This window comes from Symsagittifera roscoffensis, chromosome 4 (genome assembly GCF_963678635.1).
Source record: "Symsagittifera roscoffensis chromosome 4, txSymRosc1.1, whole genome shotgun sequence".
NCBI classification, from domain to species: Eukaryota; Metazoa; Xenacoelomorpha; order Acoela; family Convolutidae; genus Symsagittifera; species Symsagittifera roscoffensis.
This window is the reverse complement of record NC_087065.1, coordinates 52639011-52711099: the sequence shown is the minus strand read 5'-3', so window position 1 is coordinate 52711099 and position 72089 is coordinate 52639011. Positions and strand designations below refer to the sequence as shown.

The 72089-nt window shown below is 35.8% G+C and overlaps 3 protein-coding genes across 4 annotated transcripts in view; all 3 read right to left on the bottom strand.

The window, feature by feature from the left end:
- Positions 1-19792: 19792 nt before the first annotated feature.
- Positions 19793-48253, bottom strand: LOC134844938 (piezo-type mechanosensitive ion channel component-like). The gene is made up of 6 exons (XM_063861762.1): positions 48177-48253; positions 47871-48031; positions 33021-34474; positions 31929-32087; positions 31537-31609; positions 19793-25462 (listed from the first exon to the last, which is right to left on the bottom strand). The coding sequence occupies exons 2-6, from the start codon at positions 47970-47972 to the stop codon at positions 19838-19840; spliced, it is 7413 nt and encodes a 2470-aa protein (XP_063717832.1). The 5' UTR covers positions 47973-48031; positions 48177-48253; the 3' UTR covers positions 19793-19837.
- A 4325-nt stretch (positions 48254-52578) lies between these two features.
- On the bottom strand, positions 52579-70576 carry LOC134845166 (piezo-type mechanosensitive ion channel component-like). Of its 2 annotated transcripts, XM_063862050.1 has the most exons (3): positions 70507-70576; positions 62630-62772; positions 52579-60281 (listed from the first exon to the last, which is right to left on the bottom strand). In XM_063862050.1, exon 3 carries the CDS (start codon positions 60276-60278, stop codon positions 52689-52691), a length of 7590 nt encoding a protein of 2529 aa, XP_063718120.1. In that variant the 5' UTR covers positions 60279-60281; positions 62630-62772; positions 70507-70576; the 3' UTR covers positions 52579-52688. The 2 variants fall into 2 exon arrangements, with proteins under 2 accessions (XP_063718120.1, XP_063718119.1); XM_063862049.1 differs by lacking the exon at positions 70507-70576 and having other exon boundaries at positions 62630-64353.
- Positions 70466-72089, bottom strand: part of LOC134845167 (putative transporter svop-1) — a 4635-nt gene continuing 3011 nt past the window's right edge. Inside the window, exons 5-6 of the mRNA XM_063862051.1 lie at positions 71486-71678; positions 70466-70944 (exon numbers count right to left, since the gene is read on the bottom strand). Of these exons, the coding sequence (XP_063718121.1) occupies positions 70643-70944; positions 71486-71678 (495 nt within the window). The 3' untranslated portion in view covers positions 70466-70642. The remainder of the gene's footprint in view (positions 70945-71485; positions 71679-72089) is intronic.

The window sequence follows — 72089 nt, the reverse complement described above, 5'->3', positions numbered from 1 at the left end:
TCTTAGAACCTTTCCTTTTGCTAGATCTGCTCTCGAAAGGTTGCGCTCAATTTTCGGTAGTAGTAAAGTTGACCGAGACGAATAGTAGTTTTTGGTTTTCCGACGGATGGAGCTGGTCATATATTTGCAGAGTGTTCCTATCTATTTTGCTGATTTGCTTTAGAAAACTCTCTGTCCGGTAAAGGAAACTTGAGGAATGATGACGAACAAAAAACGAGAGCCGCAGCAAGCAAACTGAACTGCTTTTGTAAAAATGTCAACAAAAATTATTCGAAAAAATGTTTTCTGTCTTCAGAAAATTATTTAAAATTACGTGCCATTGAAAATCAATTGAACGTTAACTTAACAACGACACGACACTTACAAAGCTGTAACAAAGACAACATTTTTTAGAAACCTTTAAAAAAGACCCGATTGTGGTAGTCTTTAGTCAGCAAGCGGTTAGTCCACCTCACAAGTTTTACTCACATGATATTGAGAGCTTGCTCATACAAAACTTTTAGATTAAAACTTCTTTTCGTTCATCAAACTAGCCAAAATCAGGTCGATATAACAACCATCGAAGTATTTTATGGCAAATCGGAGTTGGTTAAATTACAATCAACAAGAAGAACAAACGTCGACACTTCACGAATACTAGCAAGAACACGACAATAATGCAGCTTTGTAAAGTGAAACACAAAAAAGTAAAAATAAGCTCGGAATTCGAGCTAACCTCTCAACCATGCACTTTCAAACACTAGCCCTTAAACTCAATTAAAAATAGACAACATATGCTGTGAAATTTTTAATGCAGCATAAATGCCTGATTGCAGCATAAATGCCACCAAATAAACAGTTTAATTTGCAAATTTGCTTAAAAAAGTTTCAGAGAATGAGAGAAAAAAAATTGCACATCATGTAGCCTTAACATATTATTTGCTATCGGAATTGAGCTCCTTAACGCACGAAATATTGAAAGTTTCTATTGTTGAAGACCCCGTTTGGAATTTTTTTGAACAAAACAGTGTGGTGAACGTCCACACTGTTGTTGCAAAGCTTCCAAAGAAGGACCATGTCAGCTTTAATCAGATGCAAATTGAAGCTTAGTCTTATTTGAGAGAACTTCAGCACTATATTCGCCAGGAGTTTTTCTAGTTTCATTAAACTAGTAAGAGAAGGGGACTAATCGCTTAGAAATAGAGACGTTCACACATAAGTGCCATCCCAAAAATTTGATCAGTTTCAAACATTTTTTGCTATTTTAACTTGTAATTCTTCTGTCAACTTAGGTTCGATGAAAGACTAAAACCAAGATCAAAAATGAAATCAACGGAAGAGAGTATTTTAGTGCCAAGAGAGAATTCATTTCATTTGAAATGTCGTACCCAACGACAGTACTTTAATTTTAGGGGCATGAAATTTTAGTTCCTTTGCAAATGATCCATCCATTAAAGAAAAAATGTTCTGTTGTAAGAGATCGGAGAAAAGATTGAAAGATACTATTTTATGACAAGCGAGGCTAGAGAAGTTTTTTTTGAGAAAAAAGACCCAGTTTTGATCATTTGTGATAAAACTTTAACAAAGATAACAATCGATAGAGGTCCTAACAAGCACACTACACTGATGGACTCCAGAGGTAATTCCAGCTAAAGATGAACTTTTTTGGTTAGCCTTAACAGTCTGAAAATAATCAAGAAGATAAAAACTGAACGTAGTCAGAAAATTTTTGAACAAAAAAACAAGTTTTTAATATGGTTAATAGTGGGTTAGGGTGGGTTTCAATTTTTCATTGGTGAATGGTGGGTTGGAGAACCAAAATTTTTTTTCATGTCGAAGTAAATTGAAAGGCACAGAACTGCTGAATCAGAAGCCAGATAGATTTTATCGAGTTAAAAACCATTTGAGCAACAGTGCTTCTCTTGGTCATGAAATCGCGTATAACAACTTAAAGATGACGAATTTTGGATAAAGTAAAATTAAACAACAAACACTCTAAAATGATTGAAATTTTAAAATTATACTGATTGGACGATAATTGATAATCATTCAGCAGGCATCAAACTTGTGTAACGGAGTGATTTGAGCACTTTTCCTGATATCCGGCCTATTCAAACTATTTGTCACACAAATGAGTCAGACATGAACAATAGAGGCAATCTGGCGTGTTACAGACTCAAGAAGAATAGTTTTGGAATATTTTCATCACCCATGGATGACAAATCTTTGCCTTGCTTAAACGTTTTTTCTTTTTGAGTTTGAAGGTAAATTTTACTTTCCCATAAACTGAATTGAAAAGTTGGTTGAAATCATTTGCAATTTCAGAGTCATTTTTATGTAATTTGTTTGGAAAGTACATTTTAAAGGGATGGAAGGAATTAACACCAACGCAGAAGCCTAAAGCGTTTCACGGTTGAGTTTAGATTGAACTGATTCACAACATTTTATTTATCAAGTTTTATCGAATCGCTGAGGTTGCCGTTTAGATTTGTTTGCTTTAGCGACTTTTGCATCGACCGTTTTTCCGAAAGATCTCGCGGGTTTGTTGTTTGTCCTTGATTGAGAAGATTAACTATGAAAGGGGCTTGTACGTGACGATTTTCCTTTCTCCTTAAGGTTATAGAATTGTGAAAGGCAGCGCGTACAAATTCGCACCATTTCAAGTGATAAGAGTCATCATTAGGCCTATTAGTGGTAACTTAGTCAAAAGCTGCTTGAACGTTGGAATTGAAGATTGAAAGGTTTAAAGAAGATGTTGACAGAGGATAGCTCGGAGTTTGTATCAATGTTAAGTTAAAAGGACACGGGATTGTGTTCGGTGAATTTTAAGATCCCAATAAAAAGATCGTGTTAATATTGCTTGTAAACAGAAGATCCAGAATTCTGTTGCTTTTATACGTTGGAAAACCCGTTTGTAAGTGTCAAAAATTTCAAGAAGTAAGTGTCGACCAGTTAATAGTGGGGTAGTTGATGTTGAATTCAACAAGAGGGTAGAGATAGATCAAACATAATATTGTAACTATAACTGGGTGCAAAAGTTTCAAATGAATGTAGGTATTCACTTGGGGCAGTCTGTTTTGTGAACAATGTCAAAATCATATCAAGATGTATAAGGAGCATAGCAGAATAAAATGAAGAAAATTGGCGTAAGGTTGATGGCGCCACATGCTAATGAAAATGGATATTGGATCATTGAAAACTCTGAGATTTCAAAATCGACTTGGTAAGAAAAGTTGATTAAGAGACCAACATGTTATCCTTGGGATTGATCCGACCGTGCTAAAATTTTGAAAGAAGATCTAACGAATGTTTCAGATTGAGTGACATTTCCTGATAACCAGGTTTCAAAAAGAAAGAGCAGAGAAATGCAATTTAACGAAGAGAACTCTTGCAGTTCACTGCGCTTGGATAAGTTGAAAAGGGTATCTGCTGTTTAGTAGCTTACATTTTTGTCCTCTGGATTTTAATTTACCTTCCTTGAACATATGATAACGTTTTGGGAGGAAAATTTTTCAGACTATCAGAGGACAGCATTTGTTGATATAGACACGAGTTTTGCATGTTTGGAGGTGATGGCTTTTGGGCAAATCAATTTTGGTAATTGAGGATTTGTAGTACTGATTATGATTTTTGACAAATTTCAGGATTGACGTTTAATCCAAGTTGTTTGACACCACTGGTAATGCCTTCAAACTTCAGACCGATATGAAAATTAATCTTTGTCACTTCGATGCCATCAGTTTTGAGTGTTTGAATCCTCCATTTAATTTACACCATTGACAAGGAATTAAAATTCAGAGAGTGCACTAGATGTTTTCTGACTGTTTGATGACTTGACACCGGTCGCTACGTCCTGACCATTGCGTAACGGCCTCTTTTTTCTTTTCTTTAAGTACCCCCGGAAAATTTTCCCGAAGTAATTTAGACACAATGTCGGCGATGGTACAAGAAACTTTGTCAGTATAATATTTACAGCAAATCCAATTTAGCTTCGGTTTTTGGATAATTAAAGATGTTTTCTTCGTGTTGTAGACAAATGTTGCAGACCCAGAGGCAAATTGGCCCAGATCCCAGGCATTGCACATCACCAGTAGATGAGGAACAGCATGAGTAGGTTTGTGTTCAATTGTTTTCACTCAAATTGACCTCAGGGTTCTTATTTTAGAAAAAAGCACGTCAATTTCTTTTAGACTACTTTCAGTTATTCAACTTTTGGCATTCTTTCGTTTACTAAGAGTCTTCTATGGTTTGAATATTGTAGAAAAAGTATTCATATTTAGCGTGTGACTTAACACATTTAGCGTGTGAATCTGATTTAGCGTGTGAATTGGATTTCAGATATTGCATTTGTTATTCGAAAATCAGATGGATACCAAGACCGAGACTAGAACAAAACTGGACCCAAAATATAGTTGTTTCCAAAAAATTATGAAAGATGACATCGATCAGGCTGAAGCCCAGAACAATCCTGGAACCACAATTTGAAAAGACCATGGTGGATACGGTGCGACTCAGGAAACGGCGCGGCTCAAAAAGCACCGGCGCGACCGGCTTGGCTAGCGCGACCAAAAGTGCACTTTCAAGACTTTCGCGACCGTGAGTCTGGAAAGTCTGGACATAAGGTCTGGAAATTCTGGACATGAGTCGCGCCAAGGGTCGCGCCGCATCCGGATTTAGACCCAAATTGCATAGTCGCGCCGCGAGTTTGAGTCTGGAAAGTCTGGACATGAGTCGTTTCGTGGGCCGAGAAAATCTAGACATACCAAAATTTGGCCGCAAAAGTCTGGACATGGGTCGTGAAAGTCTGGACATACCAAAGTTTGGTCGCGAAAGTCTGGACATGGGTCGCAAAAGTCTGGACATTCCAAAATTTGGTCGCGAAAGTCTAGATATGGGTCACAAAAGTCTGGACACAGACTTTCGCGACCCATGTCCAGACTTTGGCGACCAAATTTTGGTATGTCCAGAATTTCGCGACCCATGTCCAGACTTTTGCGGACAACGGCGCGACTCATGCCCAGACTTTCCAGACTCAAACTCTCGGCGCGACTATGCAATTTGGGTCTAAATCCGGATGTGGCGCGACCCTTAAAAAGTCTGGACATGAGTCTGGGGCCTCGACCAGGGAAGCAAAAATCTAAAGCTCTTTGTTAAACGAAAGGATACCAGACCAGACTTGAAACTAGGAGAAGACAGAAACTAGAAAAAAAAAAAAACATATGAACTGGAGTTCACAAAATCTAGACGCAAAAACAAACCCTTAGAAGTTGACCAGAGCGAGAACAGAACAAACATGAAACCAGAAAAATATAGCAGCGACATTGAAAAACTCCAAACAAAAACATGATGACCGAGACTAGAACCAATCTGGAAGCAGCATTTGCCCAGACCGTGATTAGTCAACATGGAACCAGAACTTGAACAACAATGTTCTATTCACTAAAAGCTCCTATTTGTTTTTGCCTAATTTAATTGTGTAATGGCCTTGGAACTGTCCCTGTGTGACGTTGTACGTCTTTGCCGAGCATGAAAAATTCTTTCATGTGCCTAATGCACGAAATCTAGTCGGGTTCAAGACAACAAATTTTTTGTAGAACTGTGCTCGATTGAAATTATCGGCACACCCTTCACAAAACCCTGGCTCACCAACAGCAAAGCGATACAGTAGCATCGTAAAATTATATCAATCTGTTGATGAAATTTTTTTTTTCAAAACATGCATTTTTTCTTTCCAATTTTGATTGAGCAGAACTTAATTGTGAAACCCATGAGCATTGTTCCATATTGTGTACGCGGAAATCTTCGTTTAGAGATGTCATCTCGATGTTACTATGGTCTTCTAGGGCAGCCATTAATCACTATATTTTTCTGGACCAGATTAAACTGGATGCTGCAAATCAGAATATCATTTTTTTCACAGCTATGGGGAAAACAGCAAACTAGTACATATACCTGAACGAAAAAAAAACAAGAAAAAAATATCTTGATCAGCTTCTATTAAGACTCGGCTGTTGATGAACTATTTTCCCTGGCTAAATTGAATTGCCCTAATACGTGTGTATGTTGTTTAAATTTTTACAGAATGTTCAGAAATATCAAAAGACCAAAAACTCACATTTTGCGAGGTTTCCGACAGACTAAAAGCTGATATTTTGGGAATTTAAAAATGCTTGTATCATAAAAATGTTTCCTTCTTCTTTGCCTCGCCCCCAGTACCACTTCAACCTGGCACTGGGAGGTCTCTACTCCCATTTTGTTCAATAAATCCACCAAAATTATTTTTTGAATTACAGTTAAAACATTTGAAATCAAGGTGAGTTGATTTTTTGAAAGTTACCTTATAAAGCACAAACATTATCCACTGGAAGATAGTGACTGCATGATACAATACTTTGCTTGCTTAAGAAATAGCCACAACCTATTATTAAGATATAACCAGAGTATAATTTTTTGTTCGTTTATGCTTTTAAGTCATTTCCATCTTGCATCCATAAAGTTCATGTCTCCTTCATGGGGTAGATAGCCTATTTCCTGTATTTTGTACAATTCCTTCATCTGATCTGCCACCAGCACTGAAAGAATTGATACAGTTTATCTCGAATTAAAACAACCAACCAAACAGCGTGAAGTTTGAAAAAAGAACAAATTTCAATGCCTTCAAGATTTCAGATTTTATAACGTATTAGTATACAGAGCTCAAAATGTGGTATACTAAAAAAGTTTTGACATCCTTTTTGACTCTCTGAACAAGACTCCCTGAACATTTCAATTTTTATGCTGAACAGTTGAATTATTTATGCTGAATGTTACTGTCTGACTGATTATCTTTAAAGCTGGCGTTAATAGGATAATTTTGGCTCAAATTATTCCAATTATGCCAAACAGTGTCATAAATTACTTCTTCTAAGCATTTCTTCTCGACTTTTACATAACCTAGACTGCTAAAACAACGACTTGTGTGTCGAGATTTGTTTTTTTTAAAGTAATGATGCAACTACAAGCTACAAGCATGTGATGATTAGCAAAGTGGAGTTTTCTATTACCGTGTTTTTGTCACACGTTTGGCTGTTCACAAAAAAGTTGCCACAAGGAAAACTGTTATGCATCCAAACGTTGCTTTGAAAGGCCTGGATTGACCATCATACGTGTTGTATGAGGGGTTCAAGTACTTTTATCAACAAAGTATGTAGTTATCAGCAAAAAAATAACCCTGTAAAGTTAGTGGGGTTTAACTTAACTCCTGAAGCAAAACGAGTCATTTAGGCCTACGAGTTTCTGTTATTGCACTCTACGGCAGAGGTTAACTTTTAAACTGTTCATAAGAAAATTTCAAAAATAAACATTGAAAAAATAAACAAACAAATAAACATTGATCTTACAAAGGAAAAGCCCTCTCTTTCACATTTTTAAAACCTACTTTTTTTGAAAATTTGTAAGGTTCTTATTAGAAAACTTGTATGATAGCGAACTTTGGCCAACACGGGTGTCCTCTTTACCGATGTCTTAAACAATTATGGAAATTCATCGGTTCCTTAAGTGGGTTTTATCCATTGCTAGATTATGTCACGACAGTGCTTTTTTTCTTAGTTTTTTTGCAATGCCTAAATACGGTCATTACACATTCTACTCCTATTATTAGTGTTTCGTTATTGGCGAGCCGTGCATCAAAATTGATTTCAACATAAACAAAGCATTTCGATAATTTATGATAATTTTCGAGAAGAAATGAGATCAAGAGCCATTTTATAGGAATTATATAAGTTAGTTAGATTGATTCAATGGCTACTGTGCATTAAAAAAGTGAAGATCCTCGAGCGCGTTGTAATGAAACTTTTTCAAATGATCTCGGAAATTGATTACCAGCAAGGAATAGTCCATTTCTGAACACAATAATTGCGTTGAATCCATTTTTGTTGTGAAACGAAACTCGACATGATAATGAACAATCTTAACCATTGGAAAAATTCTTTAATTTATAACATCAGCAGCATATGGAAAGCACATAAAACTAAACCCGTTGATTGTTTAAGTTTTTCATTCGTTTGCGAAAGATTTGGTACCCTATTGCACGTGGGATGGTCGTATAAACTTCTAACTAGAGGATCTGCAAAAAAATTAACAAGCTTGAGCAAAAAGCAGCCAAAAAACTCTGGCCTTAATCGATAAAAGTCCTCTTAATCAAGAGGGTATTATCGTTAAAATGTATTATCGTAAGAAAGTGGTACCTGTAAAATCTCCTGGAAAAGAAATTCCAACCTATGTTGTAAACACCAAATTTCTTCATAAGCTCAATCAATTGACTGTTATCCGTTAACGGCTCAAGTAACAAGAGTGTAGTTTGGGTAATTTATTTGAAATGCACTAAAGCAGAATTGGGGAAAAAGATCTCAGGTAAAGCCACCTCAGTAAGAATGAGATCAAATTCCATTTTTTTTTTGCCTGTTGTTTTTTCAAAACTTTGCCTGCGGCGCAGAAAATTTCGCAGAAAGTGGGTTTTTTAGTGCTTTGCTAGAGCTCAAAAAAAAACAAATTGAACGACCCAGCAAAAAATTCGACAAACTTTTGGACAATTTTTTGAAAATCCGCCCCTCCCCCTCAAGGGGATTTGACCTGTTTGAACCCAGAAAAGCTTAGATGATGCTCATTGCCACAAGAATACTTCGAAACAGTTCCTCGGTTCAGCAGAGCCATCTTCTAGTCGCTAGCTTCACACTCCTGTGTGGCCAAAAAGTTTTAGTACCAATTCGATGTACTCATATTGCGCCGGGTTTTCCATCAGGTTTTCTTTTATGAAAGCGCAACTTCAGTCAATGTCATCTTTATAAATGAAACAAATAGATTCGATCAATTACAACTTATTGTGCTTAGCAGATCTTTTGTTCGTAGGGGACAATTTTTCACCGTTCACGAAATTGTACAAGCAGAGAACGAATATGACAAAAGGTAGCAAATGAAAAAAGCGTGTCTTTGTTCGCAGCCTCCAATACTTTGAGTACGGAGCATTTTGTCTGTTTTCTGAAAGATTCATGCAACTATTTTTAAAGGATGAGGTTAAAATTAGATAAAATTTTTTGCTGGGGTCGGCTTACTTTAAAATCGAGCAGAAGATTGTCAGAAGAATTTGAAGCTCCATTTTTTTGGATCAGAGAATTTTCAATTGTTACTAGTAGCGGTGGTTTTTCGAAATAAAATAAGGAGCTGTAGGTTGCATCACTCGAGATTAAAATATAAATTTTTGCTCGTACTCGTTATGAAAACATAGCAATTGCACTTTTCTACAAATAAAACGTGTTGTTTTACTATTCAGCAATGTGCTAATTTTTTGGCTGATTTTTTTTTCAAGGATAGCTTTGCCCTCCAAAAAACGATGGTGTTTTATGTTGGCATATGAAATTGTTTGGGGCATGCAATTTATTTTTTTTACAAATAAAAATAGAAACATTGGATCTTCACAAAACTTCCTTCGATTTTCATATTTTTTATGATGGCATGAGGGGCTGTTTCGGGCATGCAATGGTTTTGTTTATGAGAAATGTTTTTGGGCGGCATTTGAACCCGTTTTACCGCGGAAGTTTTGAGCGTTGTATAATTTGGCTTTTAAGTTTTCGTAAACTTTTCCCATTTCTGAAGGATCACTGAAGTAGGCAGAAAGCTGGCGCGAATGATTGTATTGCGGCAAAAAAAACAAAGAAAACATTTAACATTTTTAAAATTCAACTCAGTTCATTCAAACTTCATTTCCAAAACGGAAGTAGGTTTGCAGTTTCAACACAGTAGTAAATTTCAACTTCATGCTTTCAATTATTTCAATTTTAAACTTCAATCTTAGTAGCTTTGAAACCAGGGGCGGGTTTAGGGGGAAACGGGGGTGGATTTCTCCCGTCTCTCTCAGAGATTTGACCCCTAACCATCCCATGGGTCCCCTCTTCGTTATTGTTTTATGATATCCGTTTTGGGCAGATTTACCCTCAATTTCTTCTAAAGGCGCCTTTGGCACCAAAATATAATATACTAACTTTGAAGGGCAGCGAACGCAAAAAAAACGCAATTTTATGTTCAAAATGTTCCGAAAAGTGTCTTGTAAAATTTTGTCCTGTTCTTTTTTTCAAAGCACCTTGCCTGTAATTTGATTAATCCGTGCTATTATTGTTTAAACGGACATTCAAAATGAAGGCAAAAATTTTTGCAAAAACCTCAAAATGACAATTTGGCCCCTGCCAAAAACCCTGAAAACGACTTTAACCAAACCATTTCGAGCAACCAATAGCTACATTTCGAGCAAGCACGTGAACCTTTGTTCAACCTTTCAGTTGATCTGCCGTAAATAATTAGCAAACTAATACAAAACCTCTCCAATCAAAACAACTAACAAAACTACTTGAACGCTAAGAAATCTATCATTCATCTATCAAGAGTTTTTTAAGGTTTCAAATGTAAAAGCAAGAAAGAGTACCTAAAACGTCCAGTTTTTATGCTAATTAGTTAGATTATGCATTCTGGACTGGATGCTATTATCTGACTGACTATCTTTAATTTTATTGTTATTTGGATAAATATGGCTCACATTTTTCCAATTATATATAAAACTGACATAAAAGTAAAGCTTCTGAGCATTTTTCTTGACTTTTACACAACCCACATTGCTAATTACCACGACAATATAACAAACGAACTAATTAGGTACAGTTATTACTTCAATTAATTTATCCATTTCTAGATTATGCCACGGGAGTGTTTTTACGTACTTTTTTTTTCACTGGAGCACCTGAAAACTGTCAATGAAAGTTTAACCATCATTAATAATGTACGTAATTGCCGAGCCGAGCATCAAAAAAGATTTCAACAGAAACAGTATATTCCGTTAACACAGGATAACTTCTGAGTAGAAGTGAGATCAAAAGCCATAAAAGCATGATTACCATAATTAGTGAGATTGATTCAATGGCTACCGTGCACAACAACGTCTAGATCCTCGAGCGTGTTTTAGGGCAGTTTTTTCGAACGAATTTAGAATTGGGTTACCACTGATGATTAGATCAATTCTGAACACAATAAGCAACATAAAGAAAGAAACATAAACTGAACCTGTTGGTTTTCTAAGGTCATTGATTTTCTTTGCGAAAAGGTTGGTACACTTGTGCTCGTGCGATAGTTGCAAAAAATTTTAACTGGAGGATCTGCAAACAAACTAACCACTAGCTTGGGTAAACAGCAACCAAAAACATCTGGAGTGGTTTCATGGAAAGACCTTATAATGTGATGCCTTATAATGTGAAGTCCTTCCAAAACTGTGATGCCTGCAAAATCTGCCGAAAAAAATTTTTTCTTTCTATATTGTGAATAATTACGGTAGTTCATATGTTCAATCATTTGAATGTTATCTTTTATTTGCACCTCTATCCACCTTCTCTCAAGACAAATAAATTAAGGTCATCAGCAAGCTATGCATCAAACTTGAGATGGTGGACGGCGAGCGGACGCCTCCCTCCCAAGAGTTCGACGCCCTGCCGGCCCGAAGGGACCCCTTTGTACTATTTTGAGATATCCATGTTTGGCTGACGGACCTTGAAATTTTGTAAATCTTCCAATTTTTGTGTCTGAGTTTTTTCATCAAAAATTTCTAATGGCGGAAGTTTATCGAATGATGGCAAGCTTGCTTCAATCGGGATTAAAACACAAATCTTTGCTGATTCTCCTCACGAAACCAGAGCAATTTCACTCTAACATAGTTTTTTCTCAAAATCAAACGTCTTTTATTATTCAACATTGTGCTAAGTTTCGGTTTTTTCTCGGGGATAACTTTTTCCTATAAAAAATCATAACAAAACGTAGCCTTTGGCGAGCGAGCGTGCTTTGCAACAAATTGTCCTAACGATAACAGTTGTTTGAAGTACTTTAGTTTGTTATACTCTTGAATCCCGGTAGACCCGAAAATATAGGACTTGAAAAACTTCCCAAAAGAAAACCATAAGGGGAGAGAGTTGTAACAAGATCAATAGAATATTTCAGTTTTACTAATTCTGGGGTCGGCGAACCTCTGCATTGATCTTGCAAATCAATTTTTCGCACCGGAGGTTCTTGAAATTGTTAGCGGGTTAGGTTTGAAAGTTTTCAAAAACACAGATGGAACAAAGGTAACGAATAAAGAGTGAAAAAAAAATTCATTAACCACGATGCTGAAGTTGTCAATCTTTGTTTTATTGGCTCATGTAATTTTCGAGAATTAGTTCTGATTCTTAAAAAACACCCTCCACTGGTTTCGTGTCAGATAAGCCAATCAGGTTTTTTCAGAATACAAAGAGTAGCTAATGCCAACAGACGTTCTACATTTGGATCGGCTTTGAATAGTTCATTATCCGCATCCTTAGCTTCAATGTCATATGTCATTTAATTCATGTACTCCATAATCCTACTAAGAGTTCGTCTGAGATTACCATTCCGAGTTTCATACCAAGTGACGGAATATTTGTGTTTGATATGATTTTGTTTCACTTACATTTCGACAATTTAACAAGCAATTTTAATACAGACTGAGAGCTTTTAATACAGACTGAAAGACTGTTGATGTCCGCACCCAAAGTTAAAACAAGCCTGCTCGTATCAGGGCGAAGCCCTGAATGTTCCGACAGCCTTTTAAAGTCTATGGAGAAGTATCAACGTGAAAAAAATAAATGTAAAAAAATAATAAAAGGAAAAATCATCCCCCACACGCCATCTAAAGTACAAAGTGATAGATTTCGCTTCTAATAACAAATAAATAATGGCAAATAAGCTCCCTTCAACCAATTTGGAATGATTTCTAAGACGGATTAAATCTCCGCTTACGCGTTATTAGCGCGAAATATATCGTGCGTTAGTTATCCCAAAGTGGCCAAAATGGGGATCTATTAACCCCCATACCTTTACAAAAAATGACCACAGGTGAAATATCTTTTTAATTTTAGGCTCAAGACAGCAATGCCTTTGGAACGATAAAAAAATTTCCGTCAAAAATGGCTGGTTAAAAAGTCGATATTTGTCTGAAGAAAAAACCACCCGAGCACAAATATTGCGTTACTTTCGTAAGGAAAATCGGATAAAAATTTAACATTTACCAAAGTTTTATTTACGCACAGAGTCGGCATCAAATTAATTTGGCTCAAAAATCTTTCCAAAATGAATTGAGGCAAGCTTATTGGTCCAAATTACCCGTTACCAAACAAGAAACTCATGAAATTGTACTCGACAATGAGCGAGGGAGAAAGATTTGGTAACAAAATGAGATTCTATTTTTTTGTTGAAGTTTGAACACCAATTTTGAGGTTTACATCCTGCGAATGTTCTCAAATACAGATCAAATGAAAAGGGTTGTTTTAAATATTTGACATTCAAAATGTTTTCAACTTCGTGGTGACGATAGTATCTACTTTACTTTAAACATAATTTTCGACAGTTTTAACTGAAAAAGAAAAAATGGAAGCTTCTTCGCTCCATCAGTTTTCAAAGAAATGAATACTGGCGTCGAAAATTTGGCATACTAATACTGGCAAAATTCTCACGATGATATTGGGAAACATGCTCAATATAATAGCCCATTCTCGCATATTCAGAAAACACAAAGCGTACGTTTGGTAGGCAAGGAGTAGTTTTCATGATCGGTAAAGTGCGGGACGAATCAGGAGTGCGAATAAACAAAAAAAAACTTATTCTAACAGATGGTTAATTATAGTTTAGTATCAGGCTATCACTGAAAGATCTTAGAATACAAACTATTGAAGGATGTCTTGTGAGAACAAGTATCTAAGGTTACCTTTAAACATCTCACCATTAGACATGAACCTAGTTTAAGAGCTGGTTTGTTCTTAATGGCATCTACTAAAACGTCAAACAGATTCTAAGGAACCGAAGTTTAAGTGTGCAGATTAGCCAAGTTGGACAAACAAATAAAGTGAGGGTTTCGACTAGGAACAAAAGAGCAAAACTTCAAACACACGCCATCCATCAAAAACTAGACTGAAATACAAAAGAGGGTGTTACACAATACACGTGGTAGTTTAACGACGTATTGTGTGTCTCCCGACAATGGGATTGAACAGTTTTGGGCAGTATTTATAACAGCCCATCTCTCGAGTAGTTTCATTCAGTTTCAGTTCCAACTTTCGACCTAATCTCAAATAGAGCTGAAATAACCAGATAAAACTGACCCGACCTTGATAGAGTAACTGCAAATTTGTACATCGCCGATTCTCCTAACTAAAAATATTCCCTCGTTCCAAAATACACAAATATTTGTCCTTTATTATGCCTTAATTGCTAATAGTTTTGCAGCTGACTCGGTGGTACTTTAAACTATCTCTTTGAAATGAATGATCTAAATCGGAATAGTTAGTAGAAAACCAAGGTTGAACTTCGGATGCACCGAAACTTTGTTGTGCCAAAATTACAAAAGAAAAACGGGGTTTAGAGAACAGATAGGCCCCAATTGTCAAGCTGACATGAAACCACGTGAGTAAAATTTTGAATGAATCGAATCATTTGACTGTTGAACCCGATCTTTTCACTTTGTGACCGTAAGTAGAATCTTGAGAATTTCCAGTTGAACAAACTCAAGATATACATTCGGTCACCACTCGAAAGGTTCACGAAAAAAAAGTCAGGAAAAAAAAGTTTTGAGGTAATGCGGGCTTATGTCTAATTGAAATGGCTAAGGAAAAACCATAGCTTAATAATTTAATTATAATCTGCCGCAATGCCAAAAACTACAAAAAAACGGTATCTGAATCGTTATCACCAGCGGTTCTTAGATCTTCTTTGTTAAGTTTCTGGAGCGCATTCTTTGAACGATTCCTAAAATGAGATTTTTTGTTGATTAATGAATTATCGGCGATAATTCATTAATCAACGAAAAATCTCATTTTAGGAATCGTTCAAAGAATGCGCTCCAGAAACTTAACAAAGAAGATCTAAGAACCGCTGGTGATAACGATTCAGATACTTTTTTAAATGAACACTTCTTATATTACACAATCTTGCAAAAACATCTTTTACAGCCTGAAAAGTATAAAGCAAACGGGAAAGAAAAGGAGGGAATTGATTAGTCGAGACCGGAATCGAAAACAATGCAAACAATACTTAGTAAGGTCCACCTGAAGCAAGCTTTTATATTTCAATTTTCAGTCAAAATCTCCTGGTTCCGTGATAGTAACCATGAAAGAAAACCAGTTTACTCCCAAAAAAATAAAGCTAAACATTTTTATTGCTTGCAATATGAGAAGCAGTCCTTTCACGTGAATAAGACTCTATAATAAAAAAAAAACGCAGTTCTTTAAAGTGATAATTTGAACGATGTTAATCAGTAGATTAAGCAAGAACTGAACAATGCGTTGACCAGCTATGGGAGTAAAGGATTCTTGGGTTAAGATAATGCACTGTCAAAAATGATTCCGTATTTAACAAAAAAAAACTGCTACTAAACTGAAGTTCTACAAGTGTTTCAATTTCACTACCTTGATTGAAGGGTAACTTGAGCAATTTGATTTTCCGAGCTCTCGATGGTTTTTATAAAACAGGCTAAAAAAGGCGTTTTTTGGCACTTTTTGGAAAATTTTGACCAAACAAATACGCCTTTTTCGGGGCGCGCTCCCACCTCAAAATAAGTCTTATTGGCGCCAAAGGCGCCTTTAGAAAAATTTTGAGGTTGTTCAGCGACAAATGGACGTCATAAAGTAATACCAAAGGGTTGGCTGAGTGAAATGTTTTTGATCAATTGAAACAAATGTGCTTCTACTGTGGTGTTTCTAAATTAGGTTTTTACATCTTAAAGGCTTGTTTTTGAGGATAATTTTGGACATCACATACTTCGAATTTGAACAGCATTTTGACAACAACCATGCGCAAATATTCTCAGCTACCCTATCAGAGAAACCAGACTTTTCAATTAGAGCGTCTCAAAATGAGCTTTTTGTAGTTTTTTGCGTTTTAAGCAAACTTTTGTGACTTTTTCGGAGGAAAACAATTGAGTACATCACAAACTCCGGGCAAAAACTAACATAGTAACCAATTCAATTTATTTTTAAAAAAACGTCGTCCTTTTTTATTCTCAAGTCTTTTTTCTAGTTGCGTTGTTTTCTTTCCCACTATATATGAAATAACCTGTATTTATAATTTTTTTTGATAACTACCTATGAAAAAATACAAAGTTAAATGAATAGTCCGAACAAACTGTTTAAAGAGAACGTATGGTTTTTCTTAATATCAATCCCAATGAATAATTCAGGGTGCTCTTTTCTTTATGGTGCTTGAATTATCAAAAAGTTAGCAAACTTGCAAAGTTTTCAAAAAGATGTGATCCAACTAAGCAGACACCCAGTTGGTAAAAACAATTCTAGAAAATGACTTTAAAATGTTGTCAAAACAATCTTGCTAAAAACATTCACTTACTTGTTTAAAAAATATATATTTGGAATCACCAGAAAACCTGAGCCAAAAACAGATCGGGTACAAAATTAAACGCAACCTGATGATATTACTAAAAAACTACTTTCTAGAGCCATTTTAGAAATTTCGCGAACTTCCATAGAATTTTACCTGCTACGAGAGAAACTGTCCTCAGCTACCCACAATAGAAAAACCAGTATTTGATTTCAAGGCCAATAAGTTATTTTGGGTCCGAAAAGATCAGTTTTTGTTATCTGCAGCTTTTTTCCAGCGGAGTAAACTTTTTCGAGTTAGCAGAGTAACACTAGTTTTTCTTGCGAGATGAAACAACGGTGAAGTCCCATTTGCATCAAGGTTAATTTAAGTTATTCCGAAACGAAAAATCTGTCCCATTTGCACCAAAAGTTTTCAACTCAATTTTTGATTAGTCAAATTATAAGCTAACGCATTACTAAATTAATCTTCTACTGTTCAAACAGTATAAAATTAACCAGCAGAATAAGAATAATGATCACCGCACACCGCAGTCGCGCCCACGTGTTACAAGCTCGCCAACAGAGGGTGAGACTCCATACAAAAATTAGAGCTAGTTTTCACCGCGAAGCGGCGACGCGCGCGCTCCGGCAACCTTTAATGAAGAGCTTAAGTTAGTCGGTTTAGTAGTCGTCGGCCAAATGAATACTTTTTGGTGCTAACGCGATTGATTTTCTATTTTTGGTCGAAATGGGATTGATTTTCCTTTTTGGTACTTGTGAATACCCACCGTTCTCAGGTATCCAATATGAAATTAACTCTACTTGGATGACTTATCAGGTTTCTCTAGGTCTAAGAAAACCAATTTGCATTATCTGCAGTTATTTTTCTGAATGGTGTGTTTTATAGGAGATTTGAACAAAGCTATCATTTAAAGAAAGCTTATTTAACAAGGATATCACACTGAACAGTTCAATTCACTCGCTGAACGTTTCACATGTTAAATGAACGTTAAACATGATAGATGTCAAGAAAACTACACACTGCACAGTTCGATTGTCTCGTTCAGAACGTTGTTTCGGGTTGTATTCACAAGTACCAAAATGAAAAATCAGTCCTATTTGTAACAAATAAAAGACCAATCGCGCTAGTACCAAAAAATTCAATTGGCTAACAACTACTAAGCCGATCATTTCAAAGCTCTTGATTTGAGGGCACTGGTTGCGTCGCGGCAAGAACGAACTCTAATTTTCGTATAAAATCCTGCCCTCTGGTGGCAAGCTCGCAACACTCTGGCGCGACTGCGGCTGTCCCTATTCTGCTGGTTTTTTATTCTTTTTGAGCAGCTGAAAAGTAATTTAATTATTCGTTGACTTACAATACGACCGATCAGAAATCGAGATGAAAAATTTTGGTATAACTTGGACTGATTTTAATCTTGATAGAAATGATCCTTGGTACAAATGGGACTTCACCCATGTAAAAAAGTAATAATGGTAAATGTAGAAATTTGTTGAAATTGCAAAAATAGTTCTAAGCAGGAATTTTCAGTGAATACCAAAAACACACAAAATAAAGAAAATCAGCTTTGGAAGTAAATCTTCAACAATATATGTGACGTTTCGTTATTCTTAAACATGGGCTTTTAAAAAGTATTAATTTCAAGAAGTATAAATCAAATCGGATGACCAGTACAATTCCGCTCAACCTATAGGGGGATAAAATAACGGGTCTTCAGAAATTGACTTCGAGGGCAAAATAAATTGATCTAATTCGTCAAAAACAATCAATCGCTACCAAATTATGATTAATATTTTACGCTATTAACAGGATAAAAAAATTTTCGGTAAGAAAATTTTCTCCAGCAGTAAATTCAGCGCGCGTGTTTAAAATGAATATTTTAAGCGGAATGACTTTTCAAATGCTTCGGGAGGACATTATACGGTAGGTCACTAAGGGGGAGGTAGATTGTTTGGTTGATCAATCACATCAAATCAAAAACATGTTACTACTTTCATACCCATACCAGACCATTCGAAAATAATTTAGTAACACATTGTAGAAAAACATAAAATCAGCCGTTAAAAGAGCTGCTCAGCTTTTATTTTAGCCGAGTAAAATCCAATAAAGAAAACTCATTAGCTTTTAAACGTTTTTAAATTTCTTAGCACTTACACTAAGTTTGTGCTGGCCTGTGCATCATTTTGCTAGCCTGCGCAACTATGAGCCACAAAATCAAGCTGGAAAAACACAGCACAAAACATGACAACCAAGAAAAAAAACAATCTCAAATTAGTTGGCTCTTTTCCTCTGCCAACCTCTCAAAATTCGCTTTGAAATTTTTTATTGATCTTGATGAAATGAAAGCTTTGGTGTTATTAAAGTAACTGTTAGCGCTACAACCTGTGCAAAAATTTGAGGCCATAGCAATTTCGGAGCATTTTGGTAATATTGCAGCAAAAATAATAAAAAATATTTTTTTTTATAAAAGTTAGAAAAACTGCGAAAAATGATTTAGACTTAATCAAAACTTCACAGTTACATTGTTTTCTACTTTTTTAGAAAAAAACTATACGGTCAAAAAAATCAGAAAACTGGAAAACCGAATTTAGAGAATAGAATTTTAAAAAACCTAACACAAAAACTCATTTTTTTAAACCAAGTTTCCAGTTACTTTCGTTTATTCACAACGATTTAATCAGGTGCGATTACAACTGCAATAAAATGAAATTAAAATGTCTTAAATAACATGAATGTTGTAATAGAAACAAATTAGGAGGTCAGCCTTTCATCGTGTTTTTTTGTAAAACTTCTGACATTTAATCTGAAATTAGAAAAATTCAGACCAGTTCTCTTGACATGGAATTTTTTTTTGGTTATTTTTTGGATTCCATATCACGGCCTACAAATTGATGCCACGCTTGACCCTCTATGAGATGGTTTGGGGGCAGACAAAAACAAGAAATAACCATAAGTAGAACAGAGTTTTTTCCCCACTTCGCCGGAATAACAATCTAAACAGTGGTAAAAATTAGAGTGGAAGATAAAATTAGATAATGTTTATCCGCTTCCAGAGAAATTCACTCTGAAACACGAAACTGCTCAGACCAGCTGTTCTCAAAAATGAGAAATCTTTGTTGAAAACTTGTTGAAAAATTTCGAATCCGATTTTCAAGAGAAAAGGGTTTTATATCATTAAGCTTTTCTCAAAAGCAGAAAAATTTTTTATTGAAAATTTGATATTGAATCCGCGTTACGAAACAAAGAGCTTTTATATCTTTTAAAAACTTTGATAATCGATACGGTGAAGAGTGTTTACACGCACATTTCGAACTACGCATTTGACTTTAAGTCTTGTAACCAAATGTATCATAACCATATTTTAAGCCAATTAGATTAAGAAAGAAAGTGAACTCAATCCTGATTAAGACTAAATAACAAATAGGAAAATAATAAATATCTTTGATTCTCACTCCGGTTTGAACTTTGTGCTATCTATCATACTTGCTGGAGATCTATAGAGGTATTGTAGCTGGGAGTACAAATCTTCTTCCAATTCGAAATGCTTCATTTCCCTACACATGTACATCTCCAGGACCAGTTTCTGGATAATATCGACATTCGGAAGTTCCTGGAACATGATCGCTTCGGAATAGTTACTGAATGCCGCTTTAATTTTGCTGGCCGCCACAATTACAAACGTGATGTACAGTCCCACGATTCCGTAACTGGCCAGAGAATTGAAAACTTGTGGGACTACTTTATCGTCGAAGGTCACGATTAGCAGCTGTCGTAATGTAGCATGTGCTACATCTACATTCCACCATTGCATGGAACTAGTTTCGTTGTCATTCTGCAATGATATGTTGATAGAGAGGTAGGACAAGCTTGCGTTATAGGAGCTGAGAAGCGACAACTGGTTCATGTTTCCATCATTGTCAACATCGTAGAAAACTGGCAAAACGTTCTTTAATTCAACTTGCTCAACGGGATTCGAAGAATCGCAAAATGCATCATTTTCGTTGTAATTTGAGTTGTTCAGTTTTATCATGCACGCTAGCGCGCGGCATGTTTTGATATCTAACTCAGTTCTAACCTGTGTTGACGCTTGCGGTTGTGTTATAGTTGCATCTGAAGATTCAGATCGACGTGTTATATCAATTCCGATTGTCAACTCGAACCGGTCGCATGTCAATAGGTCAGAGTACAGAGATTTTCTTGCAGGCGGTGTGATAGACCAAATTGTCTGTGCACTGGGGTTGAAAACGATCACCTTTGCAGTCTGAGTATCACTCGAAAGAGAACTTGTAACATATCCATTCGCAGCTGCCAAATAACTCGCATTAGCGAAGTTACCGTTGTGAGCTGTCGTGAAACTGGACTTGAAAATTGGTTCGAAGCTGCCTAGTTGCAAATCAATAGCAGCATATCGGATATCTGTCGAAATTTTTGTTTCGTTTACGAATGAGAACAGCAAAATTGGCGCCCAAATTACAAGAACGAGAGCCATAAAAATAACCAGATAGACTGTTTTAGATGGGAAAGCTTTTTGGACTTCGCCGCGTTTTCGGAAATCACTTATTTCATCCGCTCGTTCGCATTTGATCAAGAAAGTTTTCACGAATGCGTCTTCGACTTCTAACCACCTCTTGAATTTCAGCGTGGTCGGCGTGAACACCCAATCCATAATAACTCGCAATTCAAACAGAAAAGGGGCATTAAAGAACACAAGCATCAATAGTTTGCACACTTTGTTGTACCTTTTCGAGAAACAATTGCCCAAAACACGTACAGGGAAGCTACATTTTATTTGATAGGCTGAAATTACCCAGTAAATCCACCGTACTAAGTAGAACAACAAAGCACTCGAGTTTGAATGGAAAGTGGATTCGTTGATGAGCGGATTCAGCAAAATAAGCCACACGTGAACTAAAATAACCTGAGCTATGAAGCCCACAAGTTTAGTCAGCACGTTTTTAGTCAAATAAGCCAGTCTGTCAATCATTGTGAAGGCGAAAAGTATCAATATGATAATGAGAAAATAAAAAGGAACCGAATTATTTAACAGACTTTCGATTATTGATGAGCCCTGTCCAGATTCCGAGAACCCAGAATAACCCAATGTCACTATCACGTACCCTAGAAGGTCAAAAATAAACATGGGTACATACACGTCTCGAATTGCAGTTTTGTTACAGTCCAAAATTTGCCTTGTGAAATATTTGCATTCGTTTTTCACATCCAAAGCCCAATATTTAAAATCAACCCAGTATGATGATTTTTTGACAAGATTTGTAGTGCTATCTGTGCATCTTAATCCTGTAGCCATGTCAACGGAACTTTCATGGACCGACATTTTTCGCTCCTTTTGTTTATCGACTGATGAGTCATAGTTAAGTGACTGCTCACTTGTTCCTCGGGTTCTTTTATCAAATGACTCAGCCAGAAATTCTCGATTGTAGCTTTCTTGTTCACTTCTGTTACTTGAATAAGACGACCACAGGCCATAGCTCAGTAGGATGTTTCTATGGAAACAGAGAGCAACTAGAAGCAGCAACACGTACACATAGGAGTCGGTTGTATCCAGATTCCCAATTAGGGTTTCCATCCAGACCGGAGCTGAAACTCCATCATCCCGGTTGAATTCGAAAATATTAGTCTGGAAGAACCATTGTACAAAAATAATCACCGTAGTGTAGAAAATGATCACTTTCCAGAATCTCTTCGTTGGTCTGGGTTTGGATAAGAGACCCCAAGTTATAGTAATTATAGACAGAGACATGTCCATAATTGAGCCATTCAACACCACTACAATGCCTATTAAGAAGTAGCAAAAATGATCAGTTTGCGAAATCAGAAACTGATAGAAAGATAACCAGAAATCTCTAATAAAAAGCACATAAATATTGAACGCTTGCTCTGAATCCAAATGCTGCTGAAAGCGTGAGGGCTTCCTAGAAAAATCATCCAAAGTGTCCCCAGTCATATCAACACAAACATAATTATTTGAAGTCACGCGGTCTTCTAGGTCATTTTCCAACTTGTCCATTGTCAAAGTTTCTAGAAATCCTTTACGCTTCGACCGTTGTTGTTCAAGACTTAACAAAATCCGATGGAAAGCAATAGAACCCTGATCGAAAATATAACCAATTTCGGCTAACACTCTGAAGACGGCATAAGTTGTCAGAAGCATAATCTTTTTCATCCCGGTTGGTGGACCAGTTTCCAAACTTTCTACTTCTGAATTTTCAGTCAGTTGAGTTTGACTTGTTTGAATTGAGATATCATCATCGTTTGCAAAAGATCCCGTTTCCACAATTTCTTCTAAGGTTTCCTCATGTGCACTACTGGTACTTGGAGCATCATGCTGTGCAAGTGGATCTGCATCATTCTCTTGGGATTTAAAATGTGAAACAACTTCAATATCGTCATTCTTAGAATCCTCAACTTCAGTGGCTTGGTTTCCAATTTTTTCTTCAATTATCGAGCTTGTGTTCATGACTGGTTCACGTGGAAAACATCTATCAAGAGTCTTTTCCTTGATTTTCTCTATGTACGGGATCCATTGGTTACCTGTTTCAGAAGAGCTGTTGTAACTGTAAGATGGCCCTGAGGATGGTCTTTTAAAGCTTTTGCGTCTTGTCTCATTGGAAGAATCATGCGGATCGGTCGAATCGCTGAAAAATCTGGATCCATTAAAGATCGCGTCCAAATGGTTCTTCGGTTCATACCAAGATCCAGAGTTTTTATTTCGGTTTCGAATGGCCGATATTTGACTCTCTAGCTCTTGAGTAATCTGGTTTCTGTAAGCAATGGCCGCTGCAATGTCTTGCTTGTTAAATTTTTCGACCAATTTGCCACCTGCTTCTGAAAGATCGCGAAATACAATGGACTCCTCAATTACGAAATCATAATAGTGACTAATAAAAATACGTCGTTGAATCAAAAGTATCATTATGCAGGTACTTTCCCAGGAGATAATACAGGAATAATCAAACAACCCGTCACATTTCAGATTGCTACTAGTGATATAGAGATCATACTTAGACAACACTCTCATATCAAGTATCTCAATAAAACTTTCGAGAGTAGCTAAGCTGGGAAAATCAGTGCAGTAAAAGCCTCCGACTTGCATCATTACCCGAAAAGAAGCGACCAGAACAACAAAAAGTAAAACTCTGTTTACAAATTTGTAAGTGTTCGGCCGAGTTTTCAAAGCCACATCTTGGCCTAGCCAAAGAAGATACACAGAAAATCCAATAAAAGGCGCTCCTAAAATGTCATAAGTCTGCAAACCACAGAAACAGACAAAAAAGTACGTGAACCAAATTCCATGCATAAACAAAACCTTCTTTAACACGTTCATTGGATGTTTTTGCTCAGTGAGAAAATTAGTTGTGGAATAAATAATCCGGTTGGTCACACCTCGACCATATTGGCACCGTGCCATGTCAGGTTCCTCAAGACAGTCCTCGTTATTGCCGGCCGATTCGCGCAATGTGTGATCGATTATTTCTGCCTTGAGATTCTTCAGAAAAGAGCGGAGTATAATTAACAGCATCATATCGGCATACAAATCAGACAAACTCAAGTCATAAGAAGAGTGCCCACTGAAGTCATAGAGAAAGAAGAAACGATTCAAACCTTTTATGGACTCCGAGTTTTGGGATTCATCTTGGATCCATTCTAAAAACGAAGAGCCACAGAATGTTTCAAATGGTGGCAACCAGAGTAGTAGCAAATATTTAATCAATAATACCATCGCTGAATATAAAGCAAATATTTTGGCATACATCTTCAATTGATTTCTCCGGCAGATAATCATAGGAATCAAGAACAGAATGTGGAAAACAGAGAAAAAATCTCCGACTTTTCCGGCCAAAATCACGACAAATAGTATCACAGTTTCCAATCCAAACTTATAAAATCCGAAGTTAACAAAATACAGAAACATGTTCGTAAAACCCTCGTCGGCGTTTTTCCTGTTGATTCTCGGAAACAAAACTCTGTATTGCAAGCAATACTCCAAAGTATGTTGGTCATTATTGTATCTCTCCGCTGAAGCGTCATAACTCAAACTTTCCGCGAATTCTCGCTTCCGGCCTAATTTGGCAACCTTTGCATTCATTCTGAACCCAATTAATGCGTTCAGAAGGGCGAGTGTAATTACAATCAGATAGGGCCACAGATAATCTAAAGGAACCGAACTATCAAGAAGCGAATCAAGATCCTGGTTTTTCATTTCCAGGCCAATCCAGCGATAGATACTCTTCGTCCAGGGAAAAATAGCATTCGGATCCTCATCATTTTCCGACGATGAACAGTTTGCAAAGTTGTCGGTATTGAATAGCGTATTTAGACTGGTTGCGTAAAGCATGCGCAAGATTATCACAGAGCAACATAAAATGAACAACACGTTTTGGGTTATTTTTTGGAACTGACTGCTGAATTGGCACAGACAGCAGAACCCGATTAGTAGAACGAAGTTAAAGGCCGACCTCTCGTGTAAAATAGCACACATCAACGCTATTAGAATGATTTTATTCATGTGAACTGCAGCTGCTAACCAAATTAGTTCAGCCAACTCACTGAAAAACCGCTGGATTTTCGCAGCTAATTTAACATTTGCGTTTTTCGCGGGTAATTCCTCGACGGAAGATGGACGCGCGTTGCCTTCGGCTAACTCTTGCATGAAACTATGGAAATCTACACTGAAGAAGTCGAACTGGATTTTAATCGCAACAAGCAGAACTGCGATCGGAATTACGTTTTGAAAGGAGGGAGAGAGGCCGTTGTCATGAAGGAATTTTTCGACGTTGCCATTACTGTGAACAAAATCGAAGTTGAGAGTGTAGAAAGCTAGAAAAACCACCATTGAGTAAAAGAGAAGAAGACGCAAGAAGCCCTCGAAGTCTGGAATTTTCTTTTGGATGATGAGTTTGAAAATGGTGAATCCGGAGAAGACGAGGAAGAAGACCATGTATATGATGTAATAGTAACTGGTCTCGGATATGGTGCTGATTAGAACGAGAGACACTATGCAGAAACACATCCACACTGCTGCTAGAGTCTCCTTCAGTTGTCGCTTTTTCACCTGATGATGGACCAGTGGTGAGACTTTAAATCGAAACCAATTTTAACGACTTCAACAAGTAGCCAAATTCGACTTTTAAAAAACTTTTGTTACAATAAGACAAAATCATTATTTCAAACTATTTCATTATGGCAAGAGTTAAGTTTAACACAAAGCTCTATTCCTTGATTTCTTTTGATTAAAAGGAGAAGGACACGAAAAAACAAAACATTTAAAAAAAATCGTCCAGAAATTGTATATCACACATTTAAAGAAAAAATTTGCCCCATTTTTTGGACTTCTTTTGTTTACACCATAGCAGGGCGGCTGTATCAAACGGATTTCGAATTAAAATTAAAAATTCTTAAATTTTCACACAGAGGCAAATTCGGATTAAAACAGCGAGAGGCTCAAAAAATATCAAATTTGACTTCGAACGTTGTTACCCTTGACAAAAAAACTAGACAAACAAAAAATTAAAAGTTTTTTTGTATAAATTTATTAAAACTTTTAATAAGTTTCAAAAGGGCTTAAATATGAGCATTCAAAATTTTAAATTCGGCGCCAAAGTCTTATCAATATCAATCGGAAATTTATAGGAAACAAAGTAATAAATAAATGAGCCGATAGAATTAAAGATGACAGGTAATCAGCTGAAAATCAATCAAATTTTTTCGCCAAAATCGTATTGAAAAAAAAATACATGTAATGCCCAAATAGCATCCAAGCAAGTAATAGATGTAATGAATGCAAGGTGGTAAACAAAATTTGGAAACTAAATTGAGAGCTTAATCGACAACCATAAGGCCACAAACCATCAGCAAAAAAGTAAAACCGATATTTTATCAATATACATACAATTAAATCTATCAAAATGAGGAATTATAAATTACATAAAAAACATGCCCAGCCAATAAAATGCTAAATTAGCATCAGAAAAAAAACTAACCACCGAACAAAACCAAAAATCCGTGAGCAGAAACCTTCCATGACATAAAATCGCAACAAAAATCTAATCAAATAAAAAAATTCTCCCTCAGAGCACACACGCACAAAAAACTTTTTCGGTCATGAAACGTCGCAGTAAGAAGCCACTGAGTCAATATAAAATATGCAGAAGCTGATTGAGCCGGAAAAAAATTGAAAAAAAAAATGTTAACAAATCGAGTTGGTAAAATTACAACCTATGTAAAAATCAAATTTCGATTCCGACGGATTTTTAAAATGCTAAAACACTAGGAGCAAATACAATGAAAATCGTCTACAGCAAAAAAAAACGACTTTAGGATGTGGGAAGTAAGCCGACAAAACATAAGCAGACAAATATATTAGGCCGACAATTTTATTTGAAACAATACTACCCGTTTGGGGAAAAAACAGGTCCTTTTCAGATTCGAACCCAGGACGTATGTGTTACCTCCCGGCTAAGTATGCAGGGGATCATAAGAAATTTGAATTCATTATGAAGCAAGGAGTCCAGATGAGTCCTGCGAACAAAGTTATTTACGTGGAAAAAGTCTAGTACCTGATTGCAATACCCTTGCTTATCGCAAGGGTAATAAAAATCCGTGCCGTGGCGAATAAACCCACAAAACATAAAATAAACAAATGATAGGCCGACAATTATCATAAGCCCAGCTATCAAATGATTCAGTAATTCAGATACCCAAGTTGTTAAATCAGAACTAACAATTCATGAACTTCAATTTTCGTCGCCTTCTTCACTTAAAATGAATATATCGAAAACTGGCAAAGATAACTGACGAAGATATCTTATATATCCAATTGAGACAAATAGATCTCATTACTACATCAAAGACACGTTTTGGACGGTATTCACAAAAATTTGCATGTTTTCGGCGCATGGTCCCACAAAAACTTAATAGCCATTTGCAAAAAGTAGCCAGCTCCCTTTCTCTCGCTGCCGAAGAAGACTCCTAAGTGTTGTAGCGAAATCCAATTCCTTGGAGCAGCCCCTTAAATGAGCGATTGTCACCAACCAAAATTTTCTAACACAGGCGAAGCTTTCTAAGATAAAGTGCACTACAGGAGCTCCAAATGCTGCCAATTTAAGAAGAGCTTAGAAAACTGACATAACGAGATATTTGTAGTTAAAAATTACATTTTGAGAATCAATAAAAACCAGCAACATACCAAGTATTAAAGAAACTTACCGCTTACTTAATTTCAAATGGAGCTTCATAAAATTTTAGTAATAATTGCAAGCAGGAAAAAAGTTCTTCGCTAAATCAATAATAGGAAACAATTTAAGAAAAACAGAGCTTTAACAAAGAGGCAAATCAGAGTTTCACACTACTTGAAATACAGCACGAAACCGGTTAGTCAAAAAAGAGTTTCAAAAAATTTCTTTTGTATAAGCTTCACTTTTGTTTAAAAAACGTGCCAAATAAGACAATTGAAAAAAAGTTTGCATTGAAACAAAATATACGAAGCGGTAACAAAGCCGACAAAACTTGAGCATACACTCAATGAGCCAAAAAAAATGTTTATTGAAAAACTTAAAAATTAAATTACATCCTCAAAAAAACTCACACGCAGAGGAAACATGTTTCGCTTATTCAGCGACGCAATCTAAAGCCAGTAAGCCATTTATATTTACACCGAAAGCCGGCTTTAGCCGGTTAAACAAAAAAAGAAAGGAGAAAAACTTGAAATGATACAAAATCGGTTGCGACAAAAATTCCGCAAAAACTCAATTACCTGCACTAACTGGGCTTTAGAATTGACAATCAAAAATTCAGAAGAAAGCTCAACCTTCAAAAATAATCTGTGCTACGGGAACTAAGCCGACAGGGATGATAGCCCAAAAAACAAGGATGGTAGTTGGGAATTTCTAGTTTGCAGGTCGCGGCCGGATTCAAACGAAAAGCCTTTGTCATCTCAAGCAGGCGGGTTACCTCTACGCCAGATGCATTGGATGGTTGAGTGATATTTAATTTATTATGAAGTAACTTGAAACATGTGTAGAATTTTCACGAGTAAAATCTTGTGAACAAAGTTGTTCCCTACAAAAAAAGTCTAGGAACCGGTTGCAACACCCTTGCTCACTGCAGGGGTAAAAGCAATTTATCAACTGAGAAAATTCTGAAGACAGAATATAAACTCAAAAAGAAGATAAAACGTTTTCTAACTAACATTTTTGGCGACAGAGGCGAAGCTGCACATCGTAACATAAGCGACAAAACGGCAAAATGTACTTTTTTTTTGAAATTGCAAGAAATGCTAAACTAAGGAATAAATCATAAACTAACATATCCGCCTCCAAGATTCAAACCTCCTACCGATATATTTGGAGTCCAACATCTTGACTAGACTATTGGCACATGATCTCTTACAACCTTCCAAACACCGGCAATCAATAAAGAGGATTAGCAAATGCGCAATACAAAGATACTCATATTCAGTGCCGGATTTAAGGGGTGAGGCGGACGCCCCCTCAACGATTCGACCCCCTGCCGACCCAAAGGGTCCCCCTTTGAACTATTTTGTGATATTCATTTCTGGCTAATTGACCCTAAAACTTTTTGAAAGGCGCCTTGGGCGCCAATATGTACTAAATTTGAGGGGGAGCGCGCGCCAAAAAAAATTGGTCAAAATTATCCAAGAAGTGCTTTGATTGAAACGTTTTGATTAAAAAATCGCATTTTTTGGCGTGCGCTCTTGTCTCCAAATTAGTATATAATGGCACCGAGGGCACCTTTAGAAAAATTAGCGCATGAAGCAAAGCGCACCTACGGTGCTTCCAATAGATCGTTAAAAGTAAAAAAAGCTTCCTAAAACATGTACTAAAAAGCAATATTTAATGCAACCGTGAAGACAAACTGGGCTCATCTATCAGCGGTTTCTTTTTCCTAAAAAAACGCCATATCTCTGAAACCGGAATGATTTGAGCAGATGAAATTAGAGAGCAGATTTGCTACCCTATATTGTTTTCTGACATCATCCCATCATAAAGTTAAGAATTGTAATTTCTATTAGCTGTTTTTAAATCAAGTTTTTGTGAAAAAGTAATAATAAAAGAGAATCTATTTCAAGATCGGTTAGTTTTTTTTAAATTCAAGTTTCTTGAAAAAAAAATCTTTAAAAATGCCACATCTCCGGAACCAAAAGTATTTACTTGAGCAGTCATGGTTATAGGGCAGATTTCCAACGTAGATCTGTAAATGACACGACCCCGCCTTAGAAATGAGAATTTCAAGTTCTGTTGGTTTGTTTTTTATCTAAAATTAAAAAAAATAATAATAATTAAAACCGCCACATCTCGGAATCCGTAATTAAATGAGCAGTGGTATTTAGAGAGAGAATTTGCAACACTTGAGTGTACCCTGACAGCACATCACCATATGGTTCAGAATTTAAGTTCCGTTAGTTTTTTATATATCTAAATTTAAAAAAAAAAAAAATCATAAGAAGCGCCATATCTCTATTACCAAAAGGATTTGAGCACTCAAACTTGGATGTCAGATCTGCAAGCCCTGAATTTATACTGTCGCAGTACCCCACTATAGAATTGAGAACTTCAAATTCGGTTAGTTTTTTCATATCTAAGTTTTTTGAAAGAAAATAGAAAAAATCATAAAAAACGCGATCTCTCAAAAAACCAGAAGGATTTGAGCCATTAGATTTGGATGCTGGATTTGCAGACCTTGAGTGTACCACGATAGCAACCCACTATTGGATTGAGCATTTCAAATTTGGCTAGTTTTTCCATATCTAAGTTTTTTGACAGAAAATAGAAAAAATCATAAAAAATGCGATATCTCGAAAACCAAAAAGATTTGAGCCATTATACTTGAACAATAGATTTGCAGATCTTGAACGTACCATGATAGCAACCCACTAGAGGATTGAGAAATTCAAATTCGGTTAGTTTTTTCATATCTAAATTTTTTGAAAGAAAATAGAAAAAATCATAAAAAACGCGATATCTCAAAAAACCAGAAGGATTTGAGCCATTAGATTTGGATGCTGGACTTGCAGACCTTGAGTGTACCACGATAGCAATCCACTATTGGATTGAGGATTTCAAATTCGGTTAGTTTTTTGCATATCTAAGTTTTTTGAAAGAAAATAGAAAAAATCATAAAAAACGCGATATCTCGAAAACCAAAAGGATTTGAGCCATTATACTTGAACACTAGATTTGCAGACCTTGAGCGTACCGTGATAGCAACTCACTATAGGATTGAGAAATTCAAAATTAGTTAATGTTTTTATATCTAAGTTTTTTGAAAAAAAAATTGAAAAATCATAAAAAACGCCATATCTCGAAAACTATAATGATTTGAGCAGTCACTCTTGGACGCCAGATTTGCAACCCCTGAAAGTACCTTGACTGCACCCCACTATAAGGTCGAGAATTTCAAAATTAGTTCAGTAAATTGTGAAAAAAAAATTTGGATAGTTTATAGGAAAAAATGTAAGAGTTAAAGCATTCGCGCTCCAACAGATTTTGAAACGCGGAATTGAATTAACTTTTCAACCCCTGCAATGTTTTGGCCTTTAATCAGACCAACATAGTGACTTCTTAAACATGCGCCAAATGAAACTTCTTGATTATTTTAATATGCGATTTAGCTTAAACGTGCAAAAACACTTTCGTTAAAAATTCATGCAAATAATACGTTGAAAAAGTTTAGACATACAAACATATGGACTTTTTAAATATGCCAACATACGAACTTCTTTAAAATGTGCCACATGAAATAATACCACTTACGGGGGACCATTTGAGTGGTCGAATCCCGAGGAGCTGTACGCTACGAAACCCCCTTTACAGTCCGCCCGTTACACAGCATTCCGCCCCCCCCCCCCCCGCAACTTTTCTTCACATTAAAGCTGAAATTGGTTTCAGCAATCGAAAAAAAGCCCTTTAATGCTGGGTAAAAAGTTATTTCCAAACAGGGTGTCAGAAAGATACTTCCCTCATTACGCCCAATAAAGTGCTTCTTTGGGATACTTTGAAATTAAGCAAAAAACCGTAATTTTCGTCTCATTCCGTGAGAGATCGGAGCAAAGTTTTTATAAGGAAAAAAATTATGCTTTAAGTAATTTTGGCGGTGTTTAATTGTCACATCACTGGCCTGGACTGAGATTGAGATGGCAGCTAGAGTACTCCTTCGACCAGTTCTGATGTTGTCTTCCAAACTGCGCAATTAAAGTCAGGCGATATATTAACATCATTTTAGTGCTCATTTACATACTTACATAAAACGGATTAATTGTTAAATTAACGAATCTTCATTTCAAGTCAGAAAAAAATGTTTTTAATCAATAATTTGAAAATTGGCGAAAGTCTATTTTATATTCAATTTATCCTTTACGAGAGCTTGTGAAAAGACATTCGAGTTCTGTCAAACTTGACTTTTCCTAATCAAACTAGTTATTCTAGATTGTCTTAAGCTTAAGATTTTGATGTAATATCAGATATTTGGTAATTTCAGTTAATAATGACGTAATATATCGCCTTTGGTTGATCGTCACTTCGACTGCTCCGAACCGCCGTTCGTTTCTGGGAGGCTCCGGCTCGTTTTTCTTCCCGTAGCGACTCTCAAAAAACGTGTAGAGAAGTTGCCAAAAGGCAATCAAGTGTAGACATTGTGCTCCAATATAGAAGGTCATTGACCTGTTGCCGATAGATTACAGTACAATGCCAATGAGAGCAAAATAATGACATAACTAGGTTATTAAAACAGTTAAAACATTTTAATGCGATGCTGATTCAGCTGCAGAAACGCTATATCAGCAAGGAAAATTTATACTGATGAGATTTTCATTTTTTCAGTGACCAAATATATAAAGATGCGTTTTCAACAAACCTATTTTTTGATTTTTTTTATACCAAAATGCCATCAGACTCAAAATTAGTTTAATAGGGCGCCAAATAAGTCGTTCAGGTTTCGACGCTTTAAATTTTGCCTTTCGACGCTTAAAATTTTAAAGTTTTTGTCCTCAAAACGAAATTTCCTTTTTTGTTTTGATTAGGGTGTTTGGAAATAACCTTTCTTGAACATAACCAACAGACAGTTGAAAAAGAGTAATTGAAAGCAAGTAAAGAGAAAAAAATTGTGACTTGTTTTATGATAAAAGCTCAACTTTTGAATTTCCCATTAAATTAATTTAGCCTTAAAGCTCCTGGAATTTCGAGAACATGTTCTGATTTACTCTTTTTGATAAAACTCAACGAATTTTAGAAAACTAGATCAATAGATAAAATTTTTATTTCGCTGAGAAATCTGATAATTAAATTCTATTTTCGAAGTTAACAAAGGAAATGAACTAAACTTACAAGGAAATCAAAAGTCAAACCGCGAAAAATTGAAATTGAACGTGAACAAACTTAACTGAAAAAAAAATCACCAAGACCTATATAAGACCTACTTTCATTACTTTTAATCAACTTAATGAAACTTTATGCATTTATCCTAGAAAATTGCTCTGCACCGAATTGCCACTTTTTCAAATGCTACGAGTTGTCGTCTGCAACCAAATGTCCCTTGCGACGAATTTTCGCCTCACATATATTAACATGGGCATTTTACTGTAGTCTACCACCTACCTGTCATGTCTCAAACGGATGTCACTCATCGCGAGGGTGAAACCCAATATGTTTAACTCATCAGGTATCGCGTCGTCCATAATTCGGAAATTGAAAATATACTGCACAATTATGTAGAGCTGACAATAGATACAGAGAAAGGGCGCAAAGTTTTTGGTTCTGAAACTCGAATTGGTTCGGCTCCACAAGTAAATTGCGATGAAAAGAAGCACAAGTGCCAAAAAACCGTGACATAAAATACTCCACGAAATCATAACCGCAACTGATAATAAATAGGAGTTGGCCACAATCTGACCCGTGATAAAACCCATCAAGGTCAGAAAATTAGTTTTGACTAAAACTTTGTGCAAAAAGGATCCCGGCTTGAACACCCCACTTTGACTGGGTTTTTTTGATCTTTTATTTTCATTCTTAGTTTCATTACTGTCGCTGTATTTCGAGAATAAGTAATAAAACTTACACTGATAGGCCATGGTGTAAAACAGCATTAGGACAAAAAACGGGTTCATGATATTAATAATTTGGTCTTTGTAAACCTCGACGTGAATTATGACTAAGGGGTCGTAAGCTTCGTCATCAATTGTCTCGTTTTTGCATACATACTTCACCGATTTGGAAATTCCGACTAAATTAAGCCATTTATTGTCCTCGTCATCAACCAAATCGAAAATATACTCAAACTGCAAAACGTACATTGTTATGAAATGCAGACTGCTAATCACAGTCAACAGCAAACTTATCTTTGGAACAAATCTGCGAAATGGGACATGCATAGCTCGTAAGGTTCCGATCGTCAAATAAGAGATTAAATAAATCAGAGAGACAAGTGACGGAAAACAACTCGCGGCTGTAATCATGGCTGAGATTGACATAATATATGTCAGGGGTTTGAGGTACTCGCTGAATTCGAACCTGCGCTTTTCCTCATCACTTTGCCTGGACTCCAGAATTGCCCGTTTTATGCCTTCATTCGCATTTATGAAAGTTCTCGAAGGCTTGGCTCGGCATATTTTTTGAAACATGAAAGCGGTCAAAACGGCCAAAAAAATAATCAAGTCGGGAACCAAAATAATAACATAGTGACGTGCTTTAGCGTGATAAATATTTCCAAGTCCAATTTGACGCAGAAGTCTTTCAGTATCGTCAGTGCATGTTAAGTCACGCAAGTATGGCCAATAGTAAAGAAGCACCAAATTGACAATTTGAGCGGAGAAAGTAAAAAAAGAGACTAAACCCAGTAAAATGAGATATAATTTTGTACTTGTTGGGAAAATTGGGCAGCCGGGTGACGGAATAAAGGGATGTGCGAAGAAGAAAAATATGAAAAAAGAGGAGAAGAGGTCGATTCGGGTGAAAAAGGGTAAGGTCAACACGAGTGGGAATACCACTCGGAAAAATAGAGCAGCACATATTTTCCGGTTGCTGAGTTGCTTGTTCTTACTGGAAAACTGGCCCTGAAATTGAACACTGTTTATAGTATTAAAAACCTGCTTGGTCAAAAACACTCGAAAATGAACTATCTCGTCCACAGTTTTTTTAGTTTTCAATTTCAGACGAATTTAATCTCGCATTTAATTCTTAGTGCTTTTGATTGTCACAGCAATGCCCTGAAATGACAAAAAGTTAAACCTTCATTACTATTTTTAGGGCTTTGACAAATTACTGGAAAATCATAAAAACAGCGTTATCTCGAAAACCAGAAGCCCTAGAAGGCTCAATTTATAGCACAGAAATAAAAACTCTAAGACAGCCCTCTGGTAGCATTCAGCCAATGATGTTACTACTAATTGGGATAGCAAAAAAATTGGCAAAAAGTTTCTTGAACCAAATCTGCATTTCCAAGAATACAGATGTCTTTAAATCTTCAGAAACACTCATACGACTTGAATTTTTAGGGAGCAAATCATTCTCACTTAGTGAATTCAATAGCTTAAGACCCTCTTCTTTGAAGAAAACGATTTCAGCTTACGTTTACAGAATGGATGACACAGTAAATTTCGATTTACGCGCATTTTTTGCAAAAATTTTGGGTACAAGCAAATAATTTTTAAAAAATGAGACTTCCTTGGTTTAAAAAGCGCATTCAAAAAGTGAGAAGATCATAAACATAGAGCTTGAGAACAGTTAACATTTTATTTTCATAGAAAGCTTTCGTGATAGTTTTATACTTTCATTTGAAATGAATGAGTCGTACAATTTTCAAGAGACCACAAGAGCTTTACCTGTTTCAAGAGACCACACATTGTATGATTGGTCTGATATCGGAATTATAATATTTCACACAGAGGCGAAGCTGCGCTTCGCAAACACTTGCGAGAACACGATCAAAAAGCAGCTCTATCAGATGAAATAAGAAAAAGTAAAAATAAACTTCGAATTAACAAAAACTCGGCTACGTGTAGGATTCGAATCTGCGACCTACTGCAATCAAGATAAATTGAGTCTCACGCAATAACCATGCAGCCAATCAAGACTAACAACCGACAAAAGCACTAGTTGCGAATAAAGCAGCTACATATGCTAATAAATTGCCAATGCTCAGCAAAAGTAGCAACAAATACAAATAGACTCAATTTTGCAAGTAATGATTTGGAATACAAGAGACTAAAGGCATCCACATTAACTTTGCATGTACCAAATCGCAAAGCATAAAGCCACAATATGTATAAAGTATGCGTTTCAAAAAACTGTGAGATATATTGAGCTAGAAAATTTCTGAGATCGAGTTTTCATTATTGTTGTTGATTGAAACAAATCACTTTTTTTGGTTCATTTGATGAGTTTAAAATGAATCAACTGTGTTAACTTATTGCGATTCGAATGTCAAAGCACATGCTATGAAAAAGCTGTAAAGGTGACCCAAAAGTTGCACCAATAATTGCGACTTAGGTTGGGAAAAAAAGAAGGTTCGTACTAATACACTCGCTTCGCAAGTGTAAATGAAACCGTTATTGGAAATAAATGTCTCATTTTTGATAAATACTCCGAAATAACTCGATTGATACAAAATAAGTTACTAACAACAACGCCTAAATACTTACCACAAAAATTAGGCAAATAAATGGTATATCATTACGATTAACAACACGATTAGAAGCACCTCTGGATTTTTCAACCGATTTTAATGTGAAGTTTTATGCGTTTTACCCAAATTTGATGTGAAGTTGTTTCAATTTTTACGTCATTTCTGTAGTTATCCAAAACTGAGCAAAGGTTGATAGTACAGATGAGCTTAGATAAAAACTACTTATATCGGCATCAGGGGCGGATCTAGGATTTTTTCAAGGGGCGGGGGGCGGATTTTCAAAAAATTTTCAAAAAATTTGACGACCTTTTTTTTAGGTCGACCAAATTGATTTTCCGAGCTCTTCTAAAGCACTAAAAGGTCCCTGTTATGGCCAAATTTTCTGCGCCGGAGGCAAATTTCTGAAAAAACCGGTCAAAAACGCCGTTTTTAGGCACGTTTTGAAAAATTTTGACAAAAAAATCGCGTTTTTTGGCGCGCGCTCCCCCTCAAAGTTAGTATATATTGGCGCCAAAGGCGCCTTTAGAAAAATTTTAGGGTCGGTCGGCAAAAAATGGAGTTCTTAAAAATTACCAAAGGGGGGACTTTTTGGGTCGGCAGGGGGTCGAATCCCTGAAGGGGTGCGGGCGTCCGCGCCCCCCCCCCCTAAATCCGCCCCTGATCGGCATTCTATCTGTCGTATTAAAAAATTGAGCCAGATTCAACACTGTACACAACTTTGGGACGCAGAAAGGCTTGAAGTAGTGCGTGTTTTTAACAACTGAAACATTCAATTACTAGTATTTTTTATCTAAAATTTTGTTCAGAGTTTTTATTTTCTGATAAAAACATGTTTATGTTTTATGTGATCGAAACGGATCAGCCAAACTCGATACGACAAAAATAACAAATCCGCATATTCGTTCTAAATATCTGGTAGTTTTGTCTTTGAAATTTTTCTTCCGTTTTTTAAAATCTATTCAAAAATGTATTTGCACTGTTATTGTACAGCGCCAAAATTTTTTGTGAGATATTCTTAATAGAAAATTTCGATAACTCCGAGAAAAAATGCGTTTCAACGATATAAATTAAGTTTAGCCACGCTACAGCGCTCTCAAAGAAGTCAATACAGGATATTACCAAGCTTCTTAAAAATTAAGTAACCCGGCTTTGCTTTTATAATTAATTAATTTCTCATGTTAAGATTCGGGAATGAAAATACATTCATTAATGCTCGTCGCCTGAACATGAGTTAAAAATCTTCAGAAAAATTTCAGTTGCTGGCTCGAAATTAAACGCTCCAGTAGAGTTTTGTGTACGAGTTTCAAACAAATGTGTTAAACCGCATTAGTTCAAGTTAGAACGTGTTTTATATTTATGTAACACACCAAGTGCAATACCACACAGATAAAAACAATAATTAACAATTTTTTTAAGGCCAAAACTTGTAACCAAACATTCTATGAAAACGCACGTTTACAATTAGGTTCGACTTGGGAGAACACCAAAAAGGCATCAGCCTGTCGTGTGACACCTCCATGAGCAAAATCTATTCGTCTACTTTTTGAACTAAGATCATATAGACAAAAGGCCCGCAAAATTTCTCCAAATATATTAAAAACTTGAAGAGAAAAAAATCTGTTTATTTTGGTGTTTTCTAGCAATCAAAATAAAATGACGAAAAATATTATAACAAAGGGATGGAAATTAAACAACACACTTTAAAAATGTTCGTTGCCACAAATAAATATCTCTTATTTTATGAAAAAACGAGTAAAAGATTCATTGATAATAGTTAACGCTTCAAGAAGAAAATTTTTATCCAATTGCAAGAACTTGTTATACAAAATACGAACTCTAATTTCGATTTAATTTTTGCTCTTGCAGTAAACTTATTTCAGCTGCGCAGTTTTTTTGCCTGTTTTGATAGTATCTGTTATCTCCTGTTCACTAACTTATTCCTGAAGTTTTTTTATTTCCACAAGATAACCATGAGTTTAAAAAGCTTATATACTTGTTACTATCAAACCAAACAGAATTTTAAAACAGTTCCTTCACACGACACTTTGCCGGCTTTTTAACTTTTTAAAAGTTTGTCTCATTAGCTGTGAAATAGATCAGTACACTATATTGATATGTTGGTTGAATCTAAATTTTGTATATCTTGAGCACTGTAGATATGTTCAAATAAAATCTGAGTTGATAGATCATCGAGCAAGGCTTGGCTACCCTTTTTAAAGTTTTATCGATGAGTGTTTCGAAATTTTAATTTTTCATCAATTATTAGACCAATGGACTCAGACCTAAGTACTCATGGGATCTTTTGTTTAGAAATTTCTTCCTGTGAAACTCTATGGCGGCGTTTTTATCCTTGTTTATGGCAAGCTTAATTTCCAAAAACCAATTTTCAACATTGCTTGTATCAGTATTCAGCTGCTGCTGATTTCTTGTTTTATTTGTGCTACACCACAGTAGATTGTTTTGGTGTCTGATAATGAATTGTTATAACTATCGTACTGTTTAGGATTTTCTAGGTATGACCTCAAAAGATTAACAACTTTAACTCATAAACCGTACAGTTCGCATTTTTCCAGTAAGATTTTGTGACAACTGTTAAGAACGATTTTCTAAGATTAATACACGTACACACGGAGCCAAAATTATCTTCTAAGTTCTCCTCTATTTGTTCACTGATTTTTGAAAGGCATCAACAGTACTTTTTTTTATTTTGGAGTCCGTACTGAAATGCTACTAGTACATCATATTTATTCCGAAAACCTCAAGCGATTTATAATTAATTCTTCGAAAACCTTCCCATAAAACTTTCCGAAAACCTCACAAGCGATTTATAATTATTTTTTCGACAACCTTCCCATAATTGGTAGAATAGATGTAGTTCTGTAGTTATCACAATCTGACAATGTGCCAGTTTTATGAATTGATTGAACTTCAGCAATCTTAAAAAATAAAGGATATGTCAACTCTACACATTGATTAAAAAGGCAACTCAGGAGCTCAGATATAACCGGACTAATTTTTTCGATTAGGTTGTTAGTTTGGTTGTAACTATCCAGGCTGTTATTTTTCTTAAGGCTTTTAATTACCTCATAAACGTCTTGGGGTAACAGGATTTCAACAAACATTGTATTCTCATTCTCTACAACATTTTTTAGATTTTGTGGTGTTGTATTACCTCCGATTAGCTTCTGACCAATTTCATATTTAAAAAATCGTCAAATTCTTCTACACTCGGAGTGCTGTGTTTTAAACTCATTTGTTCTTCCTTTTTTCTAATTTCACCTATGACTTTATAAAAAAAATTCGAATTTTTATGGCTCTTGCTTTCAAGTCTTCTCTCAAAGAGTTTTTTTTATTTTCGTCACATGCTTTTAAACTTTTTGTTGTTCCTGGAATTAATTAAGATTACAATCGCTCTTATTGTTCAAGTTTTTTTTTGTAGAAATTATTCATTCTATTACTCTCATTTTTAATTTTAGCTGTTGTCCAACTTTTCCTATTTTTATTGATTGGGAGCTTAGGAATGAAAGTTTCACAAGTAGATTGGATAGCTATTAGGAGCTGAGAAAAGCAAGCACTCGTACCTTCAATATCCTGTTTTCACTTAATCTTTTTCAGTGGTCTGTCAAAGCGCAAAACTGAATTTCAACAAAGTCTCATGGTTATCCAAAACGTTCCAGTTATCTCAAGTTTCAAGATTTTGTTTTAAAGCAAAACTTTGTCTTCAGTTAGAAATGGTGCTTCAATTTTTACCGCCTCGTGATCCAATATTGAGTTAAGCTGGACCATGACTATCGAATGAAAATTGGTAAAAAACACATCTATTGTTCACTGGCTGCTTTTCGTTATTGAGTACTTTCACTTTTCAATAAATTTAACCCAAACAGTAGTAGGCTGATTTCTAGATTTAGAGAGTCACTTTTAGACTTAGACACATCAACATTCATGTCTCCAGATACAGTGCGCATATCTCCAGGCTGAATTCTCAATTCAAACAGATGAAATTGTAATTGATCAAGAATTGTTCATTTGAGGTTTTTTAAAGACAATAGTAAGATAACTTTTCATTCCGCTGTTTTCGCATAAAATAGTGAAAATTTGCAATTCGTCTGAAGTCAGTTCTTTAATTATTATATGAAATAGCTAAGCTTACGTTGAAGACAACACCTCCGCTGCGTCTGTTCCTATTCACTGTTTCAGAAGACGGGTAACCTGCCAATGTGAAAATACTAAACTCCATATAATCTTTCAGCCATGTTTCAGTAGGAGCTATAACTTGCTGCTTATTAGTTTTAGTCTCAAAAAAAAGCTCTAAACATTCATGATTTTGCATTAATGAGCGAATGTTATTCAAAAGAACTAGAAAAACATAAAAACGCCATATCTAGAAAAATGAAAAGATTTGAGCAGTCATACTTGGACGCCAGATTCGCAACCCCTGAATTTACCCTGATAGCACCCCACTATAGGGTCAAGAAATTCAAGTTCGGTTGGGTTTTTTCTTTCCAAGTTTTTTGAAAAAAATTAAAAAATCATAAAAGCGCCATATCTCGAACAATATAAGGATTTGAGCAGTCATACTTGGACGCCAGATTCGCAACCCCTGAATTTACCCTGATAGAACCCCACTATAGGGTCAAGAAATTCAAGTTCGGTTGGGTTTTTTCTTTCCAAGTTTTTTGAAAAAAATTAAAAAATCATAAAAGCGCCATATCTCGAACAATATAAGGATTTTAGCAGTCATACTTAAACGCCAGATTTGCAACCCCTAAATGTACTTAACAGCGCCCCACTATATAGGAATGTATAGAACGTATATATAAAATTTTCAAATCTTTCAATTTTTTGGCCTTTTACCAGTCCAGCAGACTTAAACATGAGCCAAATGAAATTTCTTAAGCATCTTAACCTACGGTATAGCTTAAACGTTCAAAAAAATTTTCGTTAATTATGCAAAAAATAAGACGTTGAAGAAACTTAAACATGCAAAAATACGGACATACACGTCAACATAGGGACTGCTTAAACATGTGTCACGTGAAACGCCAATTAAATAAGAGATAGATGGACTTCCGACCTTTTCCTATTGTTTATATGGCCAATATACTTCTACATTGTATTTTTTACTTTATCTGCTCATATTTTCAGAAGCACTTTTTTGTATTTTTGAACCAGCTTTATTTTACTTTGAAGTGATTTGATCAACAGACTGCTGAGAATCGCAATCTTATTCAAGTAATAACTTTTTCTTACCTCAGTCAGTTTTGTTTATACTTTGAAAATTCATTTAATTTTTTTTTATTTTGTTCAACCAAAATTGCTGAAAAACGCTATAGCATTGCAAGCAGTAAAGCAGATAGAAGATGCAATGCAAGCTAGTAGACAAAAATTTTCAATAGCAAATTTTTATCAGCAATGATATTCAGTTTTGAAAATCTGCACCAAAAAACACTCGGAGAAGTTGAACTCAAGCTTCCTAAAAAACATTCGCTAAAATAAATCAATTTGTTAAAGATCTGACCGGAAAAAGAAGACAAAATACAAATACACTAGGTAAATTAGCCGACAGAATTAAATTCGACACCCAATAAGCTGAAAATCAACCAAAACATTACTTAATCTTTAAAAAACCAAAAAATTACGAATTCTAAATAGTCGGTATGTAGGTGGATGTAAGAGATACATCATTAAAATTAAAATTATTTCAAAATATACCATTCTTTGAACCAAGTTTTTACGGCAACTAAAATGGGAAAAAACTCAAGAATTTGTCGACTTCTTGAAATTTATCTAACCCGGCATCTCGAAGGCATCAGCGTTTTATTCTCATCTGTGAACACTTTTTGCTCCCGTGTAACTTATATATTTAAATGCCATTTCTTTATTATCTGATCATATGAAGTTTTTATTCTGTATATCATCTTGGTTTGCTATAGAGCTGCCTCCATAATCGACAATGTCGAAAAAGATTTAAAAAAATTTTGTCCTCTTGATTGCAATAGAGCTGCCTCTATAATCGACATGTCGAAAAAAGTTCATCCATTTATCTTTTTGAAAATCAGAAGTGCTTTTTTGTTATAGGAATCCATGCTTATCAAAAAATTCATAAATCTCCGCGTTTTTTGAAACTGTGTTAACTTTAATACACAGACACCGGTAGACTGTTCGCTACACCTTCGATTTGTTTAATTCCTACTGGGGTAAACTGCGGAGGAAAATTGATTTTCCACGTCTTCTGGTCAAAAATGTAAAATCATTTAGGTAATGAGATATTAGAATAGGTCTATGGATAAACTTGCGAATGAAGATAAATAATATGCAATTCGGTTTTCAGAAAAACAATCTTCACTCAACGCTTTAATCAACTTGATGGAAATTCTGAATTTCAATTGTCGCAATGGATACATGTCAGCAATTCTTTTTAGGATCTTGCTTAAGCGTTTAAATCAATATCTCACGATATTTTTTTTCTAAAAAAATGAACAAATGTGTTTCTCAAAAACGGCTGTAACAATTTTCGACAACATTATGAAAACTCACCAACAAGCAGTAAAAAAAACGAATCAAATATCCGCATGAGAATTCTTGAACCATGGAGTGCCACAAGGCAGTTCTCGGACCAATAGTTTTCTTTCTCTATCCTAATGATTTTCATTCATTCAGTTTTAAATGATCAAAATTGATCAATCCCAGACACTTTTTTAAACGTGATTTTGAGGAACTCAGAGGTTTCAATTCATTCAGACTAGAGTGTCATGCACCTCCGGTGCTTCTAACAAATTGATGAGCGTGATTATTGCTTATTCGTAAAAAAAAGAGAGGCGACGTGAAGCTTCGAATCACTTGCGATATAACAAAAGCATAACATTGCAAGCTACTAAACAGTCAGTAAGATGGAAAAATACGTTTTTTAGGAAATAAACTTTTTTTGGAAAAAAAAACAATTCACTGACTAAAGATCTCAGACTCATCACATCTCGCAAAAAAACCAAAGAAAGAATAAAGACATACCTTCTACAGAAACACGAATCATTACCAATTCTTAGATCGCTCGATGGATTCAGAAGTTACTTGTAATTATATATTTTTTTCTTATGAAGCTAATTTTAAAAAAAACAATGAAATAATTGGTGCCACGTGCAGTTTAATTTACATAGTTTATTGTTTGTAAAAGTATTCATTCCTAGATATGTTTTTATTAAACAAGAAGTTATATGAAATTAACATGTTCTGATGGAAAAAAAACAGTACTGTTAGGAAATCATAATTCTTTGAAATACAGGAAGCCAGTTACGATCAGGTAGATGAAGGCTGGTACTGCTGAAACGATAAAAGTTGAAATGAAGCGAGCAACGAAAATCTGTGTCTTCTGGAGTGTACCAATATTTAACTTACAAGTGAGTTACAATAGCCTAGCGTGCTAAGAATCAGATGACGTTATAGCATCACAAGATTCTCGTGTGGAGAAATCTCATGTGGAAATAACACGTGGAATTAATAGCACCCATATGTTTTTCAGAAGTCAGTAGATCATCAAAAATTAGTAGTAGGGGTTCAAGAGACGTTTTGAAAGATACGAGTTTGCCATTAAATGCAAAATTGATCAAACCCAGAACAGTTTTTTAACTTGATTTCCAGGAATTCAGAGGATTCAATTCATTCACTAGAGTGTCATGCACCCCCGGTGCTTCAACAGATTGATGAGATTGATAATTGCTTATACGTAAAATAAACAAAGAAGCGATGTGAAGCTTCGAATTTTTTGCGATATAACAAAAGCGTGACATTGCAAGCTACCAAACAGCCAGCAAGATGGAAAAAATATGGGAAAAAAGTTTTTTTTAGGAAAGAAACTTTTTTTTGGAAATACGAAACATTCAACGTCTAAGATACAGACGAGAAATACAACCACCAGCATTAAACAAGCTTCTAGTATTTTCCGAGCGTTCACAAATCCAACCACACGTGGTTAGAAATCAATGGATCTTAAACCATAAAATGACAAAAGAAATTATTGTCATGAAAAAATCAAGTTACGAAAAACTCGATCTCAGAAAAACAAACTGGAAACACAACCACTAGCATTAAGCAAGCTTTTATTACTTTTTGAGCGTCCATTAAGTCAACAAAACGGTGGATGAACGCCAATTCATCTGAAAACAAAAAATGGCAACGGACATTATTGTCATAAGAAAAACATTTTTTTTTCTGAAATACGAACTGTCCAATCTCAGAGAGCCAGACGAGAAACATAGTCATTAATATTCACTAAGCCGACATTGCGCTTTTAGACGTCAATTATTCCGAAAACAAAAAATGACAAAGTAATATGTTGTCATAAAAAACAATTGAGCAATTAAAAATAAATAAATTTTATTTTTCACTACCGAGCGAACTGATTTGTAGGAAACAAGAAACTGGTTACAATGCCAAAAAATGTGGTAGGGCAACTAAGCCGACAAAGCATAAGCCGACAACCTATAGCCCGACTAATCAATTTTTTCCGGAAAAAAATTCAATTGCAGACACTGAAAAAAGGTCCAGCCAGGACTCGAACCCCTCGCCATAGACTGCAAAAGCAACTTCATCACCTTCAGAACAAGTATGATGCGGCCTAGATAATGGTCAGATTTGATAATGAAGCAACATCAATTTCAATTAAGAAGGTGTTAAAAGAAGTTGCTCACGGGAACAAAGTCTAGTTCCCGATAACAAGAAACTTGCTATCGCAAGTGCGCATTAAAAATAAGTAAATTAATGCCACTGTAAAATTAGACGGAGGCATCTAGCAACGCTTTTTATTTCATAAACTGAACGATAAAAATCAAATCAAGTCCAAGGAGTTTCAGATCATCGCATTGTTAGCTCAGAAACAAATCCCTGAAATGGCAGACGGGATCGAAATGCAAATTTGACCTTTAAAAACTTCTGAAACGATTTCATTTGTAAAATAATTGATTTCATAATTCAGATTCTAGTTTAACTTATTTAATCTTTTTCAATAGCCTGCACGTATACCCTTTGCTGCTATCAACAGTTTAACCGACCATAACTTACGAACTCTTTTTCTCAATTTAAATCTTAAGTTGATCGAAACTTTTTAAAATCATAAACATCTTCATCCCGGAAGCCTAAAAATGTTGACACAGAGGCGAAGCTGAGCTTCGCACCACTTGCGATACAAAACCAGAAAAAAAAGGTAAAAAAAACTAGATATAATAAAATGAATAAGAATAACTTTGAACAAAAACATGCCAAGATAAAAAAATGTGTAATAAGCATCTGAAGATACTGTAGCCAACAGTAACAAAGCCGAAAATACCTAGTCGGAAACCCTTTAAGCCAAAAAAAAATCAAAGAGACTACAGATATACGAAAAATTAGTAAGTCCACATCACCCTCAAAACACTTATTTTGTTCGTCAAATGAAACAATATGAGGCCACTAAGCCGATACAATATAGGACGAAAACTATTAAGCCCAAAAAAAAAGCCGAAAAAAAATCAAAATTTTTTAAAGACTAATAAGAAGTTAGTAGGTCCCTCTCAAACTCAAAACACAAACACACACTCACACGAAACTTTTTTCGCTCTTCAAAAGACGCAATATGAGGCCAAAAAGCCGACATTTTATAGGAAAAAAAGAAAGAAAAAAGCTGGAAAAAAAATTTAAACATGAAAAACTTGACCTACATTTGTTTTAAGATTTTTAGCATTTTGTGCAATATAGAGGTGGGCAATATATTTTTCCGTTGAAACGACTCGAAAATTAGGTCACTAAGCTAATAAAAAAATAGGCCGAAAGCATTTGGGCAGAACAAATTTAAAAAAAAATATATATGCATAGTTTAGTAAAATTACAAAGAGCAGAGGTAAATCAAAACACCAAAAACAACTTTAATTTAAAAAAATTTAAAACAAAAATTCAATACGGCAACTAAGCCGTTAAAGCATAAGCACACAATAATAAGCGGACAAGGTTTTTTTTTTGAAACGGACTAATTCCCGTTTGAAAAATAAAGAGGTCCGGGCAGTTTCGAACCCACGACCTTTGGCGTCACAGACATATTCGTTACCTAAAGACTAAATCGGCCGAAAACTTTTACAAACTTGAATTTATTACGAACTAAGATACCAAATGGTTCAAATAATTCTGTTAAACAAGTTGTTAACACGAAAAAAAAACTATATTCCGATTTGATTACGCTTGATAAGCAAGCGAAATCCGTCGTAATTAGATGCCAGATGTTCATCGCCTGGGAGTACCATCACAGCACAACGAAAGAGGGATACATACTAAAAGGATTCGAGCAGTCATATTTGGAAGCCACCTCTGCATCCCGTGGGAGAAAAATGACATCAACCCGCCTTTTTGAGAAAGATTTTTTTTTAATGAAAATTTATCGAAAACATCTGAAATATTATGAAAAACACCAATTTCGTGAAATTTGAAAAACTCAGCAATCACATTAGGATGTCGGCCACATCTGCATGTGTTGGTAGTAATCAGGCATCAACCCACCAAAGGGTCGACGATTTCAAATTTTGAAAAACATTTTTTATGAATTAAATTTTTTTGAATTATCTCTGAACTAAAAAGATTTCAGCAGTTTCATTCCGAGGAAAGATTCGTAATCCCTGAGATTACCCTGGCAGCATCCAGCTGAAGTTGTGAAATTTCAATTTTGAGATAATTTTCATTTCACTTTTTTGAAATCATTTAAAAAATAATATCTCGGCAACTAAAACCATTTGAGCAGTCACAATTAGATACAAGACTTGCAACCTCTAAAATTATCCTGCCAGCACCCAGCGACAGGACTGAAAATTTCAAAGACTGAATTTATTTAAATCTAAATTTTCTGAAATTTTTTGCAAAAATTATGAAATTGTCATATCTCGGAAACCAAATGCAACTGGGCAGTCATATTTGGAAGCAAGGCGTGCAACCAAATATAAATCAAATTTTTTGAAAATCATTACAAAATCATATCTCGGAATATAAAAGCATTTGAGCAGTCACATTTGAAGGCAAAATTTGCATCAGCTGAGAGTAACCTGACAGCACCTAACTAAAGTGTTGGCAATCTTAAATTTCTCTAATCTAAACGTACTGAAATTTTTTTGAAAAAATCAATCAAAAACCTCAAATACTCAGTAGTTAAGACCTTAAAACTATCGCAAATGCAACAAATGATAAGTTCAAACTGCAAACAAATTTTCTGGAAAAGCTTTAAGTATCCTGCAAAACGCAGCAAACAAAAGGATAAAACAATGAACCAAATAAGAGAATTGTTATTTTTCCGACCAATTCACGAAGCGTGAAGGAGTTGTAGTATAAGAAAAGAAATATTGATATTTTTATTTTAAAAAAGCATAGAAACTTATTAGAAACATAGAATTTTATTAAAGCCTACTTAATTCAGGCTGCTCGGATCATTCTGCGCTACTTGCACAGCAACCGGCTATCCTTGCTTATTACATTGTTTTCATTTTACGTTTCTATGTTCACTTCCGATTATTAGCTTCCGAAAATCATGGAACAATCATGAAAAACTTTCATGCATATGACTGCTTTTCAATAATCAAGATGTTCAACAACTATATAATACTAGGTTTTTACTAAAACATTTGATTTTTCCCAAACATTTGCTCAAGGAAATTTGATTGATTGAATTGAACAAAAAAAATTGGACTCTTTCCCATTACAGCAAATTATATCTCCATGCAAAATAATACGAGACTAAAGAGAGAGACTAAATTTGACAGAGAAAACAAACCTTGATGTATGTCGGGTTTAGCCACCGAGATAACTCTAAGGACACTCACCTGAACTCGTTTCCAAATAGATTGTTCCCCGGAGAGCTCTTCAGAAGAAGCGGCAGTTACAACGGCCGGCATCGACATTCGCTTCAAAGAGGTAGACGACATGTTAAATTATCAAGCCACGACACAAGAATTGCTTCAGTTTATGGCTCTCAAATCAATGTCTTTCAACGGTACAAGTTTGGTAATTGGATCCCGTCTTAATTTCAAAAAAAAAAACAGTGAACTAACGCATGTACACATCACCGTACCTTGTTTTTATTCAAAAAACTTTTGCCCATCTGTATTTTTCTGACCCAATGATCATACTTGTACATTTTCAATTAATATGAACCGATCTGTTTAATTCAAGAGTGACATTCCGTCTGATGTTCAGCCGGTTAACCTGCTCAAACAAAAGGATGTCAAAACAAACAAAATGTTTGTAGACGAGAAAATGCTTGGTTGAAAACAATGATCTTATGTGTTAATCTCATAACGATGAATTGGCTGAAAGTATTGTTCAAAACTGAGTCATTTACGAGAAAAACATCGAATGCGAAATCGGCACTTTCGATTTGGATTCATTGCACTCGAAAAAAGTCCCACAAGTGATTATCCGGTAATGCCCAGAAGGTTGGCAGAATTAATATTCTCTTACAACACGAAGATTAAATTGCAATATAAATTTCCATGAATAAAAAAATGAAAATAATTTCAAAATTTAAACTTTTCAGAGCCTCACTCAACATTTTTGCAACTTGAGATAAAACAAAACGGCTTGCGTTGACTTAATTAGTCAAAGCGAAAGCGGAGCTTCGCACCACTTGCGCTACAACACAAGCCGCAATAAAAAATGTCGAAAGTTATGAGTAAAAAAAAACAATTAAAAAACAGCCTCAAACAACATCTTAAGAAATCAACTTCGAGTGAGCTTCAATTTAGTGAAACTACATAGAGAAAAACAATTGCCAGAGTTATAATAGTATTGAAACAAAATCGAGCGGTAACTAACCGTAGTGTTTCACCCAATAAATGACAAATTATGAGCAACTAAACCAAAATAACGCAACCAAAATGACGCGATACAACGGTTACAGAAAAAACACATAAAAAATGAAAAAGGTTAGAAAAAAACTGGGTGAACCAAAACTTTCCTAAAAAAATTTGCTCCAGATTGAGGTACGTGTTTGATATTTTTTGAGTTTATTTTAATAATGCGGAATGCGTACTTCAATAGATAAGACTTTGCCAACACTTCAATTCTTTCTCTACTAAAAACATAGCCAATCGAAGATTGAAAATGAGTAATGAACGCAAGTAAACAGAAAAAAAACACTGAATTTGTTGAAAAAGTCCCAACTTTCGAAATTCAAAGAAAAAACATGTATTATATGATCTTTAAGCTCTTTGAACTTCTAGAACGATTTATGATTGGCGCTTTTTCGATACCTTTAACCCAACCTGAGAAAACTGGATCAACATGTTAAGTTTTTATTCCGCTGGAAATCTAAAAAATAAATTCCACTTTCGAAACTAGAAACCTTTCTTGCTTTTCGCCTCAATTATACGCTCGTATTTGTAGAATGCTATTTACGTCACTTCCAGCAGATGAAATTCAATTGAACTCAAAAAATGCATATATATCTAAGTGCATTCATAAATGCATCAATATTTATGAAAGCACATCTATTGTTATTAGAGACTTTCAAGACTTTTAAGAAAAGAGGTCGTTGTCGCCAAATGAGAGAAGAATTCAAAAACTGGCTTTCTCGATTCCACCTTAAACTGAGAATTTGGCACAATAGTTTTCGAGAAGTCAAAAATTTTACAAAAAAACTTCAAAATTTTGAAACTTTGTTTTTTCAGAGGGACATAACTTTTTGTGTTAAAAAAAGGGATGTAGTCGCGTATGCAAATGAACTTCCCAAGACTTTCTCTTGGGAATGAAACAAAAATCTCAGATATGACAGGGAAGTTTTCGAGAAATGCAAAAAAAAAGGTCAGGAGATCAAAAATTTGACTTTTCTGAGGGCGATAACTTTTTTGTTAAAAATAAGTAAAGGGCCTCTAACTGAATAAAAAATGGCCGCAAGACTCTTGGATTTCGAATAATAATTTTAGATTTACACTTTTATTGATAAAATTAACTGAATTTGAGAAAACTGGATCAACAGGTAAAAGTTTTCTGCTGTAAAATCTGAAAATTTAAATCCATTTTTGAAAAGAGAAGCCGGTCAGGTTTTGCGTGACCTAAACACTTTCCCTGTTCAATAATTGAAATTGCATTCCTTTTAACAAAGGAAATATACTGAAAATTTGAAAAATAACAAAGCCAAATGTCGAGAAAACAAAAATGGGCGTGAACAAAATTTAAATTTTTCCAAAAAAACTTTTAAATATTCACGAACCATTTTCATCGGCTATTAAAATCGAGCTGAAATGAAATTGAAACTTCAGCCTAGTTAAACTTGAAGGCCAGCAAAATTCATCAAAAACTAGCGCATGACTCGCACCAATGGTGCTTCAAATAGATCGCTTAACGTTGAAAGAACTTCCTAAAACATGTACTTAAATACTGATTGCAACCCCAAAGATGAACTGCGCTCATGTATAGGCGTTTATTCTTCATAAAAAACGCCACATCTCGGAAAAGGATTTGAGCAGTCAAACTTGAAGGGAAGAACTGCAACCCATGAGTGTACCCTGACTGCACCCCACCATAGGGTTGAGAATTAAAACTTCCAAAAGAATTTTTATAATCAAGTTTTTTGAAAGACAAAAAAAATTAAAAAATCATAGAAAACGCCATGCTCGAAAACCAAAAAGACCCGAATGCCAGATTTGCAACCCTTGAATGTACCCTGATAGCGCCCCCTTTATAGAGAAACTCAAGTTCGGTTAGTTTTTTTAATGATTAAATTTGAAAAAAAAATGAAAAAATTATTTTAAAAAAGCCAAATTTCGAAAACCATAAGGATTTGAGCAGTCAAAATTGGACGCTAAAGTTGCAACAATCCCTGAGTGTACCCTGATACACCCCAGTATAGGCTTGAAAAATTCAAGTTCGATTTTAATTTTTTTTTTTCAATAAACTTAGATATAAAAAAAATCGAAAGTAATTTCTCAAGCTTATACTGGGGTGTATCACGGTACACTCAGGGGTTGCAAATCTAGCGTCCAATTTTGACTGCTCAAATCCTTAGGGTTTTGGAAATTTGGCGAAACTCGAAAATAATTTTTAAAAAATTCGAAAACCATTAAGATTTGAGCAGTCAAAAATGGACATTAGATTTGCAACTACTGAGTGTACCCTGATACACCCCAGTATAGGCTTGAGAAATTCAAGTTCGATTTTTGTTATATCGAAGTTTGTTGAAAAAAAAAAATTAAAAAATTACTAAAAAAACGCCATATCTCAAAAATCATAGGGATTTGAGCAGTCATACTTAGACGCCAGATTTGCAACTCCGGAGCAAACTCTGATAGCACCTCACTATAAGGTTGAGAAAATAAACTTCGGTTAGTTTTTTATATCTAATTTTTTGATGAAAAAATCATAAAACAACGCCATATCTCGAATACCAAAAGGATTTGAGCAGTCAAACTTGGACGTCAGATTCGCAACTCCTAAGTGTAATCCTGATAGCACCCCACTATAGGGTTGAGAACCTCAATTTCGGTAAGTTTTTTTATATCTAAATTTTTTGAAGAAAAAAAAACAGAAAAATCATCAAAAACACCATATTTTGAAAACCATAAGGATAAGAGCAGTCAAACTTGGACAGTAGATTTGCAATCTCTGAGTATATCCTGATAGCAGTCCACTATACTTTTGAGAAATTAAAGTTCGGTTAGTTTTTCTATTTCTAATTTTTTGAAAAAAATAAATTAAAAAAAGCATAAAAAACGCCATATCTCGAAATCCCAAAAAATTTGAGCCGTTATACTTGGACGCTAGAATTGCGGCCCTTGAATGTACCCTGATATCACCCCACTATGGGTTTGAGAAAGTCAAAATCAATTAAACAAATTGTGAAACAAAAACTTTGATAGTTTAAAGTTGCGAATAAAGAAAAAAAGTAAGAGTTGAAACATTCGAGCTCTAACAGATTTGTTTTGAAAAGCTGACTTGAGTAAACTTTTTAACCGTTGCAATGTTTTGGCCCCAGACCATAGGGACTTCTTAAACATGCAAAAATAGAATTCATAGAATTCTCTTAAACATGTCAACATAGGGACTTCTTAAACATGCGTCACATGACACGCCAATTAAATAATAGATAGATAGATCGATTGTCAAATTTCTCTTAAATTAAATTGAAAACCGAAAATAATCGAACCAATTTTTCTGGACACTGAGAGACCTTTTTCAACTCTTTTTCGTGCTAAAAAAATAGGTCCAAAAAATGAAATCTTAATATATCATGGGTTTTTACTTGTTTAACTAGATAGATCTATGACCCAGCGTATGATATAATTGTGAGCGTTTTCCAACTATGGGACACCAATATTTGAGCAAAAAACTGAAGAAAAAAAAAACTTTTATCTTCAGCCAAAATACAACACACAAACAAAGAAAAAATTATCATATAATCAACTCATCGGCCACAATTATGCGATATTTTTAAAAAGCTACAAAAACCTCACATCTGAGTGGCGTTCCCTCAGATTGGCGTTATAGATAGCAAAGAATAAGGAACACTTCAGGAAAAAAACACTTAAAAGAAACTAATGTATACTTTTATTTAGTAACAGGGGCACTTGAAAATTAGATATTGGAGTTAATTTAGACTATTGTAACATATCACATTAAAAAAAACAGAAAATATCAATTTAAGTTCATTCTATCTTATATTTTGTGTTTCTAATCATGGCATCAGGTGATCTGTAGAGATACTGCAACTGTGCGTACAAGTCCTCCTCCAGTTCAAAATTTTTCGTCTCTCTGCAGAGGTAGATCTCTTTTGTCAAGTTTTGCAGCAATGATACATCTGGAATTTCATCCCACATGATTTTGGCCGCAAACCCAGTAAACATGCCCTTAACTACATTCGAAATCAACAGAACAAAGGCAGTGTATAGGCCCAAGATTCCGTAGCTTGCCACTGAGCTATACATATCTGGGACTACTTTATCCATGACGATATAAATGTTGAACGAGTCAGCGAAATTGCTTGCGTCTCCGTCTGGCATTCGAGTTGTATCTACCAGCCACCATGTAAGTCCAGTATACGAGCCCGGGTCGTTCGCCGTGCCATTTAACTTTAGTCGAATCGTGTACCATTCGTGGCTTCTGTCCACTGAAACTGTCTCATTGTCGACTGTTGCTGTATCTTGAATATAATACACAGAAGGAATAGCCGCAATGATGTCCACGTATTCTGTAGGAGACGAGCCATTTTGGATTAGGTTCGCCAAACCTTCTTTTGCCTGTTCGTCTAACTGTATCGTCGTTGATCCTTGCGACGTAGTCGGAAAATTTGACGCTGACGAGCTTAATGATACTCTGCTAAATTGGTATTCGACATAAAACAACACCTCGTCTGAACTGTTCACGTAATCGATCAACTTTTTCTGTGCAGGTGGCGTGATCGTCCATATGTTTTCACTCTCGCTGCTGTATTTGACCTTCGAAAAGTCACAACCATCCGCGTTGTAAAAGTTCAGCATCAGTTCAGCTTCATGACTCACATCGCCGAGTATATCTTTGCTGAGAGACTTGGCGAACTCATCGCTCGTCAAACTCGTTATTCCGATTTGACTCGCTTCAAAAATCGGAAGATAAGATCCAATTTGCAGTTTAAAATTGGTGTACGTAATTTCAGTCGATACTTTTGTTGCGTTCAGGTACGAAAAAAGCAAAATTGGTCCCCAAATAATGACCAAAAGAACTATCAAGACCGAGAAATAAACAATTTTTGAAGGGAACACTTTCTGCGTTTGGCCGCGTTTTTGCTTCATGTTTTGTTCTGCTATTCTTGTGCAGTTTAAAATAAAAGTGGTTGTGAAAACGTCTTCGACTTCCAGCCAACGATTGAAGCTAAGAGTAGTGCCTGTGAAGATCCAATCCATCAAGACACGGATCTCAAATGCGAACGGGATGTTCACAAACACCAGCATGCACACTTTGTAAACCATGTTATATCTCTTCGAGAAAAAGTTACCTAAAACTCTGACTGGGTAGCTGCATTTGATCTGGTACGCCGAGAGCAACCAGTAAATCCAGCGGAAGAAATAGAACACTTTCGCCGGCGTATTCTCCGAGAAGTACTTCCCAGTTACATTTTTGTTGACGATGATCAGCCAAAAATGAACTAGCAGCACTTGTGACGTGAATATAAATATCTTCAACTTGACGTTTTTAGTCAGGTAAGCTAAACGATCAAATAGTTGGTAAACAAAAAGAATCATTACTATCGCCAGGAATAAAACCGGAACTTGATTTTCAGAAACGATCGAAACTAGAGTTCCTCCTGAATCCACAGCATCGTCGTTTGATACCGAGAACCCATGGTATCCAAAAACAACAATAACATATCCCATGGCATCGAAGAAAAACATGGGCGCGTACACGTCTTTTACTGCTGTGTTGTCAGCAGATTTCATATTGTAAAAGAAGCTCATAAATTCGTTTTTGTACTCTATGGCCTTGTCGACAGCCCAGTCTTTCCAGCCTGACGACTCCAGTTCATTTTCTACAAGATCGGGAGGAAGTATTTGCTCTTGGGGTGGCTCATTAGAAAAGGATGCGATAAGTTCCTCGCCACTATGATTGCCTTCTTGATTCACGAGTTCATCCTCTTCTCCGTTTCCTCCAGCAGCAATAGACTGCGCTGGTTCTCCTACTCCTTGTGGCTCCTGAGATGCGGTGGGCTTCCTCAAAATTGTCAGCGGTGCTGTTTCGTCTTTCGGGTCCGACTCCTCGACTGGTTCCAAGCCCGACTCTTCGCTCCGATGCGATAGTTTTCGGCCAGGTGACGGAGGACCAATCCAAAGTCCAAAATTAACCAAAACATTTCTGTGGAAACAGAGGGAGATCAGGAGTAGCAGTTGTGTTATAAACAGAGAATCATCGTCCTTAATTCCGAAGAACAACACAAGACCCGGAGGAACCGTCTGCGGAGGCACTAAAGTCTCATTGTTGTAATCTAGGACTCTGAATTTCAGACAATATTTTAGCAGAATCAATCCGACTACATAAGTAATACAAAAGCTCCAAAAAGTTTTACTTGGTCTAGGTTTCGACAACAATCCCCAAAGAAGCGTTAGCAGTGCTAGAACAGCATCGGCAATGGAGCCGTTGAGTAACAGACTCAGAGTAATCATGAAGTAACACAGATAGTCAGTTTGAGCTACTAAGAAATAATAGAACGAAAGCCAGAACTTCTTGAGGAGCAGGACCATAAACTCGCCTGCTGTTGGAGGCTTCTCAGGATTTTCCAAAATATCTCGAACGCTTGACGATCTGGGTCTGGGGGAATCTGATGACCCCGGGGTCAGTTGACCAACAGCTTCAGGAGAGTTTGCACCCAATTCAGTGTCTTCTGTTATAATATCAATGGCTACATCGGTAACATTGGATGTTATTGGTTTTCGGTCGATAACCGTCGGCATTCTCAGAGGCCCATACTTGGTAGTTTCTGTTCTCTGTCTAGTTTTCCTAAATTGGATCAGCTGTTTGTTAACTTGTCTGAAGCTACTAGAGGCTCTGTCCATCACAAAACCTAGCTCTTTTAGAACTAAAGTCACACCGTAAAGAAGGTAGTATGTCATTTTTGAGACCAGAATCGGTGCCTGTGATCTGGTCTCAGAAACATCATTTGAATCAGCATCATCTGTTTTATTGTGTTCTTTTTCATAACTTTTATCTATTTCTTCCGTGTCGCAATCTTTAGCTTGCGAGTCATTTTCCTTTTCCCTCTGATCAATCGTTTCAGTGCTTTCATCTTTCTTGTCATCTTTGCTGATTTTCAGCTTTTGTTCTATAAAATCAGTGAATGGTTTCCAACGTTGTGCTATTATTTCATCATCGGGGGTAACTGGTTCTGCTAGAAACAATGACAACTCTTCACTGGCTTCCAATGCGTTTATCAGAGATTCGTCTTCAGGTGAACCGGCAAAAAACTTATGTCCGCTAAAAATGGCCTCCAGGTGCGTTTTGGGTTCTACCCACTCTTCCCCTTTGAATCGTTTTTTGATTTGCTCAACTGCGTTTTGGAGCTGTTTCGAGATCTTGTTTCTCATTTCAGTTCTTGCTTTTAAATCGTCATCATTCATTTTCTGAATCAGTTTTCCACCTTCAACGGCTAAAGCCCGTGACTCTTTTGCATCTTGCATGACAAAATCGTAGTAATGGCTCACAAATATGCGGCGCTGAAGAAGGAGAAAAAGAACACAGACTGTTTCCCATTCGATCAAATCAGACTTAAGTCGCGTATATGGGCACTGTTTGGTTTGATCGAGACTGGAAGGAATGCCGTAGTACTTGTTCAGCATTGTAATGTCGAACATGTTCAAAAAGCGCAAAAAGTCAGCGTGACCTCCATCGGTGAAAAACTCAGTGTAGCAGTAAAATGGCACCAGCTGGAAAAGAACTCGAAGTATGCAGGTAACCGTTGTGTAGGTCAGGATTACATTCATGCGATATACAGCGTTCTTTCTGGGTCTCAGAGCAATGTCTTGTCCCACCCACAGCAGATAGAACCCAAGGCCGAAGAAAATGAAGCCGAAAACATCCACATCCTGCATTCCAGTTAAACACACAACAGCGTACGTAGCCCAGATTCCGTGACTGAAAATTACTTTCTTGATTACATTCAGGGTATCTTTTTCGTCGGTGATGAAATTCGATTTGGAGTAAATTATTCGTTTCCCCTGACCGTCTTCGGCTGGAATTAAAGCTGAGTTCTCGTCATGTTCTTCGGACAAACACTCGTCATTGTTCCCTGCCATGTCAGCAATCCTTGGGCTGATGTCGCGCACTCCGAGTGTATCGCTTATCGCACGAGTTCCATGTTGATTCTTCTCCTCTCTTAAATTGGTCAACAGGTATTTCAAAATCAAAAGCTGGAAAAAATCACCGAGGAGTCGTCCAGCCGATATTGAGTAGCTCTTGGGATCATTAAAATCTGGGATGAAGAAAAATCGTTTGAGAGACAAGGTGTCCACCGATCTTTTGGGGTGTTCAAGCCAGTTCAGCTCCGTGAAGCCACAAAAAACGTCCAGCGGGGGCAACCATAAGAGAAACACGAATTTTATTATCAAGAAAAAAGCCGTAACTAAGGTCAAAATATTTGCCTTGGTCAGTAGTTTTTTCCTGGACGATAGAATCATTGGAACCAGAATCAACAAGTAAATGCTCGAGTAAAAGTCAGCATGAAGTCCGCAATTTAGCAGAACAGTTAGAACTGTTACTTCTAATCCAAACTTATGAAACACGAAGTTAGTCAGGAACTTGAGCATCGAGATCAAACTATCATCGGCGTTCTTTCGGTTCACTTCTGGGAAGATAATTCGATAGTGGAGCATAATTTTTAACTTTTTTAAGTTCTCGCTCGCTTTCCTGGCTTGCCCTGTGTTTTCGTTCTGTGCTCGTCTTTCCAAAATTGCCTTTTTCGCGTTCATTCTACAGTGCATTAGACTTTCGAGCAACACGCAAATTATGAGTAGAAGATAGAACCAAAGATAGGTCAAGGCTGACTTTTTCTCTGGCGCGTTTTTGTCATCGTAAACAGTCAACCCTATCCATTCGAACAAATTTGTATCGATGAAGCTTCGGTTAGAAATTGAAGTATTGTCACATTTGACATCGTAATATACATTTTCATTAATCAGTTGATTCTGGTACGCCATTCTGATTATCACGACTCCGCACGTCAGCACGAATAAGATTTTCTTCAAAGCTCCTCCAGCACCTTGCGGCATTGTACACATTAGTACATAGAACGTCATGAAACCCAAATTCACTGCTGAAATCTCCTGCATTATTGCCACGAAAAGTAACATGAGGAACAGTTTGTCAGTATGAACAACTAGCCACACCCATAACCTTTCACGGATGTATTGGGCAATGGCTTTGACACGTTTGCGGAACATTTGTTTGTTATGAAGTTCGCTTGGATGGTCGTCAGAGGTTCTGCTCATTTCAGTTGCCCTTGTTTCGCTTCCTGGCGGCAAGCTTTCGTCTTCCATTGCGGAGAAGTTGGTTTTGAAATGACGCATGAAACTTTTAAAGGAATCGCCGAAAAAGTCGAACTGAATTTTGATAACAATCAGCAAAACGGCTGTCGGGTAGACAATTTCCAGGGTGTCCGAAACCGAGTTAGTCAGGCCGAACTGAGACAGCACGTCGCGCTGTTCCTTGAAAAAATCGAACTGGTCGAAGAAGAAAGAGAATTGATATATGTATATCACACACAAAGCAGTCATGGTGAATAACAAAATAAGTCGGAGAAATTTCTCAAAATCTGGCAATTCTGTAATTCCAGCTCCCACTGTGAAAACTGTATAGTTCGCGAACACTATGAAAAACAACATGTACACTATATTGAATGCAGTCGGGAATCCATGAGTGCTTACAAATAGCAGAACTACTATGCAAATGGACATCCATACAGCCGAGGCTATTTCTCGCACTCTCTGCAGAATGGCTTGAGTCGATGAATCATCTGCTGTTTCTCTTCGGCTCTCAGTTTCATCGGATATGGAGCCCAAAGGTATTTCGCCATTTGCACTATTCGTGGAGCCCAAATGCGTTTCGTCGATTCTTCCTCGCTTTTCTTTGTAGTGTTGGATACAACTTCTGAGCGAAAACCAAAAAACACACAGGAAAATACACTGCACTCCCAGGTATAAAATGTGCGGCATGGAATCTTTGGTCAGTCTTATATCTTCAAGAGATATTGTCAAATTGAAGGTTCCGAAATCGATTGTATGTGTTTTGTCGACAAATTCACCGTCTATGTAGTCAAGATTGAAGATATACTGGACCAAAATATATACAGTGCAGAAAACAACAAGAAACGGAGCAGCATTTAGTGTGCGCATCTGGGAGTTAGAACGCACCCACAAATAAATTGCAACTAGAAGCAACACTAGACCTATGAGTCCCAAACACCACACGCTCCAGAAGATCTGAACAGCCACTGATACCAAATACGACAGGGAACTTATCGTCTTTTTGAGAACGAACCAGAACTTCTGGAACGAATTTTTCACGTACTCCGAGGTGCTTTCTAACGTCGGGGACATGAAATTCTGTAGAACTGGGGGCATGTAAGACCTGCTAATTCGACTATGTCGATTCTGAAAGCTCACATTTTGATTTGATTCCGTATCCCGGTAATAAGCGTCATCGCTCGGAGTAAACTGGGCCCAGAAACCAGTATAGTGCGCAATCAAGTAGTAGAGAACTAGTATTACAAATGGCTGGACGTAATACTCGGTGGGTAGATCGTGGATGTACATAGACATGTTATCTTCTGCCGCTTCTACGCAGGAAGAGTTTAGAATCCGCTTTATTCCAGTCAGTCGGAGCCACGTTGAATCATAATCAACTTTGTCGTCTATGAAATGAAATTGGAAAATGTAAATTGTCACAAAATGCAGAGCCGAAACCAAAACCAAAACGTAACTTAAACTATTGATTCCTGTAGTAAGAAGGGTCGATGCTGATACGCTATGGCCGGTTCCGATTGTGAGAAAAACTAGCAGGTAAGCGAGGGAAATCAATGAAGGAACACAGCAGGCTGCACCAATGAGAGCTAGGATGTTCAGGATCCCAATTACGTAGGCAAAACTTCTCTGGAAACGATCACTTGGTGTCTTTTCGCTAGCAGGCGAACTCAAGTTACTTGTCTCGGAAGCATTTTGCCTTTCGTCTCTACTAGGTCGAGGTGTTCTTGGCGTCGATTTCGGCGGTTTGAGAGAATTCAATGCCACCACGTGTGATAGCAGCGAGCAAACGCTCGTCAGAATCAGGACAACTTCAGGTCCGAAATAGACGAAGTACATCCACCATGAAGCTTCGTAGAGATCCCCAAGGCCGATATCTATATAAGTCTCTCCCATCGTACTGTTACATGTAAATTCACCCGGTAGATCGTCGACAGTATAAAGAGATACGAGAAAGGAGCCTTGGGCTAAGAGAAATAGAGTAGATATGACTATGATAGCACTTAGGAACAACTTCGTCTGCATTTGACTGCTCGGTTTTCCGGGGGAAGATACAAAAGGGTGTATGAAAAATAGAATGAGGAAAACCCCTGAGAATGCATTCACACGTAGGGTGAACGAACATATTAGGGCAAGAGGAATGGCTACGCGGAAGAAAGCTGCCGCAAACATTTGGCTCTTAGTGAGTTGCTGGCTGCGAAGAGGCGCATGGCGATTCGCCGAGAGTCCACGAGGACTTCGCGTCTCTGTGTTCATATTCTGAAACAACACCAAAATAAGTATTTTTGAATGCATTGGATACATTTACTTCCGATGAAAAATGTTGACACATTTATAATCCAGCAACAATAAGTTGATTTTAGTTTCAACAAAAGCGTTCCAAAACAGACAGTTGAGCTGCAAATTGACATAAAGATGTTCAAACAAACAACACGGAAAAATCATTATATAACGTTTGTTGATGATCATCAACTTCTTTAAAATTTCTAATTTAATTTGACTCTAAACTGTACTCGTTAATTGACTGATTCTTAACCATTTTATGAGCAAAATCTTTTAAACATAATTAAATACCTCAGTGCTTTTGCACATCAAAATTTTATTAAACACTGATAGTCAAAACCGCGTAAAATCGAGCGTCCACAAGAAAACAAAAAACTAAGCGTGTCTATAACATTGTTATTATATAGCAAGGATAGCAGGTTGCTGTGCAATTAGCATAGGATGTTCCGACTATATTCATAAAACTATTTTAATTTTTTTTTCAAATTAGTGTCGTTTTTAGTGGGTTATTTGAGAACTACACAATCGCGTATAAGACAAGCCAATTAGGCACAACCGACAAAATTTGTTTTCAAAAATGAATACCAAACAAAAAATGCAAAAATATTCTAAGTTAATTTTTATTTTTTATACAATAGTTTTAAATTTTTTTTTTGAAAATCATTTTTGTCAAATAAGCGCTGAAAGAAACATCCAAAACCAATTTCTTGACAGTAAAATCAGGTTTATCGAGCCTAGTTTTTTTTTTAAAAAAAATAGATAATTTCCATATAATGAACCTTACTCGATCGCGTTTTTCGTTCGAAATTGAACTAAAAATCAAAAACTTAAAAGCAGTTTTTCGGAACAATGATAATTTTCTAGAATTTTTTTAAATATCGTTCGAATCACGACTGAAAATGCTTTAATATGATATTCCACCAAATATACCACTCAAACATGATAGAGCCTTCTCCGATGATGATTTGTGGTAGCTGATTTAGCGTGGAAAGCAAAAAAAAGTGAAACACCCGAATACAACGTTCCTTCCCACTTTCAATGGTCGGAACAAGAAAGGACCTAAATTCATAAACCCAAAATCGAAAATATTCAATATCGAATTTTTCGAATACAGACGAAATAAAAAATTGCTATACAAGTAGAATTAAAAACCTTCCAACAATTGAAATACATGAACTGAGAAAAAAGAATAATTTTTGTTGCCCACACGCGGATGCCTTGTACAAATTGATATGCTAACCATTTAATGACGCATTAATAATACATCATTATACTTATTCCGATGATTATTTGTAGTATCTAATTTTGAGATGAAAACAAAAAAGCTGAAATATACCCGAATACAAAGTTCCTCCCCATTTTTCAAATGGTCAGAACAAAAACACCAAGAGTGTTTATCAGCGTATAAAGCAAACGTAGGAACATTAGAACTTAAAATGAATCTGAAAGCGATATCGACACCAAGAACTCTGAAGTGTTTCAATACATATCTCATCACGATTACAAGAGCTTGAGGAGGATGTATAACTCAGCCACCTCTGATGTTTATTTGTGATAAGAAAAAAACACGCCAGAAGAGTAAGTCTTTTCCAGTAGATGGCCAGAACATAAGTTTCTTGCGCGTGTAAATAATCTTCATGAAAAATCGTTTGAATTTCAAAGAAAAAAATAGATGGCCTTAAAGCACTTTGAATTTATAGAACACTTTATGATGGACAATTTTTAATGTAAATTAACCCATTTGAGAAAACTAGTTCAAGAGGTAAAACTTTTATTTCGCTGTGAAATCTGATAATTATTTTCCATTTTCGAAATTAGAAGCTGATCATGTTTTCCGTGACCTTTACAATTTCGCTGTTCGATAGTGGAAATTGCCTTTCTTTCAACAATAGAAATGCACTGAACTTACAAAAAAATCACAAGTCAAACAGCAAAAAATCAAAATTGAGCGTGAATATATTTAAAGACTTTTTCCTAAAAAAAAAATCAGCAAGACCTATATAAGAGTACTAACTACGTTCATTACTCTTAATCACTGACCGAAATGATGAAATCTCGCTGCTTAACCAAAACCCAATAGCGGGAGCGGATCTAAGGGTTTTCGACGGTAGGCAAAACTTCAAAAATTTTCGGGGGTCAAATCTGGGAGGCAAAAACCACGTTGTGTTATCCCTGGCTAGCCTAAATCCCCATATCTCGTGTTCTGGAACTGTCAACTGAGCACGAGAATGTGGGAATTTCGCAAGTTTGCGTGAAACTTTAAGGGAAAAGTCCAGTTGCAGGTTCAAAGACACTTGCTCTCACAGAGTTCAACTAAATCTTACTTTTGCTTTATGAGGAGGTTGTCTTCCTCCAATCAAAGGAGAGTCTGGCTCACTGTTGGCGGCTATTCGTGGTCCATCATGGCCCTCCAAAGAGCCATAGTGTGGCACGTCGACAGAAGAGGTAGATAGGACAGCAGATCGTTCTGAAATTGAAGTCGGCTCCATTTTCAGTATTCAATCTTAGACATTATTGAGAATTAGTTAAATAAACAATCCTGTAATGTTAACAAGTTCGGATAATCAATTTGGCAAGATGTTGCTTTAGTTCCATCGATCAAATATGGTTAGCAAAGAAAAATCCGAAAATTAAACTAATGCAATGAAAGATTCGGCCGTAAATAAAGGTTACTTGAGATGAAACAAATCAATAGTTTTCAATGAACTAGTTAGAAAAAGATAAAAAATACCATGGCTGATTTTAAAAAGGCTCGTATTTTTGGCAAAAAAACGATAAAATTATTGAAACTATGGTGGTAAAGCACGATTAAGAAAAATTGATCTACTTTTCACCAGATAAAGTCAGTCCGCCATAAAACTCGAATTCGTTTTTAACACACCATATGCAGAACCAAACTCAGAGCAAACTATGCTAATCAAACTATTAGTTTGTCGTTAAAGTAAACATGTAAAGACAGATCGATCAAATTGTTAGTTTTGGTTGAACAGTGATTTGATACAATATACAGGCTTTAGCTCAAACATTTCAAGCCAACAGTTGGTCAATGGCAAGCTTCAAGGAAGCCAGGCGTTTGATAGAAGCTCTCAAACAATTCATCCGTTTCATTTTGCTCTGAGTTCGAACAAAAACGCCATAAGGTTGACACATTTGGTTTATACAATTTCCGCTAATAAAACTAATTGCTATACAACTATAAAACTATTCAAGTATCCGTTCATAAAACTAATTGCCCTGTTAAATAAAGGCATTAAACTTGAAACTGAGATCTTTCATCTACGAAGAAAATGACTAAATGAGCTGTTCAGCTCTTCAAACAACCGTTCCGAAGTTCCAGGTTACAAGCTGCATACTTCTGTTTTTTTTGTTTCTCTGGAGTTGGAAGTTTTTCTCCCCACTTAAAACAACGAGCACCAATCACGATTGGTCTCGAGCCATATACCTGTTGAAAACAAGCAACATGCACTAGCCTCTGCAATCGCTCAAGTAGTGATCCTTGTAAACAGGATATCAGATCATTTCATTCTCACGGCGGCCTCTGCAAAATATCCTCCTGTACCCAGATTTGCTGACTCCAAGTTATATGACTATTTTGCCCGGAAAAGCTAGTACACGTTTTCTTACTTTTTGCTCGTAAAAGCCAACTACTTTGCGCGGAAAAGCCAACATACTTTCTTACTTTTTGCGAAAAAGTTTTTCCAGTCTTAAATCAAAAACACTCCGTTGTCCAAGTTCGTTATAAAAATATCTCTCCGAGAACAGCAATGACTCGCTGAAGACACACTCACATCAATGAACAGCAGCATGAAACTAAAGGCGTTGATTGATTTCTAAAAAAGAAAATCAAATCACTTGTTTGAAACTTGTCCTCAGACCCTTTGCATTTTGATGAACTCATTTAGAGCTGAACTGACAAGCCCACCACACTAGCACAATTTTCCTTGCCGAAAAAAATTAACTTATTCTAATTTGACTACGCACGGAAAAAATTCGACAGGTCGCACACCTTTAGGTGCCGCAAAGTTGTATACGTCAACGAAAAAATACGAAGTGATTCAAAGTAATGCAGTATTTTAAGAAGATAAGGTAATTTCTGAACTTTACCTTTGAACGCTGGAATTAAATTGAACAGCACGCATTTACTGAGGAGAAAAGTGTTGATGTACTCAAGGAAGCAGACAAAAATTACTGTTTATTTCTCTTCAAAGACAAAATAAAATCATATAAAAGCTCTTTCATTTTCAATAATAATTTGAGGTTGACACATATTTAAACATAACCAATCGAAGATTGGAAAAGAGTAATGGACGCAAGTAAGCATGAAAACTTTCAAATTTCAAAAAAAATAGATGACCTTCAAGCTCTTTGAATTTCCAGAACGATTTATGATTGTTGTCTTTTTGATAACATTAACCCAATTTGAGAAAACGGGATCAACAGGTAAAGTTATTATTCCGCTGGAAATCTAAACATTAAATTCCACTTTTGAAACTAGAAATCGTTCACGTTTTTTTCCGCGTCATTTCTACGTTCGTATTTAGAGAGTGCTATTTACGCCACTTTCAGCAGATGAATTTGAATTGAACTCAAAAAGTGGATTACGTCTCAAATGGCATAATTCCCAAATGGCACAAAAATGAAAAAATTCCCAAATGGCATAAATTTCATGCAACAGTTGCATTAGAAAAATCGAGAAAAACTTTTTCGTGAACCATGGGGGAAAATTAGTCAAACTGTCAATTCAAATGTTGATTGACATTTTATCTTGAAAAAATTGCAGAATTTATTATCAAAAGCGAAAAGAATAAGCTTGCTGTGGTCAATTTTTCTGACAAAATTGTCGCTTAACATTTGTTAAGAAGCTATTAATTCTAAATCTTGTTCACAAGCTTCCGCTCTTGACAAAAAGTTAGAACTAGAAAATGATTGAATTACCATGAAAACTTGACATTTATGCCATTTGAGAAGAGTTTAATTTTTATGCCATTTGGGAATTATGCCATTTGGGAAGTTACCAAAAAGTGCATATATACCTAAATGCATGAATACTTCAAACCTTTTTCCTGAAAAAAAAATCAGCAAGACCTATATAAGAGTCTTCACCACGTTCATTACTCTTAAAAAACAAACCTTACATGAGAAAATTTTTTCGAAAAGTCATTTTTTCCTTTCTCTGATTGTAAGATAAATTTCACTGTGAATTATGAAAGCAAACACGAAAATAACGGCACAAGGAACTTTAAAACGTCACAAATTACAAAAATAAGATTGGGAAAAATAAAAAGATAGTGTCTTCTACGTGATTCGGAAACCAGAGCTACAGCTGCTGAGTCTTTTGAGAGTGGCTGCCCCATCTCTCTTTACCGCTTTACGTTGTTAGCACATTCCTCTTAGAGTAAAGACCAGGCAGCTATGAAGGTGTTTAGAAAATGAGACGGAAATCAAACGGAGAGCTTCGCACCTCTTGCGATACAATACAAGCACAACATGAAATATGAGAGCGGCATCAAAATTGAACAAAAACCACTGTCAAAAAATCTAGATCTATTTTATGTTGGTCGCAAATTGTCATCAATAAAGTTTCTTTTGAGAAAAGCATCTCAACTAGGACAATTGAATGAAAACGAAAAAAAAAAACGAATCGAAAACGAAAAAATATATATTAAAGGAACTCATAACAGGCACACAAGGCCCATACCTAACATGCACATGCTACATTGCATCTAAGCAGCTGCATCTTTACATCAGTGCAGTAAGACACGTGCGAATTCTGTGGACAAAATTGTTTACGGGAAAAAAGTCTAGCACCCGGTTGCAATAACCAAGTAACTACCCGGAGAAATAATCCAAATCTATTGAAGCCGTTTAAGTACAAAAAAACTTAAAGATGAAGAGGTGGAACAAATTGGAGATGGTACATTTACAACCAGCATAAAACAATTGTCGGTACAGAGGTGAAGCGGAGCTTCGCAACACTTGCGATGCGAAAAACATATTGCTCTACAAGATAGTGCTTGAAAAAAGGACAAGTCAAAAAAATTTGAAAACATCAGTTGAAAAGATTACTTGCAAAATAACTTGTAAAAACAAGAAAAATATACAGCTACGAAAATGCTTGTATATGATGAAGTTCATGAGCAGGCTTACAAAAATCATTTAACGAGCACGACAAACTTTGGGTCAAAACCTGTCGAATTTTTGAATTAGTGAACTTTCAGTTATACTAAAAAAAAGGTTCAAATTAAAACAAAACCCATGCTTTGAAAATTAAGCCAATAAAACCCATACCAATGGCGTTTCACAAAATAGCGTTAAAAAACAGAAAATGAGCCGACAGAAATTAGGACGAAAACCACGAACCGTCAAAACATTGAGAAAACTTTTGAATAAGTAATTACCATCTGAAAAGGCCTTTATCTACTGACTACTGAAATTATTGTACAATTATTTGAATTTTTAAGAAATTTAGCATATAACAAGATGACGGATTCCAGGAGATGAAATGAGTCCTGTGAACTTAGTTCTTTACAAAGATAAAAGTCTAGTAGCCGATTTCAGTAATACCCTAGCTGATAGCAAGGGTAAATACGCAATACAGACATGCTGAAAATGACATAAGTACAGATTATAAGATCAACTAAAATTGGACATCATGTGAATAAAAGTCCAGTAAAAAAAAGTCAAGTACCCGGTTGCAATACCCTTGCTTATTGCAAGGCTAAACATTAATTGAACAGTCGAAAAAACTACATCTACAACAAGTTTTAAACGATTCTTTCAAATTAATTTTATGTTCAATATGAAAAAATATGTCGATAAGCACAAATGACATTTAAAATCTTTCAATGAGAGATAATTAATACAACAAATCTTCGGTTGACACGTTTGAGCCGAAAAATATTTTCAAGGAACTTAATCAATAAAGTTTTGAAACCATAAACTTTTACGCACCACCATTACCGAAACATTCCACAGCATAAAAAAACTAATTTAGCGCTTCAAACAAGACATAAGGTGATTAAGCCATGGAAACATCAGCCAAAACGCAAGAAAAACAGAAAAACACTAATAAATTAGAATTCCTAATTTTACAAAAAACGACTCTCAACTTTTGTTATAATTGCTTAAATCAGAAAAAAGCGCATGCTTTCAAAGAGGACAAAAAGCAGACAAACTATAATCCGAATTTCTTAAAAATATATATCTATTTTCTATAGATATCGAAAAAAAAACAAGTAATGGTCTGAATCAAGAGACTTAAAAGTGAAGACATGCGTTTTACCCATTTTATGAGCAAAATCAATTTCTTAAAAATTTAAAAAAAAAACATTGACACAGAGGCAAAGCTGCGCTTCGCATACACAAGCAACGCAAATGCAAAAAAAAACTTTGAACAGGCAAAACAAAATGAAATCATGAAAAATCAAAAACATAGCCAACAGACAGTTGGAACAGAGGAATGAACGCAAATAAATAGAAAAAAAAACACCGACTTAGTTGAAAAAATCCCACCTTTCGAATTTCAAAAAATAATCGATGCCCTTTAAGCTCTTGGAATTTCAAAAAAAATTATGATTGGCGTTTTTTTGATAGCATTAACCCAACTTGAGAAAACTGGATCGATAAGTACAGTTTTTTCCGCTGGAAATCTAAAAATTAAATTCCACTTTCGAAACTAGAAAATGTTCGTTTTTTTCGCGCTATTTCCACGTTCGTATTTGGAGAGTTCTATTTAGGTAACTTTCAGCAGATTAACTTCAATTGAACTCAAAAAATGCATATATACCTAAGTGTATTCATAAATGCACATCTGTAGTTACTGGAGCATTTTAGGACTTTTTCCTGAAAAAAAAGTCACCGAGATCTATAGAGTCTTCACTACGTTCATTACTCTTATAAGATTAAAAATACATCTTGGTAAATTACTTTGATGAGATAAGGAGTAACACGTTCTCATATCTGCTTGTAATTTTACTTACACTAGCCAGCAATAAATCAGCTGCAGTTTCTTTAAATCAAATTGCCAATGCTATGCAGCAAAAACTCGACCAAAAAAAAAGCAATTCAATCTTCCGGATTTGAGTCTCCCACCTATTGATTAGGAGTCTCACGTCCTCATAGTTAAGCCACGGTCGCTTGGAGGGAAACTACTGGCCGAGTTAATGCTGGATGCACCTATTTTAATATTTCGATTTTTGATTGTACTGATACCGAAATGCGATACCGAAATTTCAAAGTTTCAAAAAATGAACTTAACACAAAACACTAGTGATTTCCCTACTTAGTAGGGGAATAGCCGCTAACTTGAAGGAGAAAACTTCTACTCGCTCTTTCAACTGAAATCTTTATTTCAGATTTGGCTGGGTATTTTTCGAAAAAAAAGGTGAAAAGTAGATTCCAAGAAACGATCAAATATTGTGAAGTTTGACGTTTCCTTAACACATTCACTTTTCTCTAATAACGCATGTAAATAGCATCTTATGCAGGAAAGACTTCTACACCCTCATTTTTAGATTGAACCCTTTATATCAGATTTACCTAGTCTTTTTCTTGAATACAGGGTAAAAAACGGATTTTGTGCGATGTCTACAAACAAAACAGAGTGTAACAGATTACACAGGTCAAAAATTGGACATTTTCTGAAGCCATATTTTTTATAACACAGGGAATAGGCACTCACACAGGGAAGATTCGCATATTTGGTTTTTTCTTTCCGTTCAACCCTTGATTTCCCATTTGGCAGGGTAGTTTTTGAGAAAAGTCAAAATATTTTAAGAATTAGCCAAAATGCCGAAAAAGGTCTTCTTTGAGGCAATATTTTTTATCTATCGAATTCAGAGAAAAGCTGATTTTGAGAAGGGGAGATTCCACAATTTATTCTTTTGATTGAAGCGTACATTTCAGATTTGCGCATTTAATATTTGAGAAAATGAAAATAAAATACATGTAAAAAATCCTGCTTCCGAAAATTTTGAAAGCCGTAGAACGTGGTGGGGTGAAATGAAAAGAAGCCAGCAAAATAGACAGGCACATAAAAGAGCCGCCAGTTTGTCCATTGTTTCAATTTTTCGAAAGTCGGCTAAGTAGTTTTGTGAAAAACATTGAAATTTCTGCTAAAAATGCAATAATTTTCCAAAGCGTCGCAAAAAAAAAACAACTAATTCCAATAACAGAACCTTAAACTAGTCAAAAAAAGCCTCAACACATGCTAGTAAAATGCTGATGCTTAAATATGATTCAATTGAAGTATACCAAAAGTGCCACCGAAGTATATCAAAAGCGCCACTTTTATTTGCGACGTAGGTTGGAAAATAAATTCTTCGTAATAATACACTACACCTCACATGCATAATTACATTGAAAAACACTATTGGCCAATTACAAAAACATTTGCTCTCGCAAGTAAAAAGATAAAATTACAAGTTCCAGGCAATGACAGGGTTTTTTCAATATGATATGCATCGCATTCTAGAGAAATATAAAAATTCTCTCTTCACTCTACAACATTTTTTGGCAAATGTAAGCAAAAAAGTAAGGGTTAGGCGTGAAAACAGCAATACCTTTGCGGGTGAAGAACTCGATATAAAATTTTTTAAAGGAAATAATGCCTCAGAGCTTAAAAGGATGCAGCTAATCAAGCCGATGTTAATCAAGTTGAATCGACATGACATTTAAAAATTGTAAACCTGATTTTTCGGCAGGTTGATGTAACACTAAACAAACCATTAAGACTTCGTTTGATGACAATAAAAAAAAACCAGGTTTTATAATCTCACCGCAAAAAAAAACGAACGAAAAAAGACAATCTTTATGAGTGATAACTTCCTTCTGTCGTGAAAATTTTTCGTTTCAATTTTGTACCGCCTCAGATATAACCAAAAAAACTTTATTAAATTTACATCAAGCCAGGCGTTTGTTTCAAGTGGTTTTGTTGTCCTTATGTAGTAAAAAAAACAAGTTTAATGTCAGAGGTTTTAATAACGGTGAATAACTTTATTCGAAGCTACCAGCGTTGCGAAAAGAAACGAACTTACTGAAAAGAAAACGAACTTACCAGCGTTGCGTTTTATTCTGAAAAGAACTGAACTTAACAGCGTTGTGTTTTATTCCCTTCTTTCTCTAGTAAGCATTTACCGTTGGTTAAAATTGAAAAAAAAACATAACTGTAACCTGTTTATTAAACCAGAGCAAAAATACAAACTGAATATAGAGCAGCTTCAATTCAATAAATTACAACATAACACTGTTAATGACGAAATAAACGATCGAAGTGGAGAGATTAAGATCGAATAGTATGACCAGATTTCAGTCACTTGATTTTGAACGGACTGCACGCTCTAGAGAGAGATGGTTAATGTCTCCTTTCTCAACAGCAGAGACGAAATGAATCCGACAAACAAACACGAAGTCCATGCAAGCATGTAACAGTCCACTTCAGATTGTGAGCCATTATTAGCAGTGAACTTGTCGACCAGCTTGCCACTTAAAAAGGGGGAGAACATTCCCCCAAGTAGAGAGTGCAGCTGGAACAATCCATTGGCCGTGGACCTCATCTCGGTTGGGTAGACCTCTGAGGAGTAGGTGTAGAGTACTCCCCAGTTAGGAATCATGAAGAAATAAATGGCGCAACAGCTCACAACTGAAACGACACAAATTAGCCGCATCATTTCTTAAATTGTGGCAATATTTCAGACTTTTTTTAACTGTTTAAATTAGGATGATAATAGCAGACATCATATTTGATTCTCATTGTTTGAAAAGGTCATAAGTTGGAATGATCTATGGCCTAGGAAGCATTTTGTCCTCGCCATTACAGGTACCTTATATAAGGCTCGGATAAAACTCGAAGTAGAATTTCATATTAAAGTTATCTTAATTTATAACGTTAAAAAATAACTCAGCAGCGCTGAGAAACAGTGGTCTAGATGCTCTCTAAGTTACGAAAAAAAAGAGAAACCCTTGGTCAAATTTTTCGGACGTACTTTCCGCGGGACGTACTTTCCGAATAAACGACAGCAATTAGCAGTAAAACGTTTCGAACGTACTTGAAGTATCAAATTAAACCATTTTGAGCTGAAACGGATTTTCTTAATGCATCAAGATTTCGAAAAAAAAACATAATTTTCGCGCACTTGGAATACTACAATAATATTTTAAATGAATCTGAAATAAAGTCCTACCAATGAGCAGTTGCTGGTGAATGAAAGCAGTTGCCAGAGATGACATTGCAGCTAGTAGAAACAGACTTCTCATCAGGTTCAGTCGTCCAATAAATGGCACGTCCACGAGACAAAACGCCAACAGAAGTCCCGGCAGCTCACAAGCAACCATCAAGAAAATAGTCAGATCAGCAGATATAGCGCCCTTAGAAGTTGGTTTTGACACCACTTATGCTGAAACTTAACGTTAGAAAAGCAGATATTAGAGAACTTATTCTCAACAATCCTGTTGAGTTTTACAAAAAACTTCAAATGGGTCGAGTGATTCATAGCACATTTTCATGGTACCATTTTATTTTTACTTCAGAAGATTTCTTGTTTACTTCGACAACCACCATCGCTAATCAACGTCAATAAAAAAGAAAATCAATGAAAAATAATTGAGAAAAAAATAGTCGAGTATTTATTATCCTCTCCTCTTTAAAATAATAAGCATAAAACACTGCTACTCGCGCATTATTAAAAAGTCGTTCTTGCATTTCATACAAATACAGTAACATCTGAACAGTCATTATCGTCTGTTTATTGAATATGTGGTGTGGGTGTCAAAGCCCTTCCTTAGAAG

What these genes read in the sequence shown, in the direction of transcription:
- LOC134844938 (XM_063861762.1), bottom strand. Translation starts at nt 47,972, where the DNA reads ATGTCGTCTACCTCTTTGAAGCGAATGTCGATGCCGGCCGTTGTAACT. An exon ending in CTATTTGGAAACGAGTTCAG is followed by an intron (nt 34,475 to 47,870) that starts GTGAGTGTCCTT and finishes GTTCAATTTCAG; the next exon opens with GGCCAGTTTTCCAGTAAGAA. An exon ending in TCTCAGTCCAGGCCAGTGAT is followed by an intron (nt 25,463 to 31,536) that starts GTGACAATTAAA and finishes GTCCATCATCAG; the next exon opens with GTGAAAAAGCGACAACTGAA.
- LOC134845166 (XM_063862049.1), bottom strand. Translation starts at nt 62,794, where the DNA reads ATGGAGCCGACTTCAATTTCAGAACGATCTGCTGTCCTATCTACCTCT. An exon ending in AACCTCCTCATAAAGCAAAA is followed by an intron (nt 60,282 to 62,629) that starts GTAAGATTTAGT and finishes GTGTTGTTTCAG; the next exon opens with AATATGAACACAGAGACGCG.